Source organism: Aedes aegypti, chromosome 3 (genome assembly GCF_002204515.2).
Source record: "Aedes aegypti strain LVP_AGWG chromosome 3, AaegL5.0 Primary Assembly, whole genome shotgun sequence".
NCBI classification, from domain to species: Eukaryota; Metazoa; Arthropoda; class Insecta; order Diptera; family Culicidae; genus Aedes; species Aedes aegypti.
The window spans coordinates 48,660,679-48,728,979 of NC_035109.1; the positions used below are offsets into that span (position 1 = coordinate 48,660,679).

Below are 68,301 nucleotides of genomic sequence, written 5' to 3' on the forward strand. Positions count from 1 at the left end.
GATCCGAAACATGTTTATCATTTGTTTCTCCTTGAGACTCATATTGTGCGGGTGAGACGACACGGACAACTGGCCGTATCGTGATCAGGGTTTGCCCCATCACGTAGGAGTAATAGGACCAATTACTTGAAACAAAACACCTGATAGAATTTCTAAAATAATTATGAAGCAATTTTTGATTGAATTCTCGAAGAAATCTTTGAAACAGTCGTAAGAGAATTGATTTGAAAACCTCTGGAAAACTAATTGCATGTTAGTGGTAATCTCTTAAACAAATCTGAGAGATAAATCATAGTTCACAGCTTTTTCAAACGCAAATGATGGCGCGTACATGATTGGTTTGAGATTTCATAGAATTTTCGTGTTTTATGTAAGTGCCGGTGAAACCAAACTTTTTCACGATGACTTGATTGACTGTTTCATTGATTTTGAATAGTTTTCAGATTTTTCCGCCAAAATTTCGTAAGCGCTCTTCAAAGAATAAAAGATTACGATTCTAATGACACATTGATTTAAAATTTTAGTAGATCCAATGCTGAGGAAATTTACCATGTTTTTTCAGTAAATTTTTTGAAAAATGGCACAGCTATAAATAAAAGTTTAGTACACTAAATTAAAAAAATATTTTCGGAAAAATAACTACGAAGTGAGAATAACTCATTACCATTCGAATGTACCAAGGAGAGTTTCATTCGGATGTGTAATCAAAAAGATATGGACAAAACACTTTCGCATGTTTTTTAGGGGGTGAACCCAAACTTTTGCACAGGAGTGTATCCTCAAGTATTTTATAAAAATAAAAGGTATATAAAATTCCCAAAAAAATATTGCAACTTGTGGCAAGGAATTTGGTCCATTTACCCCTATGCGCATCGCTCTCGCTGTACTCCACGATAACCCTCCGCTGGTCTCTGATGTCTAATCGAACCCGTTCTAAACGATATGCTTATAAGAAAAGGACACGAAGCAGAAAAAAATGCATCCCAAAAAAACCTCAATCGCAAATGCATAACTAATTTTCTAAATTGTAATATATGAGCTTTTAAACGTCTTACCCAAACGGGGTCTTCTTGTTATTAATATTTCAAAATTCTTGAGCACCGACCGACAGATTATGCCCGAAGAAGGCAAGGCAGTCCCATTGGAAAGGTCACTTCGTTTTAACGTTTTCCTCACGGACTATTATCCGGCAGGGACTACCTGCATTTTGGATTCCTTTTTTTCTTGGGCTCACTTCCCCGCGTTCAAATTTGGACAATCTTTTCGAAAAAAAAAAGATGACGTGAGTAATCGCTGAAAGGCTATGTTTATGGCCTGTCTTGTGTTTTGAAACGGGGTACCAATATCGGTTCGGAGCGTGCTTTTAGTATACGTCGCTACTTCTGCTGGGATCTTGAAGGTTGGAACAAGACAAGACACTTTATGATTCATTTTGGTGTGGAATCCGGATCTTCCTCGTGTGGATTCATTTAGAATGGCGAACATCAGACAGCAAGGCGACTGGATTAGATGTATCTGTATCGTGTATTGGATGGTCGGCTCCAAAGCCGCGTTGTCCTCCATTTGGGGGATTTGTGCCTAATGTATTAAGCCAAGTTTAACAACACTTGCAACCAAATTAATGACTTCAAGAGATCCAAGAACTTCAAAGAACAACAGAATTTTTATAAGTAAATGAAAACCCAAATTTAGTATTGTGTATTTCTTTCACTACTGGACTGCGAAGTGCGGCTTCATAAGTGCGAAAATGCGAATAAAAGTGCGGGATTGCATCAAATCATGTTGGTGATTTCAGAGCACTTATTCTTTGGACTGCGATGAATAACCCCGCTGAAGACACCAACTCGATTTGATGCAATCGCGCAGTTTAATTAGCATTCCCGCACTTGTAAAAACTTCTGCGATAGTGGTGAAAGAAATGCACAATACTATACCAATTAATTCCACTAGAGTTTGTATCCTTTGACAGATGCGAGTAATTTACCAGACATTATATTTCTTCTTCTTCTTTTTTTTCTTTATGATTTTTTTCTTCAGAAGAATTACTCAATTTATGAAATGTTTTGTATTTCTTCAGCAGAATTCTAACGAAAATTCATCTGTGATATATGTAGGTTTAAATGGTTTATCCATGAGTATCTTTACTGTTTCGGTAAATCAAACCCTAGAGCGAATAAGCCTTAAGGTGATTATAAAACGAAGCCACACTTCACATTTTTGAAAGCATAAGATTTGAGTACCAAACAACGCTGAGCGCGTTGAAAATTTATCCCATTGGTCACCACCAGCAAGCAAGCAATTTGATTGATTTTCAACGCAAACTGTTGACTGATTTTCCAGTCTTGTGCTCTTGAAAATTCAAAGTTTGGCTTCGTTTTATAATCACCTTAACTTGCATCTAGAAAACCCTTATAGGCGTCCTATATTTCTACAATTCGTCAATGTGTAAGAATTAGTTCTCTAATTTCTTCAAAGATTCAGGATATCGTCCAGGGGTCGTTTGATATTGCTATATTTGGTATTTCTAGAAACTGTAGACTTTTGAAAAAAAAATGTTTAATAGACATGTGAGACGAAATATGTTTAATTGACCGAGAGTGAACCTGGAGAAAATAGCAAGAATTGAATATCCGGTGATATCTCTGCAGAAGTCCTTGGCGAAAGTTATGCGAAAATCCTTTGAAAAATCCTAATATAAATCAATAACAACTCGACAGAATTCATTGATTATTTATTGGAGATATTCCTGGAGAAAATCCTAATCCAATATCTATTGCATTTCCTTAGAAGTGCCTGACAGAATTTTTAAAAGAATATACCGAAAGAATATATACCGAAAACTTGAAGAATTTAAAAAAAAAAACTCATGGAGAAATTTCATTGAAGGGATTCTTATAGACATAAGGTACAGTGGGGGAAGTGTATCAGTGGGGTAAGTGGATCATTTGTCAATATAAAGCATAAATACTTGAATATGTTGAATGTTTTCGCACCATTGCTTCGTTTTAGGTTATATTCTTATGCCCACACTGATACTATTGCAAAACTGGTACTACACGTACACTAACACAAGCAAACTTGTTAGCTGCAAAAAGTATCTTATTTGAAAATTGTTTTCCATCAATCAAAAATCCATTGTATCTCTGTCTTCAATCGAATTCAATTATACTGCTTCGCGACTAAAAATGGGTAAACCAACGTGCGAAGTTCGATTTTTGACCAACTTCGCCGCGTCGCGAGTCGCTTCGCTATAGAGCGCATCTATGCCCTCCGCCGTGTGCATTATGCGCACTATTGAGAATCGAGCTGCGACGCGGCGAAGTTGGTCAAAAATCGAACTTCGCACGTTGGTTCACCCATTTTTAGTCGCGAAGCAGTATATTTTTTTTCGACACATGGTGAGCACTTCCGTTCTAATTGAATGAATCACAATGAAAAATATGTGATTTTTATAAATAAATACAAATATATTGGAGATGGTACACTTACTCCTACTTTTTAATGGGGTGGGGTAAGTGGATCAAGAATTATTATCATTTATTGGTAGACTGCTTACGAGAATTTTATAAAGCTTTAATATCCGCAAATCTTGTTTTCCTTTATTTTCTTCCATTTCCAGCTTGAATTTGTCAAATTGACCATAGAAAATTTAAATTAATCCACCTAAAAGTTTTTTTAACCTTTCTGGCATAAAAAAAATATAAAAGAATAATAATTTCAAAATTTACACGAAACTTTTCGTGTTTTATATAAGTTGAGTTGTAATAGAGCAAAATATACTAATTTTCCAATTGAACGCATAGTATCGTACCTTATTTGACCATATAAATTGTTCTAGACAGATGATACACATATGTTCATAAATAAAAAAGAAGGATTTCAGTTTGTTATTCCAAAGTAAAAGTAACTAAGAGTGTTTTCCGAAAATATTGTTAGGAATAATCCAACAATACTTCTGTTTAACTTATGCGTATAAATGGAAGAATTTTCTACAAATTTTTCTAGAGTCAATGTTTTTTTTGTTACATTTAGTATTATCTAATATATACATACTTTTTATTATATTTTGATTTAATAAAGGTACTTTTTTAATTTTAAAGTATTATAATGTAACATTACTAGCACTAATAACAAGAACGAGAATTATATCATTTTTATTATACATAATCACACCACATTTGTTTCGAGAACAGATTTTTTTAATTGGTGATCCACTTACTCCACCATGGTGGGGCAAGTGGATCATTTGGCGCAAATTTTTAAGTCTCTTATACTCAATACATAACAATTAGAAAAATAGAAATAAATGACGATTTGAAGTATAATAGTCCCTCATTTGTTATCCACAGAAAAAAATTTGAATTACATTATTCACGTTGGCTGTACATAACAATGAAGTTAACTATTGATTTTTCTGTATCCTCTTACCCCACGGTACCTTAACTGCATTTCTGATCAATTTCTGTACTTGGAAAAACCCTGACAAAAATTGCGCCTTTGCTAGTTCTCTGTAAATATTTATCTAGGACTTTCAAAGGCAATATCTTAGATCATTTGTTTGTGAAATTTCAAAATCTTGCATTGCTGAATAATTTGTTTGCGTAAAAATACAAAATCAATGGCAAAATGTTGATCAGCGTATGGCACACTGCCGATATCTCTTTCGGATTTGACGTAACTAAACGTTTTCTGTTAGGAAAATGATAAACTTGGAGAATCAATAGCAAAGCCATGCAGAAGGTGTCCAGGGATCGATTCCCGGATGGTCCAGAATCTTTTGGTAATGGACATTTTTTTGACATCCTTGACCATATAATATTATTGTGCGTGCTACATGATATACAAATGCAAAATGTGAACTGTTACAAAGAAAGCTCTCAGTTAATAACTGTGGAAGTGCTCACAAAACACTAACCTGCGAAGTAAGCTCTGGTCAAGGGGTGGATCACTTCTGATGCATCTGTTAAATTTCAAAAATGCACACTCAGCAAATTGGCAATTCATGGCTTGCTCCAATGTTTATTTCCTATTCTTGTCAAAATGTCAAACTCATTGAGCGTTTCAGGGCGCTCAGGAAAAGCTACTGCTCTCCAAAAAAAAAAGCACTAGCTGAGTTCCCTCGTATTGTAACCGGTCTTGTCCTCCGTCCCGACTGATCTAGCGACTGATAGAGTGTGATACCATCCTATAACTGTACTCGTAGCCAGTGTGAAGGTACTATTTTCTGATGCCGATTGTAGTTAGAAAAGTCTTAATAATTTACTGCAAACCGGCAGCTGTGTAAGCATTTTAACAAAGCTTCAGACCATCTCCAATTATTGTTTTTTTTGGTGTCCGAAGTGAAGAAAATTCTAAAAACTTCATTTTCGGTCGGCTCAGGAATACGTGCTTCGAAGAAACCTCGGCCTGCCTGCTTGTGCCACTCCCCGGACCCATTGGAATTATCGAATATGGAATCAACATAATCCTAATCATTCCGCATGAAAATTCGAAACCCTTATCTCCCGTCAGTCTGTAAGCTAGACAGTGTAGTCGCAGGATGTCTAGAAACGAATTTTGTAGTGTCTGTTATTTCAACGACTTTCAGACAGTCCTGTTCCTTCATGTAATCCAAATATTGCGGTAATTAAACGCTTCTTCTTAGAAATGTACATTCTGCAAGGAAAACCGGAAGCAATACTTAAGAGGTAGAATATCAATTTAAAGAGCTCATCGTTCTTTAATTGTCCCCAACATCCTCAACATCCGTCATTGTTAGAAATAAGATAATGGACAAAAAAATGCAATTGGTTGTTTGTTTTGTTTTATTATTAATTAGCGAATCTATGCAGATTCTTTTTGGCACTGGTAAATAGGTTTCTTGGGAAGATGGTTCCGAGTAATTCTGATTAGTCCTCAGTGCAACAATGTATTCCTGTCACCCGGCAATTTATCTTTTCTCCACAATGTACGCATGGGTCGTTCTTGAAGAAAAAGTCCTTAATGTATCAGATGCTTGATCTTCATGATCTTCAGCATCGTCAGGATTTTGAACTGATTTTATTTTCCGGTTTTAAAAAAGCTTGATTATCTGAAATGAATAAATTTTGTGATTAATTAATTGAAGAAAATCATTGTAGAGTACCGAATACAACAATTTCATAACAATCACAACAAACAATGACGTGTTGCTATAGCACTATACAATGGTATGGGCCTGTGCTAAGTTGATGTGAATTCAAAAAAAATGCATTGGATGCAAATTGATGTACATCTGATGTGCACTGAACAAGTGATCCACCCCTTGGCTCTGGTCCAGTGAGGAAACAATGCCAAGAAGAACAAGAAGGCAAACATCTGGACAATTTTGTTTGGTGGATTGCATTTAAAGCATCTCTTGTGGATAACGCAAGCAACGTCTGGAAGAATCTATTAAGAAACACCTACGTGGTAGGAGCTGTAGATGGTTTTTGGGAAAAAAAAAATAAATAAAAATGTATGGAGGTTTTTCACCATTTTTGAAGTAATCTGTGATGGTTTTCCAGGACGATTTTCTCTTAAAAAAATTGAATTGAAGATGTTAATTTCATAATCTTACCTGTTAAACATAGGGTAATGTCGTAATGTCCGGATTTTAAATCACTTGCACTTAATCCCGGACAGTTTTTTTATCACACCGTTGAATCAGTTTTCTCACGACCGTGGTACCACAGACCCGATAATCTACAGTTTCATGAACATCTCTGCTGAAAACACTTCTTGAATAATACAATTCAGACAAATTAACGCGAATTAATAACCGTCAGTATATTGTCGAGAATTTCACCAAAACATCTTGTTCTGCAACGTAAAGACCTTCAACCGGAGTGACTTTTTTATGTTTATTTTTATTATTTTATTGACAATGGTTACTAGATTGCAAATGATTTTAAAGTGAGCAGTGATGTTGACATTAAAAGATACGAACAAATTCAAACGTTTTAATAGTGATTTTACATTTATTCTTATAACATTGTTTGGAGTGTCCGGATATTGGTACCGTTTGGGTTTTGATGCACCACGGTATGGGATTTTTTAGAGTTTTCAAGATTTTTATTTGTCCAGGGTGGTACCTGAAACATAAATGCTCATTTTCAAAGACGGCTGCTCCAAATTGCTCCATTTTTTTACAACATAGGGAAAGTGTACCAGTTATTGCCATAGTGGTTCCCTATTTGGCCATATGTGACATTTTGATAACTTTCACATTTTAAATCTTTTTGAATGTTTAAACATCAAGATATATCTTAAATCTAACTACTACAACACACAAAACTTTTTAAAATTTGAAGACATTAAAGTAATCTCATATAACGAAATAGGGAACCACTATGTCCATAACTGGTACACCTAGACACATTAATATACCATTTCGAGGAGTGAATATTAGAATACGATACAAATTCTGCAGCCTGAGATATTTACGTGGGTAATGGCTATGCGTCGGTCCACCAAGGAATTTTGAAATATCTTTGAATTCCGATGACTTATCAATATCGACACTTATTCTAAAACTAGCAGAGTTTTTTGAGAACTTGTGAAAGAATGGTGCAAAAATATCGAAAAACAAAAAAGGTTGCGCAATTTTTACAGTGATCTTCTATGGAGATGACAGTCCCGTGTTAGCACCGGTCCGCCACTGATGTAAACAAATCCATAGACGGACCTGTCATATGAAAAGGCATATTAAATATAACTATACATAACAATGAAGTTGATAATTGATTTTTCTGTGTCCACTTGCCTCACCCTACACTAGTCTCACCCATATATTGATAAAAACCTATTTGTGAAATACGCCTAAATTTATGGTGTGTTTGATGAAGGATAACTTAACCGGTCTCAAAGCTTCATGTATAGATAGGGAGCCGGATCCTATTCTTGGCACTTTTGATTCACTTCGGCAGTGGGATTTTTTGAAAGCTAAAAAGTTCATGTTTGGTCACAGTATGCGTAGTACCGAAGCGCTGCTTATTGCAAAGTTTCAGACATTTCGGCAAAAAAAAAACAGGGGGCCAAAGTGAATCTTGGAAGTGCCCAAGTAGTTCTGCACCCTAAAATGTGTTTAGTGCAGGCTTTGGAAAATTTAAGGTGAAGGTGAGACGAAGCCAAAGTTCAAATTTTCAAGAGCACGGATCTGGAGAACCAAACATCCGTTTGAGCTGAAAACTTAATCGATTGATCACCACCAGTGTGACAAACAGACGTCACACTCTCATCGATGTTGATCGACCAACTTTTTAACGGCCGATTCAAATATATGGTAGGTGGCCAATCCACCACTCGCAGCGCTCACATCGTTTTTGTTCGCTTTTGACGTTTGCATACTACCGCCATCTGTTGGTTCATCGGCCAAACACACCGATTTTAGCATTGGGCATACATGTCCTCGTGACTATGATTTATATCGCGATTTGTTCTAAACAGGGTGGGTGTACGACTGTCAACTACAAACAAAGCTCGCCTAACAATCATCTCTCGGGCGGGCCGTCCCAAACAGCATCATCTCTCACGCGAGCTGGCCCAAACAGCACAGGTCGAAACGCGGGCCGTGCCAGGCAGCACATTCTGATGCATTTCAACACTCAAACAGCGGGATGCCTAGCAGCGTTGTGAGCCAAACGAATACACCCACAAAACATGAACGGTAGGCGCACCTCGTTGCGTATACCCCCCCTGGTTCTAAAGCTGTGATTACACAGTGCGTGCAATGCACGAACATATGGGAAAATTGCACGAATGTTCGCGCGAACTGTGTAATATGTGCACGAACTACTAGCAAACATATTGTAGAAACATATTCGTGCATTCAATCGTGTGTGTTCGTCGAACTTGCGTTGTATAGCAACCATTAAAAGTTGTGTAGTACAAAAGAAAACCAAATTATTCATTCGCCATGATCAGACTGTCAAATCAAAACATTGGTGTCGGAAAAGATTTTTTTCAGAGATTCCTCCAAGAAGAACTTTAAATCGCAACCAATTTCTTTCAGACCGGCTCAGATAAAGCAACAGAAGCAATTCATCTAGGAATTCTACTAGGAGTTCCTCCAGGATTATTCCAAAGCATACCCTAGGAAAATCTCTACTGAGGAGGAATTCCTGCTGGAATCTCCATTGACTCCTTCATAGATTGCTCCGGCAATATTTTTAATGAGATTCCTCCAAGAATTCCACCACCAGCTGGAACGGCAATTCCACCATAGATTCATCCATGGATTTCACAGGTCCTGAAACTTTTCCGAAGATTGATAGAAGGGTTCCTCAAGAAAAATGTTTACAAGGATTTTTGCAGAGTTGTCACAAAAGTTTTGTCCAGGAATTTCTACAGCTTCTTCTAGGTTTATGGAAGATTCCATAAATTCCACCATAAATTTCTCCAAGGATTCTTGCAGGGTCTTCCCCAGGTAATACTGTCAAAGTTACTCCAGGAATAATTCCGGAGATTTCTTCAAGGATTGCTCCATCCCTATTATGAATTCCTGCAGGGATAATACAAGTTATTATATCACGAATTTCTTAGGAGTTTCCTTCATGAATTCTCTCAGCGAAATCGCTAGAGGATCTACTCCGAGCAGTTTGTAGGTAATCCTCAAGGTTTTCACTATCCAATTTTTTTCCGAGGATCCATCCAAGAATGCCTGTATAAATTCCTCCAGCGATTTCCCCATAAATTCCTCCACTATTCACATCCTAAATAACCTCAAGTATTCACCCAGGGATTCCTCCAAGATTTTTTCCAGACACTCATTCTCTGAAGATTTTTTTCGGAGATGCTTGGATAAATTCCTGAAGTAATACCTGAATGGATTCCTGTAAAAGTACCTGGATGGATTTCTGGGGCAATCCCTGTCTAGAGGAACCTCAGAGAAAAAAGGAGTAATCTCTGTAGGATTTCATGGAGGAATCCCTAGAAAAATACTTAGAGGAACATCTGGGAGAGTCTCTGATTAAATATCTGAAAGAAGCACTGAAAAAAAAATGAAATCTTTGGAAGAATATCCCGGAAGAGTTTTCTAGAATAATCCCTGAAGAAATTCCTGAAAAAAATGATTGAGAAATCTCAGGAGGAATCGTTGTAGAGATTTTCCTAGATAAATCCCTAGATGAGTCTCTAAAAAAAATTAGGGGTCTCTGATGGATTACCTGGGTAAATTTTTGAAAGAATCCTAACAAGATTCAGTGGAGGCATATTTGGAGGAATTCTTTCACTGTCACTAGTCTCTATGCTGGATACATCCCTAGAGAAATCACTGGAACAATCGTTGGAGAAATTGCCAAATTTCTGGAGAACACCTTTAAAAATCTCTAGATGAATCCCTGTAGAAAGTATTCTGGAGGAATATCCGGAGGAGCCTCTGGAAATATTCCTGGATGTATCATTGAAGGAATCACTGAAGGTGTCTCTAGAGAAATTCCTGGATCAATGGAATGGAGTTCTATTCTCTTGATGAAATTACTGGGATGATTCTTTGCGAAATCCCTGAGATATTGCTACAGAAGAGATTTGGAGGAACTTTTGGAAAACTGAAGGAATCTGCGAATGAATCCCTGGAGACATAGTTCGAGAAATCCGTGAAGAATTTCAGTATAAATCCTTGGAGGGATTCTTGATGGTAATCTCATGACTTTCCAATGCATTTGGTTGAAAGGAGTATTTAAAGTGTTTGGTGGAATGGAATACTTGAGGAAAACCTTGATGGTATTCTGAATGATTTTTTTTAAGAATTTCAGAAAGTGTTTGCGCAATAATCGGAACTAAAATTACTCACAAAATTTTGATATTTTCATTTGTCTCACTTGTTAAGTATTGTTATTAATATATTTGCATTCGGACTAATACAAGAGAATTTTGATTACTTATTTGAAAGAAACTATGTAATTAAGCTATTTTTATATGAGAAAATTACGCGTTAATTATCGAGTAGTGTGTGATCCTTTGACCGTGACGCTTGCTCCTGCGGGGGCGAGTGAAGCGGTCAGACAGGATCAATCTTGTTACGCGCGCAGTGCAGTGGGGGGAAGAAAAGTGGCGTGATCCGCGAGATAATTTAGTAGTGAGTGATCCTTTGACCGTGACGCTTGCTCCTGCGGGGGCGGGTGAAGCGATCATGTTATGCGCGCAGTGCAGTGAAAAAGTGTATAGTATTTGGCGTATAGCTTTAGTGTATAGCTCAGTGTGGCGACGAAAACAAAAGAGCATTACATCCAGGTAAAATCGTTCATTATTATTATTTACTCACCTATTACCATTTGAAACTAAATACGTGCCAGGGTCGAAAATTTAATTTTCGATTCGGGAAGTGTAAAAACATTTCATATATCCATTTGATATCTGGGTGTTTTTATGCGGGGCTTACTGTATATGAAAATGACCTCAGAATGTGTGTGTATTTACTGCCATTCTTGAGATGGGTCGTTGGAATTTCAGTAGAGCTATCACCTTTCATCTTCCGGGCTAAAATTGTCTGCAGATATAAAGATATCGAAGGGTATCAAAAATACATGCATACAATTTTCTTCCATAAAAGCACTGCCGGTCAGTGGGAGATGGATTGCACACACACACACACACACACACACACACACAGGGTTGCAAAATGGTGAGTCGACAACCAGGAAGGAGCGTCCAACATAGCTCTGGTCCTCACAAGCCCCTACCTCACGCTTCCACGGGTCTAACGATGACAAAGACCGCCAGCTAAGGGTTGCGTACTTAGCTGGTAGTGCAACCTGGGCACTGTTGTCCTTCTGACATCAGCTAGAGTGAGGAGGTGCCAGGTGGAAGCTTGGGATTTTTACCCTTTCCAAGCGAAACTCATACATACAGCCGTATGGAATACCACCTTTGGTACTTCCTTCGGGAGGTGGCCGAGCGTCTGGTCCATCTGACCAGGGGCTCAAGCATGGTCTACCTAGGATGTGGCGGGGGTTCATCAGTGGGCTCTGGTGAATCTCTACAAAAAAACCACATATCTGTAAGTAACCCTGAACAAGCGACCTGGTACCGCTTTCAAAGTGCCTTAGCCCAACCATTGGAGTGCCAACCGGCACATTAGGATCGATGCCAGTAAGATCCTAATTACGGCATACTGGCTGCAAGGACAAGGACAAGGTCAAGGACTGTATCAACACGACGTTATAGAGCTGACAATCGCTCTATTCCACTTCCTTAGTAAGAATGGGTGACACTATTCTGAAACGGCAGGTGGGCTAATGGAACGGTTGCCCCCGTCCCGTTAAAACCGTGGCAGGCCTCCTAGTACGTTCAAAGCTCGCCACCTTAGCTGGTGGAAGTAGGCTCAGATGGATATTCCTGACTAGCGTCGATCTGGCTCTGAACCCGGTACCCCATGAAGGACCGTGTCAGCCCTCGCGTGGACCTCACTGCAAGCAAAGGTACCCATGGGATCACAAGGACGACTACTTACGACGGGTGGAGATAGCGGCTTGGAGGGGGGACCCTTAAGCATGGAAGTTAACAACATCAACGTAGGTGAAACAGCGAATCCGTTCGCAAAAAGTGGCTTGCCGAGGTCGCCACCGAAGCAATGCCAACAGCAGGAGCTGGAACAGCAGCAGCTGGAACACCAGCAGAGCGAAGATGAACTGCACGAGCAGCGAACACGTGAACAGGAGCGGCGGGATAAGTCGCAAAGTGAGCAGGAGCAGCGTGAGAGACAGCAGCAACATCAGCTGCAAAGTGCGTGGAAGTTACCCCCGAGGCAATCGAAGGTGGAAGCGGCGAAAACCGTCGTAGATGAGCTTCGGGAATTCGTCGATAAGAGGCACAACGTGCACAAAGACATTAAGGACCTCGTGGCAAGGATTCAAGGAACCCTCGGATCCGCCGTCAAGGACTGGAGGAAAGTGATGCAGAGGATTGAAGCTGTTGAAACCGAGTTAGCGGCGACCAAAAAGGCCCTGGCAGCTGCGGTAGTGCAGCCGGAAAAAACCGGCATAGCCCCTCGGAAAGACAGCAAGGGGAAAGAAAGGTCAGCGGGAATAGGAACTACGCCAAGTTTCACCCCCAAAAGACATAGGTCGTCACCAGGAGACGAAAGACAGGCTGTATCCAAGAAGCCGAAAAACGTAAATCCAAAACCGGCGGATGAAGTGCTCAGAGGGGGACCTGGCGATATCCCATGGCAAGAGGTCCGGAACAAGAAGAAGAGAGGCAAACAGGAGAGTGCCAGAAAGCAAAGGCCAATCAGGAAGAAGGCAAAATGCGAAGCTGTTGTCGTCAAAACTAGCGAGGACACTTATGCTGAAGTCTTGCGGGCCATGAGGACGGACCCTCAACTAAAGGAGTTTAGTGCCGACGTTCAGAAGATCAGACGCACCCAGACGGGAGACATGCTCATCGAGCTAAAAAAAGACTCGGTGAACAAAAGCTCGACATACAAAGAGCTAACCGAGAGAGTCATGGGCGAAAAGGTGCAGGTGAAAGCCATGTGCCCTGAAGTGACACTCCAATTGCGGGATCTGGATTGGATCACCACCGAAGAGGAAGTGAGGACCGCCATAAAGGAGCAGTGCGATCTGGAAACGGTGCAGATGACAGTACGGCTAAGAAGAGCACCGCTTGGTACACAGGCGGCGTCCATAAAGCTCCCAGTAGACGCAGCCAACAAAGCGCTGGAAGTCGGGAAAATTCGAGTCGGTTGTTCAGTATGTCCACTGAAGATCTCCCAGAGACCGGAGGGATGCTACAGGTGCCTGGAATACGGCCACCTGGCACGGAACTGCGAAGGACCAGACAGAAGTAAGCTCTGTAGATGGTGTGGCGACGAAGGTCACAAGGCGCAAGATTGCAACAATAAGCAAAGGTGCCTGATCTGCAAGGACAAAAGTCGCAACAGACACGCGACGGGAGGCCCTAAGTGTCCGGCCTTCAAGCAAGCGAGAAATTCTAAACCGCAGTGGAGGTAACTCAGCTAAACCTCAACCACTGTGACACAGCGCAACAGCTGCTGTGGAAGTCCGTATCGGAATCGAAGTGCGACGTAGCTATCCTTGCCGAGCCGTATCGAGTACCAGCTGGAAACGGTAACTGGATCGCTGATAAGGCGAAGACAGCGGCAATCTGGACGATGGGGAGGTATCCTATCCAGGAAATAGTGTTCCAGGCGGACGAAGGCTTCGTTATTGCAAAGCTTAACGATGTGTACGTGTGTAGCTGCTACGCACCCCCCCGCTGGACATTGGACCAGTTCAACGAGATGCTGGACGAGCTAACCGATAAGCTAGCCGACCGGAGACCAGTCGTCATCGCTGGCGACTTCAATGCTTGGGCAGTTGAGTGGGGCAGCCGTCTCACCAACCCAAGAGGGCGTAGTCTACTAGAAGCGCTGGCAAGGCTGGACGTAGACTTGGGTAACGAAGGAACAACCAGCACCTACCGTAGAGATGGCCGGGAATCAATAATCGACATCACTTTCTGTAGTCCTGTGTTGACGGGAGGCCTGAACTGGAGAGTCTGCGATGGGTACACTCATAGCGATCATCAGGAGGTCCGGTATAGAATTGGTGGAAGAACACAATGCTCACAGAGAGCGAGTACACCTCATGAGCAGATGTGGAAAACGAAACGTTTTAACGAAGAGCTTTTCGTGGAAGCCCTCAGAAGAGAAGAGCAGGTTCTGAACTTGAGATCGGAGGAGTTAACGGCTGCGATGGTACGAGCATGCGACATTGCCATGCCACGGAAGGTCGAGCCGAAATACAGACGTCGTCCGGTATACTGGTGGAATGAGACACTTGGCAACCTCCGCAAAAGATGTCTCCAAGCCAGGAGACGGATGCAAAGAGCCAAAACCGATGGTGAGAGGGAAGAGCGAAGAGTAACATTGAGGGCGGCGAAAGCCGATCTGAAAAGAGAAATTTCGCTGAGCAAGAGAACGTGCTTCAAGGAGTTGTGTCGCGATGCCAATGCAAATCCGTGGGGAGATGCATACAGGGTGGCGATGGCCAAGATCAGTGGTCCAGCCGTACCCGCTGAAACATGCCCAGAGAAGTTGCAGATTATCGTCGACGGGTTGTTCCCACAACACGCGCCAACGGTCTGGCCACCGACACCGTATGGCCAGGAAGGTGAAGAAAGAGCAATCATTACCAATGAGGAGCTCATAGAGGCGGCCAAGAAAATGAAGCCGAAGAAAGCGCCTGGCCCTGATGGTATCCCCAACGTAGCGTTGAAAGCTGCTATCACGGCCAACCCAGATATGTTCCGGACATCACTCCAGATCTGCTTAGATGAGGGACATTTCCCAGCACAGTGGAAAAGGCAAAAACTGGTTCTGCTACCGAAACCGGGTAAGCCCCCCGGTGAACCAGGCTCGTTTCGGCCGATATGTTTGCTTGACACACTCGGAAAGCTGTTGGAGAGGATCATCCTCAATAGACTGATGGCGTTCACTGAGGGAGAGCGTGGACTGTCGGAGTGGCAGTATGGATTCCGGAAAGGAAAGTCAACGGTAGATGCCATCAAAACAGTGATTGACACAGCCGACAAAGCAAGGACAAAAAAACGTAGAGGTAACCGTTACTGCGCTGTCGTGACGATAGATGTGAGAAACGCCTTTAACAGTGCAAGCTGGGAAGCCATTGCTGTGGCGTTACATAAAATGAAGGTTCCGGATTATCTGTGCAAGATACTAGGAAGCTACTTTGAAAACCGGGTCTTGAGCTACAGCACTAGCGAAGGACAGAAGACGAGGTCAGTAAATGCGGGAGTTCCACAGGGCTCTATCCTGGGTCCAACGTTGTGGAATGCTATGTACGACGGAGTGCTGACGCTTAGGCTGCCAACAGGCGTCAAAATCGTTGGATTTGCAGACGACATCACGCTTGTGGTCATTGGTGACTCACTGGAAAGGGTGGAGGTTCTCGCTACAGAAGCAGTGGACGCAGTCGAAAACTGGATGTACGAGAAGAAACTGGTGATAGCCCACCAAAAAACGGAGCTGTTGCTTATCAGCAATCGAAAAGTGGTGCAGAAGGCTGAGATTACAGTGGGAGAACACACCATAGCCTCAAAGCGGGAGCTAAAACACCTCGGCGTAATGATCGACGATCGGCTGAACTTCAACTGTCATGTCGATTACGCGTGCGAGAAAGCAGCAAGGGCAGTCACAGCGCTGTCCAGGATCATGCCGAATAACTCGGCGATTTGCAGCAGTAAGCGGAGGCTATTGTCTAGCGTGGCTACGTCGATCCTGAGGTACGCTAGCCCGGCGTGGGGAACCGCAATGAAGACGAAGAGGAACCGAGTCAAGCTTAGCAGCACGTATAGGCTGATGGCCATGCGGGTAGCGAGTGCCTACCGAACCATATCTTCGGAGGCAGTATGCGTGATTGCCGGAATGGTCCCTATCGGCTACGTTTTGGAAGAGGATAAGGAGTGCTACGAAGCTAGTAGTACTAGAGGAGCCCGGAAGATTGCCCGAGCCGACACGATGGTGAAATGGCAACGCGAGTGGGATACCGCTGAGAAGGGAAGGTGGACTTATCGCCTTATTCCAAATCTGGCGAAATGGGTGAGCAGATCCCATGGAGAAGTCAACTTCCACTTGACGCAGTTCTTGTCAGGTCACGGCTGCTTCAAGAAATATCTGCACAGGTTCGGCCACGCAGAGTCGCCGCTCTGCGCTGAGTGCCCAGTCGTAGAGGAGTCGCCGGAACACGTCATTTTCGAGTGTCCACGTTTTGCTGCGGAACGTAGCGAGATGACAGCGGTCTGCGGTGCTGATGTAACCGTAGACAACGTAGTGGATAGAATGTGTAGCGATGAGGTGATGTGGAACGCGGTGAACATGGCGGTGACGAAAATAATGTCATTGCTTCAGCGGAAGTGGAGGGAGGAACAAGCCGGTGAACCGGAAGTCAGTCTCCAACCGGAATCGCCGAACCGACCTCGGCACCCAACCGGTAGGTAAGCTTGATCCACCGTCGGGGACAAGACCGAGTAGATCGTGGAAAAGCCCCGGAAATTGTAGGCTTCGTGGCCGTGCGGTTAGCGGCGTCAGTCGTTTAGGCATATTGTGCCATGAAGTGTGGGTTCGATTCCCACTCCAGTCGGTGGAAACTTTTCGTCAAACGAAAAATTCATCATTGGGCTACTGGGTGTTTCGTGTTGTCCGTTGCCTAATGTTTGTGATTGTTCAGTCTGTGCAGCCTTGAGCTGAAGACGGTGTAAATTGTCTTGCCAAATTGGTCGTCAGGGCACCTGTGAACCGGAAGTCATCCACCAACCGGAATCGCAGGATCGACCTTGGCACCTATCCGGGCAGCATCGGTACCGGAAGAACTTCCACCTCCGGGGAAGTCTTCGTCGGGGTAGGGTAGATTCACCGCCGGGGACTATCCGAATAGTGCGCGAGAACCTGGAGTGCTAAATGGCATGCGTCCAGCACCGAGAGAACTTCCTTCGTCAGGGAGTTTCTGGCACCCATGGTATCGGGAGCCGAATGGCTGAATATGGCATGTTTAGATCACAAACTAGGAATACTAACAAATTATTAATGGGAGCCGAAGGGCTCAGCATGGCATGGATTAGGAACTAACAAATTAATGATGGAGCCGAAGGGCTTAATGAAGGGTGCGCGTAGCATGTGTCGCCTCTTCTTCGAAGTAATACCGCAAGGTGGTGCCGGAGAAGAATTCTTTACGGTGACGGTGTACCTAGGAGACTGTTTTTTAGTGGGTAGGCGCCCCATTGCGAATCCCACACAGTGCCAAACCATACACTGTGGCATGAGCATGAACAAATACAGGCCAGTCTTGAGAAGATTTTTTAACTCCTAGAGATGCATGAAAAAAAAAACACACACACACACACACACACACACACACACACACACACACACACACACACACACACACACACACACACACACACACACACACACAGCAAAGGGTTGCGTACTTTGCTGGTAGTGCAACCTGGGCACTGTTGTCCTTCTGACATCAGCTAGAGTGAGGAGGTGCCAGGTGGGAGCTTGGGATTTTTACCCTTTCCAAGCGAAACTCGTACATACAGCCGTATGGAATACCACCTTTAGTACTTCCTTCGGGAGGTGACCGAGCGTCTGGTCCATCTGACCAGGGGCTCAAGCATGGTCTACCTAGGATGTGGCGGGGTTTCATCAGTGGGCTCTGGTGAATCTCTACAAAAAACCACATATCTGCAAGTAACCCTGAACAAGCGACCTGGTACCGCTTTCAAAGTACCTTAGCCCTTTGGAGTGCCAACCGGCACATCAGGATGGATGCCAGTAAAATCCTGATTATGGTATACTGGTCACAACGCAGAACAACGGACAGGACACGGATTACGGATTGGATACGTCGACTAACAGTCGTGGGCTGGCAGCGTACTCTACTGTTCCCTGAGTAAGGAAGGGTGACACCAACTTGAAACGGCGAATAGGACTATGAGGAAACTGCCTCCGTCCTGATAAAACCTTGGCAGGCCTTCGTGTACGTTCGAAACTCGTCACCAACCTCGGTGAGTAGTAGGCTCAGATGTAACATTCCTGACTTACGCCGATCCGGCTCTGAACACAACCCCCATGAAGGATTGTGTCAACCCTAGCATGGCCTCCCTGCTTGCATAGACAACCATGGGATCACGAGAGGCGACTATTTACAACGAGTAGAGATAGCGGCTCGAAGGGGGGACCCAATCGAATGGAGCAAATAATCGATTTGGATGGAGAATCTAGTGGAGGGAACGAAGACGCGATAGTATTCGCAAGGAGCGGAAAGATGCAGAGATCGCCAGTGATACCACAGACGGTAGCAGCCAGCACTAGCAGATGCAGCACACCGAGTGAGCTACCGGGAAACCAGCGGGATGCAGGCTTCCTGAGTCAAGTGCTCACACCAAAGTCGGGGAGTAGCACCGCTCAAGACGACCGGCAGCATGATAAGTCGGAGCTGTCGGAATTAAAGAGGAAGGTTAATGAACTCTATGAGTTCGTCAAGACGAAAAACAACGTCCACCTCAGAATCAAGCAGCTGGTCACGAGCTGGGAGGGAGAAACCAATACAAAATTCCTGTACGTCATAGTGAGCCGAGATTCCGCTGTCACGAATTGTCACGATGAGCCCAGATCTCAAACATTGGACTAACATGAAAAAAGCGCGTAACTGATTAAAACACATTTTTGTATTTCTTCAAAAGTGATAAAAATCGAATGAAAATCAATTCATGCACATAACGCAAGTAATGTCACGTGAGTATCATTTAGTCTGATTGAACATAAAGCATTGAAAAACGCATCGTTCTACTTTTTCCAATGAAAATGAATATTTAGTGCATAGAAAACTGTGGCCCTTTTTTCATGTTTGTCAGGAAAGATCGAAGGTGCACAACAAAAGGAAACTACCGATTTTCTCGAAGCCTGCCTTGATTGTTGTTGGCAAGCTGGAGTTATCTTGCAGTTCAAAATAACGTTATCTTATATTTCGTGTGTAGTATCGGTGCCTCCCTCCCAGGTCACGAGCATCAAGTCTGCCGTTACAGCCGCAGAACGCGGGCAGAAGGAATTGCGGAGTAGAGCGGAAAAAGCCGAAAAAGCATTAACTTCGGTGAATGCAACAGCCGTTGAACAGGAGACGCCTAGGAGCAATCCGACCACCCGCACGGAAAAAAGAACGAGGGATACACCAGGAGAGGAGGAAGATCCCAAAAAGCAGAGAAGCGGCAATGAGTGCGTCAGTGAGCAGAACGGCAGTGGATGGCGCACCGTGAAAGGTCAAAAGGAGAAGAATACAGCTCGTAAGGAGAGGAAGCGGCAAAAAAAGGAACCGAAGAAGAAAGAAAAGCAACGGTCACCTCGCGAGAGGTTCAGGGGCGATGCTCTTGTCATTGAGGCAAGCGATAAGACAAGCTACGCGGCGATTCTCAGGAGAGTGAGGGAGGACCCAGAGCTTAAGGAGCTGGGTGAAAACGTGGTGAGAACCAGGCGCACCCAGAAAGGTGACATGCTCTTTGAGCTTAAAAAAGATCCGTCGATCAAGAGTTCGGCCTGCCGAGAGCTCATCGCGAAGTCGCTGGGCAACGAGGCAAGCGTGAGAGCCTTATCCCAGGAGGCAGTGATCGAATGTAGAGAACTGGACGAGATCACAACAGAAGACGACGTGAGGGGTGCACTGCTATCTCAATGCAACCTGGAAGAAGCACCACAGTCCATCCGGCTGAGGAGAGCTTACGGAGGTATGCAAATAGCGACGATCCGATTACCAGTCGCAGCAGCCAAAAAACTCGTCGAGGCTGGTAAGATCAAGGTGGGATGGTCGGTTTGCCCGCTGAAACTGATCCCTCGGGAGACAAATCCGGTGGAGAGATGCTTCAAATGCATGGATTTCGGCCACCGGGCAATAAACTGCAAAGGCCCGGACAGGTCCGAACACTGCAGGAAATGTGGTGAAAAAGGTCACGTTGGCAGGGACTGCCTGAAGTCACCTAGGTGCATGCTGTGTAAGGTGGAGGAAGGTAACGCCCATACGACGGGTGGCTTCAAGTGCCCCAAATATCAGAAGGCGAAGGCAGGGCAGTAATGATGATGGAGATAACGCAGGTGAACCTCAATCATTGCGACGCCGCACAACAACTGTTGTGGCAGTCGACAACAGAAACAAAGTGCGACATTGCGATCATTGCAGAACCGTATCGGGTTCCTCCCGATAACGGCAATTGGGTAGCAGACAGAGCAGAGACGACGGCGATTCAAGTAATGGGCCGATTCCCTATCCAAGAAGTTGTCGAACGCTCATACGAGGGCTTCGTGATCGTTAAAATTAACGGAATCTTCGTGTGTAGCTGTTACGCCCCCCCGAGATGGACACTGGAGCAGTACACCCAGATGTTGGATGTGCTAACCGACAAGCTGATCGGTCGAACGCCGGTAATAATAGCAGGAGACTTCAATGCTTGGGCCGTGGAGTGGGGTAGCAGACTGACCAACGCGAGAGGATACAGTTTGCTGGAAGCTCTAGCGAAGCTCGACGTAAGGCTGTGCAACGACGGTCTCGCTAGCACATTTCGCAAAGACGGTAGGGAGTCCATCATCGACGTGACCTTCTGCAGCCCGTCACTAGTCACCAATATGAACTGGAGAGTTAGCGAAGAATACACCCACAGTGACCATCAAGCGATCCACTACTGCGTTGGCCAGAGAAGTTGTGCAGTATGGCAGAGGAGGAATGGAGAACGAAGGTGGAAGACGAAGCATTTCGATAAGGATCTTTTCGTCGAAGCACTCCGAGCAGTAAGCGACGCTCCAAACATGGATGCAGGAGAGCTGACAGAAGCGTTGGCGAGAGCGTGTGACGCGACTATGCCGAGAAAACTGGAGCCAAGGAATCAACGGCGTCCTGCATACTGGTGGAACGACAGACTCAGCACCCTTCGCGCAGCCTGCTTAAGAGCCAGAAGACGCGTGCAGAGAGCTAGATCCGAAGCCAGCATGGAAGAGCGTAAAGTGACCTACCGACTGGCCAGAGCCGCGTTCAAACGGGAAATATCGACGAGTAAAACGAACTGCTACAAGGAGTTGTGCCGGGAAGCTGACGCAAATCCCTGGGACAACGCCTATCGAGTAGTGATGGCGAAGATCAAGGGCCCAGTTACCCCAGCTGAAATGTGTCCCGACAAACTGAAGGCGATAGTGAACGGTCTCTTTCCTACGCATGCTCCAACAGCGTGGCCGCCCACACCGTACGCTGACGTAGATGAGGAAAATGCCGGTATACAAGTGTCTAACGCCGAGCTGATAACGGTTGCGAAAGGATTGAAGCTGAACAAAGCTCCCGGACCAGATGGTATCCCTAATGTTGCGCTAAGGGCAGCAATCTTGGCGTTCCCAGACATATTCAGGACAGCGTTGCAGAAGTGTCTAGCGGAAGGCTGCTTCCCAGACAGATGGAAGGTGCAGAAGCTGGTGTTACTGCCAAAACCGGGAAAACCGCCAGGAGATCCTGCTTCATATAGACCAATATGCTTGCTGGATACTCTTGGCAAACTTTTGGAGAAGGTCATCCTCGGCAGGCTGACGATCTACACGGAAGGCGAGAACGGATTGTCGAAAAGGCAGTTCGGATTCCGTAAAAAGACTTCGACGGTGGATGCTGTTCGGGCAGTCATCGCGTGCGCGGAGAAAGCGGCCAAGCAGAAGAGGAGAGGCAATCGATACTGCGCAGTGGTAACAATAGACGTCAAGAACGCGTTCAACAGTGCCAGTTGGGAGGCTATTGCCGCAGCCCTACACAGAATGCGGGTTCCCGGATATCTGTGTAAAGTTCTGCAAAGTTACTTCCAGAACCGGGTACTGGTCTACGACACGAACCAGGGACGGATGTCAATTGAAGTCACGGCGGGAGTTCCACAAGGATCCATACTTGGTCCAACATTGTGGAACATGATGTACGATGGAGTGCTAACCTTGTCACTGCCGAATGGAGTCGAGATCGTCGGGTTCGCAGACGACGTCGTTCTTGCGATAACTGGTGAGACTGCGGAGGAGGTGGAGATGCTGACGGCGGAATCGCTAGACACCATCGAATCGTGGATGACTGGAGTCAAGCTGCAGTTGGCTCATCATAAAACGGAGGTGGTGCTGGTCAGCAACTGCAAGGCGGTACAGCAGTTGGAAATCAACGTCGGAGGGCACGCAATCCCATTGAAGCGCTCTCTAAAGCATCTCGGAGTAATGGTCGACGACAGGCTAAACTTCAACAGTCACGTAGACTATGCCTGCGAAAAGGCAGCGAAAGCTGCTAACACCGTAGCCAGGATCATGCCCAACATTGGAGGACCAAGAAGCAGCACGAGGCGTCTTCTAGCGATCGTATCATCGTCTATACTGAGGTATGGAGTCCCGGCTTGGGCTGCAGCGTTGGGAACCAAACGTAATCGAGATAAGCTGGCAGGTACGTTCCGGCTCATGGCTATACGGGTTGCGAGTGCCTACCGCAATATATCATCGGAGGCAGTGTGCGTTATCGCCGGAATGATCCCCATCTGCATCACTCTGGCTGAAGACATCGCATGTTACCAGCAAAGGGACACACGGAATGTGAGGAATACCATTAGGTTGGACACAATGGCCAGGTGGCAGCAGGAGTGGGATAACTCGGAGAAAGGAAGGTGGACCCACAGGCTCATTCCTAACGTGTCGGTGTGGACGACCAGAAAACATGGAGAAGTTAACTTCTTCCTGACCCAGTTTCTGTCAGGCCATGGATGCTTCCGGAAATATCTGCACAGATTCGGACACGCAGAATCGCCACATTGTCCGGCCTGTCCAAATATCGAGGAGACACCGGAGCACGTTATATTCGACTGCCCTCGATTCAGGGATATACGAAGCGAGATGATGTCAGAAACCGCAAGCGTTCTAAATCCGGACAACATCGTGCAGAACATGTGCCAGCATGAAAGCACCTGGAATGCGGTGAACAGGGGAATAACGGCGATTATGTCGTTGCTGCAAAGGAGATGGCGTGAAGACCAGAGAGCTCCGGGTCGCGATCGGAGTAGGCTAGATCCTCCGTCGGGGACTAGACCGAGTAGAGCGGGCGTAGCGTAGTATCGGTTAATAGTCGTCGGGGCGCCTGCAAACCGGAAGCCATCCTCCAACCGGAATTGCAGAACCGACCCTGGCACTTGGCCGACCAACGTCGAGTCGGAGTAGGCTGAGTCCACCGCCGGGGTCCAGCTGAGTAATTCGCGAAATAGCACCGGCAAATGGTCGTCGGGGCGCCTGTGAACCGGAAGTTTCCCTCCACCGGAATCGCAGGACCGACCTCGGCATCTGCCCGGATAGCATCGGTTCGGGAGATCTTCCGCCGCCGGGGAAATCTTCGTCGGAGTAGGATAGATCCACCGCCGGGGACTACTCTGAGTAGTACGTAGCGTATCACCGGCTTGAGTCGTCGGAGCGCCAGCGAACCGGAAGCCATCCTCCAACCGGAATCGCTGGACCGACTTCGGCACTCCACCGGCCTGTATCGAATCATGAAGAAGCGCGTAGCCGGAGTAGGCTAGCTCCACCGTCGGGGACTAAGCCGAGTAGCATCGATCGTCACAAACCAGTTTTGGGTCGTCTGGGCGCCAGTGAACCGGAAGTCATCCTCCAACCGGAATCGCTGGACCGACCTCGGCATCCAACTGGTCAACAAGGAGAGCTCGAACAGCAGCAGCGGAGAACAAGTCGTCGTAGAGCAACGAAGTGCACATGAGCGTCCAGTAGAAGATCAACAGAGCTCTGACGCGAGGCCAGCCCAAGGGAAGTATGCGTCGTCGCACAGAAAGCTGTCCAAAGTCCTGGCGAGATGTTCAACCGCCAATTGGGCAAAACGCTCCAACAGCGAACTAGCAGAACAGTTAGAGGCTGAGATTGAAGAAGTGCATGAGCACAGAAGTGCATGAGCACAGCCCTCCCCCGATGAAGTTGCCTGATGTAGTTCCGGGGGAGATCGAGGCACAGGAGCAGTAGGGAAAGTTTTTTAGTGGTTAAGCACGCCTAACGTGAGTCCCACACCGTGCCAACACACAACAGGCCAGGCTTTTGAAGCTTTTTTGAACCCTACTATAAAAAAAAAAAAAAAAAAAAAAAAAACACACACACACACACACACACACACACACACACACACACACACACACACACACACACACACACACACACACACACACACACACACACACACACACACACACACACACACACACACACACACACACACACACACACACACACACACAAATGGTGAGTCGACAACCAGGAAGGAGCGTCCAACATAGCTCTGGTCCTCACAAGCCCCTACCTCACGCTTCCACGGGTCTAACGATGACAAAGACCGCCAGCTAAGGGTTGCGTACTTAGCTGGTAGTGCAACCTGGGCACTGTTGTCCTTCTGACATCAGCTAGAGTGAGGAGGTGCCAGGTGGGAGCTTGGGATTTTTACCCTTTCCAAGCGAAACTCATACATACAGCCGTATGGAATACCACCTTTGGTACTTCCTTCGGGAGGTGGCCGAGCGTCTGGTCCATCTGACCAGGGGCTCAAGCATGGTCTACCTAGGATGTGGCGGGGGTTCATCAGTGGGCTCTGGTGAATCTCTACAAAAAACCACATATCTGCAAGTAACCTTGAACAAGCGACCTGGTACCGCTTTCAAAGTACCTTTAGCCCTCTGGAGTGCCAACCGGCACATCAGGATGGATGCCAGTACAATCCTGATTATGGTATACTGGTCACGGCGCAGAACAACGGACAGGACACGGATTACGGATTACACACCACATTGCGACACAGAGCTGACAGTCGTGTTATTCTATTCCCCGAGTAAGGATGGGTGATACCAACTTGAAACGGCGAGTAGGCTAATGGTGCGATTGCCCCCGTCCCGGTAAAACCTTGGCAGGCCTCTGGATACGTTCGGATCCCGTCCATCTTAAGTGATGAGTACTAGGCTCGGATGACTAAACCCCGATCTACGCCGATCCGGCTCTGAACACGATTCTCATAAGGGATCGTGTCAACCCTTGCATGGCCTCCCTGCTTGCAAAGATAACCATGGGATCATGAAAGGCGACTACGTACGGCGGGAAATGATAGCGGCCCAGAGGGGGGACCCTGAAGAATGGAAGAGAGTATAATTGAGATCGAAGAAGGCGCGGCGAACCCTTTCGCTAAAGGTGGCTTAGTACGGTCACCACCATCGCAGCTAGGGCAACAGCAGCGCAATCAGGAGGAGCAGCAGGTACAGCGACAGCTTCAACAGCAGCAACAGCAGCAGCCTCGAGAGCAGCAGCAACAGGCTCAGGTCAGTGCATGGTCGAAGGTGCCAAAGCTATCGAGAGTTGTAGCAGCCAAGAAACTGGTGGACGAATTGCACGAGTTCGTCGATAAAAGAAGTAATGTGCACAAAGACATCAAGACTTTGGTGTTGAAGATCCAAGGAACCCTTGAACTAGCTGTCAAGGAATGGGCGGCCGTTGCACAGAAAGTGGAATCGACTGAGAAGGAGTTGTCGGCGGCCAAGACTGCCTTAGATATAAGGCAAGTGCCGATTCAACAAACGGCGATGCCAATTACTTTTGCGAGGGAAACCAACGCAAAGAGGGACAAATCCCAGAGGACGGAGAGCGTGCCCTTCACACCGAAGAGGCCAAGAGCATCACCAGGAGATGCAAGACCGGGTGGTTCCAAGAAACACAAGGACACCCGCGTCAACGAGTCAGGCCCAGCGAACGCAGCAACCACCAAGGAAGGCAACGATACCCCATGGAAAATCGTCAAGGCAAAAAATCGGAAGACGAAAACCAAGAGCAGGTCCGAAAAACAAAGCCTCTTCAAGGGCCGGAAGAGAGGTGAGGCGCTTATAGTCAAGGCAAGCGATGACTCGTACGAGAAGGTTCTCCGTGCAATGCGGACAAACCCGGAGCTCGAACAGCGAAGTCAGGCACACCCGCACCGGAGATATGATCCTTGAGCTAAAACGAGACCCGATGGCCAGCAGCTCTTCCTACAAAGAGCTCGCCGAGAAAGCCATGGGTAATACGGTAGAAGTGAGAGCCGTGTGTCCGGAGGCAGTCCTTGAATGCAAGAACTTGGACGCAATCTCTACGGACGACGATGTAAGGGTTGCCATGAAAGAGCAGTGCATGCTAGGAGAAGTGCAGATGCAGATCCGCATAAGGAAGGGGCCATCCGGAATGCTAATAGCATCAATTAGGCTTCCGATTGAAGCGGCCGTCAAGGCACTTAAAACGGAGAAGATTAAAGTAGGCTGGTCGGTATGTCCACTGAGCGTCTCTCAGAAACCGGAAGCATGCTATAGATGCCACGAGTACGGCCATCTGGCTAGATTCTGCAAGGGGCCGGACAGAGGTAATTTATGCAGAAGGTGCGGAGAAGAAGGCCACAAGGCGCAAGCCTGCCGGAAGCCTCCAAAGTGCATGATCTGCGCTAACGGAGAGAATAACAACCACGTTACAGGAGGCCTGCGATGCCCGGCCTTCATGAAGGCGACTGCTACCAAACCACAGTGGAGGTAATTCAAATTAACCTCAACCACTGTGACACAGCACAACACTTGCTGAGGCAATCTGTGGCGGAGTACAAGTGCGATGTGGCTATCATCTCGGAGCCATACCGTGTCCCGGCCGGCGATGGGAACTGGATAGCAGACAACGCAAAATCAGTGGCGATATGGACAGTGGGAAGATATCCTTTCCAGGAAGTGGTACATCGTGCAGATGAAGGCTTTGTTATAGCCAAAATTAACGGAGTCTTCTTCTGTAGCTGCTACGCACCCCCGCGATGGTCTATTGACCAGTTCAACGAGATGCTCGACAAGCTGACTGAAGAGCTCACAGACCGCAGACCAGTCGTCATAGCCGGCGATTTCAACGCGTGGGCCATAGAATGGGGCAGTCGCTTCACCAACTCAAGAGGGAGCAGTCTACTGGAGGCCTTGGCAAGGCTAAACGTCGATGTTGCCAACGATGGTACCACCAGCACATACCGTCGGGATGGTCGAGAGTCAATTATTGACGTAACTTTCTGTAGCCCTGGGCTGTCAGGAAGTTTGAACTGGCGAGTGAGTGAGGAGTATACGCACAGTGACCACCAAGCGCTTCGGTACAATATTGGTAGCGGACGGCAGTTGGAAGCACGTGCGATCCCTTCGAAAGAGCGGAGGTGGAAAACGTCGCAGTTTGACAAGGAGGTGTTTGTTGAGGCGTTGAGATTGGAGCGCAATGCTCAACACGCTACTGCGAATGAGTTGACAGCGGCATTAGCACGAGCGTGCGATGCAACCATGCAGAGGGAAGGTAAACCGCGACATGGTCGCCGCCCAGCTTACTGGTGGAACTCGACGATTGCCGACCTGCGTACAAGCTGCTTTCGGGCTAGGAGAATGATGCAGAGAGCCCGCAACGACGCTGAAAGAGCAGATCGAAGACCAGCGTACAAGGCGGCGAAAACCGCTCTCAACAAGGAAATTCGGCTCAGCAAGAAAGCCTGTCTGGAGGAGCTCTGTCGCAACGCCAATTCAAACCCGTGGGGTGACGCCTACAGAGTTGCAATGGCGAAGTTGAAGGGCCCAGCTGTACCACCCGATAGGTGTCCGGAGAAGATGAAGACCATCATTGAAGCGCTATTCCCCCGGCACGAACCGACGAGCTGGCCGTCCACACCTTACGGAGCTCAGGATAACGACGAAGAAGAAGCCCAGGTAACGAACGATGAGCTGATCGCGGTGGCGAAAGCCTTAAAAACCAGGAAGGCTCCGGGACCAGACGGTATCCCCAACGTAGCTCTGCAAGCAGCAATCCAAGAAAACCCAGATATGTTCAGGATCGTACTGCAAAAATGTATCGAGGAGGGTAACTTCCCCGACATTTGGAAGCGACAAAAGCTGGTGCTGCTGCCTAAACCAGGCAAGCCTCCTGGAGATCCTTCAGCATATAGACCGATATGTCTGCTGGACACAGTTGGCAAAGTGCTGGAGCGAGTAATCCTAAACAGGCTTACGAAATACACGGAGGGAGAAAACGGCCTGTGTGACATGCAGTTCGGCTTTCGGAAAGGTAGATCCACCGTTGATGCCATCCGAACGGTCGTGGAAGCTATGGATACGGCGCGGAAGCAAAAGAGGAGAGGAAATCGGTACTGCGGTGTGGTCACTCTAGACGTAAAAAATGCCTTCAACAGTGCCAGTTGGGCTGCGATCGCCGAATCGCTGCACAGATTGGAGGTCCCCGAGTATCTTTGTAAGATTTTGAGGAGCTACTTTTAAAATCGTACACTGATCTACGAAACAGACGCTGGGAAAAGGTGCACGACAGTCACAGCGGGCGTCCCACAGGGTTCTATTCTTGGCCCGACTCTCTGGAACGCTATGTATGATGGAGTGTTGAAGCTGAGCTTCCCCCGGGGTGTGAAGATCGTCGGCTTCGCGGATGACGTGGTGCTCGTAGTCATCGGCGAATCACTAGAGGAAGTAGAGATACTTGCTACCGAAGCAGTAGACGCCGTGGAAGAATGGATGCGAGGGAAGAAGCTTGTGTTAGCCCATCACAAAACCGAAGTTGTGATGATAAGCAACCGAAAGGCAGTGCAGAAGGCGAGAATCTCGGTTGGACAGTGTACCATCGACTCAAAGCGGGAAGTCAGACACCTGGGAGTGATGATCGATGATCGGCTGAGCTTCAACAGCCATGTCGATTATGCATGTGAGAGGGCCGTGAAGGTGATATCAGCTCTATCCCGGATCATGCCCAACAACTCAGCGATCAGCAGCAGCAAGAAGCGACTACTGGCGAGCGTGTCAACGTCGGTACTCAGATACGCTGGCCCCGTGTGGGTGACAGCACTGCAGACGAAGAGGAACCGCTCCCGGCTGAACAGTACGTTCAGACTGATGGCCATGCGTGTGGCGTGCGCGTATCGTACGATTTCATCGGAGGCATTCTGTGTGATTGCAGGATTGATCCCTATAAGCCTTCAACTCGAAGAGGACAGCGAGTGCTACAGGGACCGAAGCACGCGGGGAACTCGGAAAAGAGCCCGGGATGAAACCATGAGGAAATGGCAACAGCAATGGGATAGCGCTGAGAATGGTAGATGGACCCACCGTCTAATTCCGTGCCTGTCGACGTGGGTAAACAGAAAACACGGAGAAGTGAATTTCCACTTGACGCAGTTTTTGTCTGGCCATGGCTGTTTCAAGAAATACCTCAATAGGTTTGGACACGCAAGATCGCCGTTATGCACCGGGTGCGGCGATGTTGACGAAACCCCTGAGCACGTGGTCTTCGAATGTCCGCGCTTCGAGCATGAGCGAGCCGAGATGACATCCGTCGTCGGCAATGACGTTAATGTGCACAATATCGTCCAACGAATGTGTGCCGACGAAGAGAAATGGGACGCGGTAAACAGAACTATCGTTCAGATGATGTCTCTTTTACAACGAAGATGGCGAGAGGAGCAGCGGCACTCTACACAGCGGACAGCACATGGCTCTGAATCGTTGGGGCAGCCGGAATCGTCGGACCGACCTTGGCGCTTGACAAGTCAGCCTGTTGAAGAGAGCATATGAAGGAGACCAACGGGCGCGACCGGAGTAGGCTAGATCCTCCGCCGGGGACTAGACCGAGTAGAGCGGGCGTAGCGTAATATCGGTAATAAGTCGTCAAGGCGCCTGCAAACCGGAAGTCATCCTCCAACCGGAATTGCAGGACCGACCTCGGCACTTACCGACCAACATCACGTCGGAGTAGGCTATGTCCTTCCGCCGGGGACTAGCCGAGTAGATCGCGAAACAGCTCCGGCAAATGGTAGTCGGGGCGCCTGTGAACCGGAAGTTTCCCACCACCGGAATCGCAGGACCGACCTCGGCATCAGCCCGGTCAGCTTCGGAGTAGGTTAAGTTCACCGTCGGGGACTAACTGAGTAGAACGCGTAGTTGCACCGGCAAATGGTCGTTGGGGCGCCTGTGAACCGGAAGTTTCCCTCCACCGGAATCGCAGAACCGACCTCGGCATCAGCCCGGAAAGCATCGGTTCGGGAGATCTTCCGCCGTCGGGGAAATCTTCGTCGGAGTAGGATAGATCCACCGTCGGGGACTATTCTGAGTAGTCCGTAGCGAGTCACCGGCTTAAGTCGTCGGGGCACCAGTGAACCGGAAGCCATCCTCCAACCGGAATCGCTGGATCGACCTCGGCACTTCACCGGTCAGCAGCAGTGATGCGGGAACAAACGCGTAACGTTATCGGTTTCGGGAGACATTCCGTCGTCGGGAACTCTCCGCTGGAGTAGGCTAGCTCCACCGTCGGGGACTATGCCGAGTAGCGATCGTGACAACCACCAGTTTTGGGTCGTCGGGGCGCCAGTGAACCGGAAGCTACCCTCCAACCGGAATCGCTGGACCGACCTCGGCATCCAACTGGTCCAACCTGGAGAACTCGAGAATCGGCGGATTAACAGCAGGCGCAACAGTTGCGCAGGGCTCTGGCGAGATGTCAGCCCCAAACACGTCGCAGCAGAGCAACGAAGCGTAGCAATGACAGAAGCGGTAGTAGAAACATGGCCCTGGCGCGATGCCAGCAGTACGAAGAGAGCAAGGGAAGTACAGGAGCGTAAGAAGCAAGGAGCAGTGCAGTGCTTAGCACAATAGCCTCCCCCATGAAGTAATGCCAAGAGGCAGTTCCGGGGGGAATGGCTCGTGGGCGAAGGTGGACTTTAGTCGGTATAAAGGAGTCCGACACTCTGGCGCACGATGGACGAATTCGATATGACTAGCCTCCATATCGAACGTGAAACGCTGGGTTAGTTCGTAAATGTAATTTACCACCTTCTAAAACTAAAAAAAAAAAAAACACACACACACACACACACACACACACACACACACACACACACACACACACACACACACACACACACACACACACACACACACACACACACACACACACACAGAAAATTACGCGTTAATTATCAAGGATCTTTCCTACTGGGTGTTTGTAGTTGATTGATGAATTATCACTCTTTTGATTATGAAGTAGACCTTCAACAAAAGTATTCTACTTTTTTAGAACACAAAAATTCTTGAGAGGTAATTGTTGTGAATTATACGCGGCATTTTTGAAAATAATTCAAATTAAAAAGTTGTGGCTAAAATTTCTTAAAATAAAATACGGGGTTTTCGCCTTTAATCTTGTTTACGGCGGATCCAACTTTTGATCGAATTCCTATTCGTTCGAATCCACGGCTCACTTGATTTTGCTTACGAAAACGGGAATGCAAACCGTTTTTCGATCGAAAGAGCATTCAAACGTAAACAAGAATAGGGATGATTATTACTTATTAGTTATAGAAACGCCATGTAATTTTGTAAATTAAAACAATCTCATGTTTTAAGGCCACAATATTGAGCTTCTATCAAGTATCAGTGTTCATTTTCATTTTCAAGAGTAATGATTGATCTGTAAAAATATTTAAAATTACAGCTTGTATCCACTACTTGAATTGTGGGTCACAGGTATTGTAGAACCGATTTATGGTGAATTGTCTTTTGATATTTGTGTAAAATATAATGATAAATTACCATGTGTTGCAGGTTACCCCGCCGTTGCAAGTCATTTGTTTGACGGTATTTCCAAAAACTATTTGAAATATTTCTTTTTATATTGGCACAATGATTTTGATACAATGTTTCCAAATTTTGCTTCAATAATTCCTCAAGACTTTTATCCAGATTTTCTATAGGAATTTCACTATGAATTACATTACAAGGAATGTTTCTTGTAATGTATTAGTAATTTTACAAAATAAAATTCTAATAAATAAGTTCAAATGCTTAAAGAAATCCAGAAAAAATGTCCTGGGGTAATTAATTACTAATCCACTAAAGACAAATGCCGGGATTTTCAATTACAACAATTCATGGATAAATCCTTAGCGAAATCTTTGGAAAAGAATATCTGATAATGAGCATTTGAACATTTGGTTAAGGAATTGCTGGAAGTAATTATTCGATAAGGAATTTCTTCAGGCTTCCAGGAAACAGTAGTGGATTTATCTGTAAAAATATATGTTGCAAAAGCCATGTAGTTTTTTTTTTTTTGAATCAGAAGAAATTCTTTTAGGAATTCGCAAAGAAGTGCTTTGAGGAAGTTTGTAATCCGTTAACGTTGAAGGGTCTATCATCGTAATGGTCAAAATTTCGAGGACAGTTTCTCTGCTCAAAACTGAAATTTGTTCGCTGAAAATGTGTTCAATGTTTCAGTTGAAGAGAATAGAATACAGTGAACACATTTTCATGTACATAGGTAAACGTTGCTGATTTCAAATGAAAAAATAACTGCTTTTGAAAATTCTAAAATTAGTGACAGATTCTGCTCCATAATAAATTAAAAAAAAATGCGTTCAAAATTCGAATTTTTCGGAGAATATTTCAAATTTTAGAGTGATTAACCGTAGAATAATCATTGGAAAAATATTTTAGGGCGTGCATGTAACATTTGTTTTCCATTTTCTTATTTCGGGCGAAAGCAATATTTTTGGGAATACACCAGGAAACGGCTAAAAAGAAAGTCCAATAGTTGGATATGATAGTGAAATTCATGTAAAACATTATTTCTCAAGGCTGGAATTCCTTGTATCAATTCACTGATTGAATCACCGGTGAAGCTATGAAAGAATTCTGGAATGAAATGCTAGAGTAAAGTCTGCCAAAACTTGCTGCAGTAAACATTTGGAGAGAAATCTAAGAGTGAATTGGAGGATTTGGTTGGTTGGTTTGGTTTGACTTTATTAACGAGATTTTTAGCCCTAGGCTAGTTCATCTCGGGACCAACGGCTTTACTTCCCTTCCGAAGGAAGTCGTCACTATAACTTTTTACGTCATAAGTGACTATGTCGGGGATGGGATTCGATCCCAGGTCCTCGGCGTAAGAGATTGGAGGATTTGTAAAAATAAGTGGATAAATGAAACAAATCATTGAAGCAATCTTCTTTTAAGAACTCATACATCTCTACAGAGAAATACCCAAAAAATGTAGCTTGAGCTTGAGCTTGAGCTTGATTGGCCGCCCGTGGATGCACTCCAGTATCGTCAGATCAGCTGCACTTACACAAGGAACCAACCGAATGACTGCTTGGGACTAACAGGCATCCGCAGTGTATAAGTGCTGGTGATCTTCTATTTTTAGGCAACAATGGCACCTGCCACGTCAGAATGCAGACCAATGAGGGGAAGGGGGAGGAATTGATGATGCATTGAACTGGCTCCCACGTAGACCGTATATTCCACTGCATCCACGCCAGTTCATGCGGGAGTGTATGGATTGGGGGAAAGGCATGGCAGAGAGGTTTGCTTTTGTGGTTAGCAGACTGCCTATGTATCAGGCGTAAGAAAGGCGTGCGCGTGGAAGTAGGAAGCGTTAGGGAAACGGTTTCTTGTCCGTCTCTGGTTCTAGCGTTTGTTATGAACGAATAGTTTGAGTGTGATATATTTAGAATGGAAGTGCAAGTGAGAGATATAACAACTACAAAGTACGAGGAAAGGGACGGGCCTGGGATTGAACCCATGACCTTCTGCATATGAAGCAGAAGCGGTAGCCATCAGACCACCAACCCCGTCATATACCCAAAAAATGTAGCTTGAATACCTAAATAACTTTTTGATTGACACTCTTGGGATTGGCTTAATAACGTTTTGAAAGATTTGTTGGGTTAATTCTTATACAGTGTGCAAGATATTATCGAAATGTTATGAAAGCATGTCCTTATATAATACATTTTAGGAGAAATCCAGAAATTCATGCCCAATTATCTGAAGTAATTTCTGAAAAGTTTGAGGAACTCTTGAATTTCTTGAAGGACTTCTCCGGAAAATTTATAGGGTGATTCTTGAAAATAAGTTTAATATAAATGAAGCTCCTAAAAGTTCATGAGCAATTTCTTTAAGTAATCTTCAAAGGATTCAGGATTTGCAGAGTAATTCAGGATTACTCGAATAAACGCCTTGGAGTTGTTGAGAATGATCATCTGAAAATAGTAAAGAATTAATTGAAGAAACTCGACTATAAATGGTACGCCAATTCATGTGACATTTGGACGAACAATAAATAAACTGCATAAACCACACGTTGATTGCTGTAGGTACTTCTGGAGCCCTATCGGAACCGGTCTGGAAAATCTGACACCGAACAAAAGTTCTTCTTAATGGGTTTCGGAAAGAATCGATGAAACATTCAATGAACGATATCCTAGCATAGCATAGACTGTAAAACATTCAATGAACGATATCCTAGGAGAAATTCTAAAAATCATGAAGTTCTTAAGTTTCCGACGCAATTTCCAAAGGATTTCCTCGACAAGTTTATTGGGTCGTTCCTGAAGACAATTCTCAACATTCTTGCATTCATAGGAGATTTTTGATTTAATATCTGGAAGTAAAAAAGGATTAGATGAGGGGAATCGTTTGTAAATAATATACTTTGAGATTAGGAACAGCAGCAGTGGCATTTTGAAGACCGATTAATGCACCACACATTGGTTGCTACGACCAACAGTCATGGAACCAAAGACGTGTTTGTTCGAACTGTGTAATATATGGGCGAACAGTTCGTATTTACAGAACCTCGAACAGTTCGCGCGAATATTGAACGAATGTTTTTGAGCGAACGTTCGTGCATTGCGCGCGTAGTGTAATCAAGGCTTAAGTGTTACGTCTGTTTGTCTGTGTTTGAATCATAAGAATAGAGATAGAAAACTATAGAGGACGAATGTCGCTGTTGTTCCCTTTGTTCTCGCTCAGAAACATGTCGGGTACATAAGTGTCAAACTGCATACTTTTTCGCGTTGACATTTATAGCCCCGCCTATCTCCGCCAGCAAAAGATGTTCCTGCAGCGACGCCAGCGACATTCTTCCTCTATAGTTTATTACCTCTATTATCATAAGTGATCGTTTCCAAGAGTGCATTGTACCGACTTGTGTGCAACTTGCCCACTTCCACGCAACCTTCAAAATTTCTTCTATGATTGGTGCCCCCACTAACTTGCATTTGAAACCTTCTGAAACGTCGATAAAGTAGAACTTATTGCATGATGTTGTTGTTTTCGTATTCAAGTCTGTCAGCTGTCAAACGCCGGCAAACAAAAATTCCGCCAAACTTTTGCTTCGCTTTGTCGCTAGCTACCAAACTAGCACGCATTTTGAATTAAGTCGGATCTAAATTCAATTAATAAACCTTAACAAAACTTCGGTTTGAGTTAACATCATAATTATTGTACAAAAAGTGATCATCCCAGTGGTAGTGATTTGCTGTGATCGTGTTTCATGTTTATCCAGGAATAGAAATCCGACACGGAAACATTACGTCGTCACCGAACTAAACCATCCAAAATGTCGAAGGTAAACAAGTTCAATTACGATTACAAAATGTAATTCTAAGAGAAATCTTCCGATTTGCAGGACATCCGTTCGTTCTTCTCGATGGGGTCGAAGGCGAAGAAACCCGACCCACCGAAGGAATCGTCGTCCTCTTCCGGTTCGAGCAAGCGGAAGGTCATCGTGGACAGCGATGAGGAACCGGAAGATCGCAACAAGAAATCAGTTCCCACGCCCGAGAGGTCCAGTTCCCACAACAAGAAACGCCGGGTAATCGACTCCGATGATGAGGATAGCAAAAAGAGCCCGGCAAAGAAGAAAAGTAGTAGTTCATCATCCTCATCTAAGCCGGATTTGACCAAGTTGAAACCGGTCGATGCGGCGGACTTTTTCAGTTCTGCGCCGGTCAAAAGGAAAGAAGTCCCGAAACCAACCAAGAAAGCCATCAAGGAAGAAATCGAAATCCACTCTGATGAAGAGTTCGAGAAAACGTTGCTCGGGTTGGAGGAAGTGATACCGGAAACGCCGGAACCGGTCAAGAAGAAGGTGGTAAAGGAAAGCCCTGCCAAGAAGAAAGATGATAGTTCTAGTAAAAAGTTGGACAAGGAGAGTCCGGCGAAGAAGAAGGAGGAGAGCTCCGTTAAGAAGTTGGATAAGGAAAGTCCCGCGAAGAAAAAGGAAACTAATGGTCATGGACACCATGAGGACAAACAAAAAGACGAAAAGAAAAAAACGCCCACGCCGGAGAAGAAGAAGAAAGAGAAACCGGTGGTCGTGAAAACCGAAAGCACCAGTGATGGAGGAACAACACCAAAGAGCTCGAAGAAATCCGCCAATGAGTCCATCCTAACGGATGAGGAACGGTACGAGAGGAAGCGCATGTCCGCGGCGCTGTATCAGAAGTTTAAGAACCGGCAAGGGCCGGCCAATCCGGGCAGCAAGGAGATACCCAAGGGAAAACCCGATTGCCTGGCGGGGCTGCAGTTTGTGGTGACCGGAGTGCTGGAATCGATGGAGCGGGACGAGTGTGCTCAGGTATGTAGGGATCCAAATGTGTTCATTTGGACCCCCATAAGCTATATTGTCAGTAAAGTAGGAACTGAGTCACTTTTTAATAACTTGGGTACTATTTTCGACCTGGTAATTAAAAAGTTGATATTTGCAAAATGGTAAAATGGTCACTAAAATCACTTTTTTTGGTGATGGCAAATAGAAGAAAATCTGAAGCAGCTTTTCGGATTCAAAGTAGAGTAGAACGGGGCAAGATGAGGCTGATTGAATAAATTTCATTAAACTAAAGTCAAATACTGTTGACTTAGGGACCATTGAACTGCTGTCCTTGATGAAGTTATTAGGAATAATAAGAATTCTGGAACTATAAAATAAGGGTAAATTATCACAACTTGTGAAAATATTGTATTTTCTTATAATAAGTTACCAGAACCGCGTATTTGCCGCGGATTCAATTTTGGTCAACGTGGATTTGGAACGTGGAACATATTTTGGACTTCCCGTTCCAACCCTGATATGTTTCTTCTCATTGCTGTGTATAGTTGGAGTCCCTGCAGAGATTTTTCCAGTAGTTACTCTAGCAGATCTTCGAAAAACTTCTACAGAAATTCTTCCAAGAAAATCCCTAAAAATTCATTCCAGATCTTTTGATGAAATTTCATTAGGGTTTTTCGAGAAACCCTCAAGGATTTCCAATGTCAATTTTGTCAGTTATTTCTCATATGAATTTATTCGTAATTTCATCCACGGTTTGTCTCAGGAATTGCTCAAAAATTCTTCAAGGGATTATTCCAGGAAATCTAATAGGAACCTCCAAGAATCACTCGATAAATTCGACCAAAGATTCTAATCAAATGTCTCCATAAATTCTCGCATAACTTCTGATCTCGCCCTAAAAGCCATTGTAACCATGTGTGTAGCTCGTTGTTTCTGAGCTTTTGAATGTATTTTCATGTTACTTAACAACGGTATGGGGATGAAAGGATCATTATCTACCTGCCCGTGATGTTGGTTTGTGTGCTTATTTTTTCATTTGCTCAGAAACAACGAGCTACACACGTGGTTACCAATGGCTTTTAGGGTGTTATCTCAGAGTATGCAAGAATTTTGCTATATTCTATGTTGTCTCTCTTTTCGCAATCACTTCTAATCAAAGCCGTAGCGTTGCCTCATGGCGCCCTTGGCAAACCTCCATTTGTGCGCCCCCTAGTCAAAGTGAAAACTCAAAAACTTTGTTTGTCTTTAAATGGAACAAGTTTACGTTAAATATATTGAAAAAAAAAATCCAAGAGGTTTCGTTTTGAAAGAGTATTATGCTGAATTTCACGGCTTTACTAAATTTTGAAGTTTATGAAACTGTTTGTAAAAATCTAACATACCTTGTATAAAAGAACCGTCTGGTGATATTATCAAGATAATTTTTAGACGAAATTCCAAAATTTGAATGCATGTTTATAAAAAAAAACCGCAGATAGTGCTTGATACATAAGACAATTAGTTTGAAGTTTTTTGTGAAATGCAATGAGCAAAAGCATATAATTTGTTAGAGGCTCCAAAAACGTTAATTAAAGGAATCTTATTTATATTATTGAATCATTCATTTTTGCGTAGTTTTTTAGATTGTTTCTACAGTTTTCCGTAGAAATCGGCAGTTGATCCTGTCAATAAAATTTTCAGCACAAATTTATTCATCTAAAAAAAAATGAGGCTTTAAAAATTTCCCTATGTTCTTACTTTTTATTAGTATCACTAAAATTCATCCAAGTCAATTTTTAAATTATCTCCAAGGACTTATTAGAAAACATTAATAATTTGAGAACATTTGTTGGGCAGAACCAGAAGGATATTTGTAAATTATTTTAAGTTATATTTATTTATTTATTTATCCAGCTTTTTACGCTGGGTAGCTATAAAGTTCTGGATCACCCCCACTTGATGTTTCTTGTCTACACTATAATTTTTATGGTTAGATCTCAGCAATCCTAGAAGGATAGAAAAACTTTGATGTTGACAATAGTCGTCAGATTTTTTTTCAATCCAACTAACTTGATCAAGTATTAATTTTTTTTATCTATTTTGAACTCGTATACGATTACAAACAGTTTGTTTTTGCAGGTTTACAACACTCATCGAGTCGAATTAGCCATATAAATACTAATTTACTAAATATTGGAACATGGACTTCAAAGCATGAACTGTTCGTTTGAAATCTTCAATGAGGTCGTGCTGGCCTATGCAGTTGAAATTCAATTAAACTAACACCAGTATATCTGAAAGGCATAAGCTAGAATAATAATTTGTCTAATGCTTAAAAATCTGCCAAATTTCGCTGTCAGACAATCGATGGGTATGGCCTGATCCAGAAGAACCAAACAGTATTCAAACAGCTCGAAATTGTGTTGGAAATCTATCAAATGTCGCTAATATATGATTTGGGATATGGGTACCTGAATATACATTTCATTTATGCGAGATTTCGGAAAGAAAGAAGCATGATTGTGTGTTTAGGTTTATTTTATTCATACGGCCAAGACTAAAAAAATTAAGTTAGATTGCACGGTTTTTCGATTTCTTGATCCAAGTGAAGGTTGTTGATTGATGATTATTTTTTGGAATGGAATATTAAAATGTAGGGACATCTTCTTCTAAGTTTGTCTTGAACAGCAGAAATCTATGTCGGAAGCCTGATATTACTAGTAACAATAACTGAGATCAGATCTCTTCAATGTCCATATGTACCTATTATGCGATGTTCAAATTAAAACCCACGTATTCGATTGATTGGGGAGCCTAAAATCACGTGAAATAAATAAATTGAACAAATTAATCCGAAACATTAATAAAATTTGATTTACGAAATTCTCCTAGGTGCAACACGAATGTGGTGAAAATTTTTGACAATTTAATAAACAAACCAGAATTACAGCCTGCTATGATTTTGCTATAAAATCTGTTAGCAAAATATGTCATAATCATATCACCCCTCGTTTTTTTATAGCCAGCGTAAAAACCTGGATAGTTTTATTCGTAATATAACCATCTTGGGACGGACCTGGTGTAGTGGTTAGAACACACGCCTCTCACGCCGAGGACCTCGGATCGAATCCCATCCCCGAGATAGTCACTAAAAATTTCAGTGACGACTTCCTTCGGAAGGGAAGTAAAGCCGTTGGTCCCGAGATGAACTAGCCCAGGGCTAAAAGTCTCGTTAATAAAGATAGAAAAAAAAAATAAAAATAAAACCATCTTTGCTCAAAACTTATTTCTTAGCCAAATATAAGAAGACTTTACCTGTAAATACTACCATTACTAAGAGCCTGAAATACTCACGTTTTCTTATGTCATTGATTGTGCGAGAATCCGCTCCTTAAATCTGCGGGATCCTGCTGAGCATCTTGTAATCAAACTTTCCTTTTTGTAAAAATCTTACGCAAGATAATGTAAGATTTCTGCTCATTATTTTATAACAAAAAAAATCTTCCCAGAATTTGCGTTTAGGATTGCATGAAATTTATGCTCAAGTTTCTTTGAATATATTTTAAAGAATTTTGTTGATATGATGATACAATAAAACTGTGTTTGAAAACCTATCTAAGCTATCTAAGTGATTATCGACCTTCTCAAAGTTTGAAGAAATGTAGTTTTACCAATAAACAGTATAGAAAGCGTAATTGCGGAAGGATCTAGTGTGATCAAATTAATATAATTGATAAAAACTACTAGCTCATTCTCATTTCAAATATCAATCGAACATCACAAATCAGATTTATTTGTAAAACATTTTTCACGGCTATTAGAGCTCACAAAAGAAGAGCGTTGAAGCCTAACTGCTTAAATTTTGGAATTTGGAAGTAAATTTTAAAAAATAATATATATAAATTTATTTATATTTATAATTTCAAGTACTTCTAAAAAGACTCTTCAACTTATGAATTCTGTAATATATAAACAGGGATGTCAGGTTGTTTTTTTTTTTTTTCAAAAATTTTGATGGTTTTAGAAATTTTAACTAGAAAAGACTTGGTTTTCTATGTATTATATGGAAAACCTTAGAATGTCACTATAAATTTGTATCTAGATCTTCCAGATTTTTGTAAAATGTAGACTTAAAAATCTGGAATATTCCAGACAAATCTGGAAGTTTGGTAACGCTGCTTTTGAAATGAACCTAGATTTTCTTAAATTTTTCACTGATATGTTTTCCATTTGTTTTCCGTTGGATATGTTTGTCCCAAAATTTTGCCATGTGCTCATTTTGGCGCCCCCTGACGGCTGGCGCCCTTGGCGGGTGCCAACCTGGCCAACCGCACGCTACGGCACTGCTTCTAATTAACTTTCCTGTTTCTTATGTTTCTTACTAGGTCATCAAGGATTTCGGCGGCAAGGTGGTCGGTTCCGTGTCGAAGAAGTTGACCCACATGGTAGTCGGCGAGGATGCTGGACCGTCCAAGCTGGCAAAGGCAGACGAGCTTGGAATTCCACAGATTTCCGAAGACGATCTGTTGGATTTGATCCGGGAAAAGTCAGGACTTCCCAAGAAGGGCAGTGGCTCAAGCGGTGCCAAAGAGGAGAAAGTTAAACCTAAAGAGGAGAAGTCGCCTTCTAAAGAGAAGAAACGTAAAACAACTGAACATGATTCGGAAGCCCGGAAAAAGAAAACGACACCCGAAAACAAGCGAACTCCGGATAAGAAGCACTCCGAATTTAGCTCTCCAGTAGCGAAGCTGCCGAAAATCCCAAAGATCGAAAAACGTTCCCCCGAGGCAAAGCCCGTCAAAATCGAGAAGAGTTCGCCTGTCAAAAAATCACCGATAAAGTCGGAACCAATAGCTCCCATCAAACGAGAAGTTACCTCCTACCAGAAGGACATCAACAGCACCGAAAACATGGCCTGGGTCGACAAGTATAAGCCGACATCCGTTAAGCAGATCATTGGCCAAAGTGGCCCGGCCAGCAACGTCCACAAGCTCATGAACTGGCTTTCCAAGTGGCATTCGAATCACGATGGCAAAAAGAAGCTCGTCCGACCGAGTCCTTGGGCCAAAAATGACGACGGTGCGTACTTCAAGGCCGCCCTTCTGTCCGGTCCCCCTGGAGTGGGTAAAACCACTACAGCTACCTTGGTTTGCAAGGAACTGGGATTCGATGCGGTCGAGTTCAATGCATCCGACACCCGTAGCAAGAAGCTCCTGAAAGAAGAGGTCTCCGAGCTCCTGAACAACAAATCCCTGTTCGGATATTTTACCGAGGGAGGCAAGGGCGACAAAGTTAGCAAGAAGCACGTTCTCATCATGGACGAGGTGGACGGAATGGCCGGAAACGAGGATCGCGGCGGGATCCAGGAGTTGATTGGCCTCATCAAGGACAGTCATGTGCCGATTATTTGCATGTGCAACGACCGAAACCATCAGAAGATGCGGTCGCTGGTGAACTATTGTTTCGATTTGCGGTTCAATAAGCCGCGTGTTGAGCAGATTAAGGTAAGTCGGTTGATAGTGTATTTAATACATACCATTAGTATGCACTCTTAAAAATAATGAAAATTACTCTGGACGTAATTCTGGTTATGACTGAATGATACATGATGTAAGTGATGGAACGACACAAAAACGTGTCCTTGAAGATGTATTGAACAAAAAATGTAATTTTACATGTTAAAGGACACGAAAACGATGGAACTGTGATCGTCATTTCCCGAATCAGACACTAACGTATTTGAAATTGGACACCAATTTACGTCATTCGGCTCGCTTCTTTTATGTGCATCCCAAAAGACGTAAATCACATTATTTTTTGGTACTGTGTGGAATCGCTTCATCAAGATTGCAACACTCTGGTTGAACATTGCAAGACATCAAGTAAAAGCTAAAACATTAATAATGAGAATCTCGAAATCCTTATTATCAGGGCTGACATTTGCTACAGAATGTCTGAAATTTATTGGTTGGATTCTGGGAGGAATTCATGATACCTAATAGGATTCAACCCCATTTCCCCGGATCCAATTACCCAAACCCAAACGCCATTACCTCGAATTTCAAATCCCCGAACGACCCATCATCCCGAATTCCAATACATATCATAAGTGTTGGGTCCCAGTTGTTATCACAACACCACGGTGTACTAAAATTAAGAAGGTGATATACTCCGAAAACTGACAGCTACTTGATGACGTCATTCCTATCCACCTCGAACAAATTTGCGAAAAAAATGATCTAGTGGTCCGGAAGGTATATGGTACGATAGGAGTGACGTCACATGTTTATAATGAAACTCGATATTTACATCAGTGAAGAGACTGCCTTGTTAATTTTTATGCCGTGTCACAACACCATGGAAACAACCAATCTCAAAATTGTATATTTTTAATCACAGCAACCCTTGTACGACTATATAAGGGCACCGACTGACACCTCAGTCTTCATTAGTTATTTGACTTCCAATATTGTTCGTTTAGTTGAGGAATAGATTCTCGTGCACATTCTCAACGTGGAAAAATAAATACTCACACGTCAGTTTATATGGCACTTTCATAGAAGCACGCACCTTGCATTCAATGTACAATCGAACATAATGCGTTACATGTGCGTTACTTGTTGATTTTGTTAGCTACGACGCCATCCAATATATGGCAAACATGGTGGGAGAATATTTTGGTGTGACAAAATTATTTAGGTGTGAGTCTATTAGAGGGCAAAATCCTCAATAAATTAACATTTAATTGTAGCAGTAAAAGTCAAGCTCTTTTCATTCCGGAAGTAATCCGGACATAACAATTTGGCGACGAGGATGGGATAACTACAGCAAGCAGTACTCCAAATGGCAGAGCTCCTGCAGAAGCTAGCGCAACCAACACCAACCCCTAGCAACCCGGAGCAAACACTCTAGGCCTTGGCAACCAACATCAGTGAATTTTCGTTCGACGCGGAAAACGGAGTCACTTTTGACAAGTGGTACAGCCGGTACACGGACCTGTTCGAGACGGATGCCAGGAATCTGGATGATGCTGCCAAGGTGCGCCTGCTGCTGAGAAAGTTGGACACGCCGTCACACAGTCGGTACGTTAACTACATCCTGCCGAAGCTTCCCAAAGACGTCGATTTAGCCAGCACCGTCGAAACCCTCTCGAAAATTTTCGGCGTGCAGACCTCCATCTTCAATAAGCGGTACCAGTGTCTCCAGCTAGTCAAGTCAGAAGCGGACGACATCATCACGTACGGAGGGAAGGTGAACCGTGCATGCGAGGATTTCGATTTCAAGAACATGAAGATCGACCAATTCAAATGCTTGGTGTTTGTGTGTGGCCTCAAAGGTCATTCTAACGCAGACATCCGAGCCAGGCTACTTTCCCGAATCGAAGGCGAAACAGCAGAAGCTCCCGTCACTCTCCAAACCCTGATCGACGACTATCAGCGGCTCGTCAATCTCAAGGCGGACACATCGATGATCGAGCGCCAATCATGTTCGAAACCATCGGTCCACGCGGTCCAGGAGAAAAAAGGAAACTCTCATCAGCAGTCTTCAAAAATGGAAGGTAAATCACCTCGTAGTCCTTGTTGGCAATGCGGACAGATGCACTTTGTGCGCGATTGCCCATTTTCCAACCACCAGTGCAAACAGTGCAACCGGATTGGCCACAAGGAAGGCTATTGTGGCTGTTTTTTTTAAACCGAAATCAGTTTCATCCGGGGAGGAGAAAACACACGCCAAGCCAAACCCAGCAAACAAATCAAGCAAACCCCGAAAAGCCAAAGCCAGATGGGTGTACATCGTGAACCACATCGCTGAAAGTTCCAGCAAGCGTAAGTACGTGCCAACCTTTATCAACGGCGTTTGGACACGGCAAGTGACATCACCGTGATCTCAAAGCAAACGTGGAACTGTTTGGGCAACCCTCCGATGAAAAAACCAACGATCCAAGCAATCAACGCGTTGGGTGAACTGCTTCATCTGATGGGTGAGTTCCAGTGCGACGTCAGCATCACCGGCAAAACCGCTCGGGGAAGATGTTTCGTTACGACGGCTGCCAACCTCAATCTGTTAGGCATCGACTGGATTGAGCTTTTCGAGCTGTGGTCGGTTCTCCTCGACTCCGTCTGCAAGCAAGTAACGGCGAAGTCGGTCAACCAACAGATCCGTGAATTCCGAACGAAGCACGCGGATGTTTTCAACGATTCACTGGGACACTGGAAGAAAATGAAGGTAAAGCTTTTTCTAAAACCAAATGCCAAACCTGTTTTCTGTCCCAAGCGACCAGTTCCCTTCAACACGATTCCGCATCTGTGCGGACTACTCGACGGGACTCAACGAAGCGTTGGAACCCAACCACTATCCGCTTCCAACACCGGAGGAAATCTTCGCCCAACTCAACGGCAGCAACGTTTTCAGCGTAATATACCTCTCCGATGCGTACCTGCAGCTCGAGGTGAATTAAGAGTCCAAAAAGCTGCTCACCATCAACACGCATCGTGGGTTGTTTCGTTTCAATCGCCTGGCCCCCGGAGTGAAATCAGCACCTGGGGCATTCCAACGTGTGGTGGATGGAATGATTGCGGGCATACCTGGCGTCCGCTCTTTCATCGACGATGTCATCGTGTTCGGAAAGGACATGAAGTCACACGCAGCTTCACTCAACCTACTCTTCCAGCGACTAAAGGAGTATGGCTTCCACGTCAAAGCCGAGAAGTGCCACTTCTTCCAAACACAACTCGGTTATTTGAGGCATATCGTGGACCACCGAGGCATCCGTCCAGACCCCGAAAAAGTGAAGGCTATCGTTGCACTCCCACCGCCAACCAATGTCTCCGAACTTCGATCGTACCTGGGTGCGATTAACTTCTACGGAAGGTTCGTGCGCAATATTCACGAACTGCGTCATCCGATGGACCAGCTGCTGAAGAAGGACGTGAAATTGCGATGAACTCCGGAATGCCAGAAATCTTTCGACCAGTTCAAGGCGACGCTTCAATCAAATCTGCTCCTGATGCATTACGATCCCAAGCTTCCAATCGTCGTGGCAGCGGACGCATCAAGCACTGGCATCTGGGCAGTCATCTTTCATCAATTCTCTGATGGCAGAATGAAGGCGGTGCAACACGTTTCGAGAACGCTCGCACCCGCCGAGCGTAACTATGGACAACCTAAGAAGGAGGCTCTCGCGTTGGTGTATGCGGTGACGAAATTCCACAAATATTTGTTGGGACGACATTTCACACTGCTGACCGACCACAAACCACTCCTGTCCATCTTCGATTCCAAGAAGGGCATTCCGCTACACACTGCGAATCGACTTCAACGGTGGGCACTCACTATGCTGAACTACGACATCGAGATTCAACATGTGTCTACAGCGAGTTCGGGTGTGCAGACCTGTTATCCCGGCTGATCGATCGAACCAAGCAACCCGAGGAAGAATACGTCATTGCAACACTCAGCCTCGAGGAAGATCTGGTAAGCATCCTTTCCGACGCCGCCGAGAAAGTACCTGTTTCTTTCGCAGTGCTGCGGAAGGCAACATCAACGAACGCCACACTCCAAACTGTCGCAAAATACATCCGTGACGGTTGGCCCAGCTGCTCCAAGAATCTTTCCGCTGCAGTTCAATCCTACTTCCAACGTCGAGAATCGCTCAGCGTTGTCGACGGTTGCATCATGTTCGGCGACAGAGTCGTCGTCCCCGACGAGTTCCGACGAAGGATTCAGCAACAGTTCCATCGAGGACATCCGGGAATGGTCCGGATGAAGGCGATTGCACGAAGCTTTGTGTACTGGCCCGGCATCGATAGCGAAATTGAAGATTTCGTCAAGCGCTGCAACCCGTGTTCGACTGCAGGCAAGACTTCTACCAAGACGACACTGGAATCCTGGCCCGTTCCTTCCAAACCCTGGTCGAGGATCCATATTGAATATGCACGTCCAGTAGATGGGGTTTACTTCCTGGTAATAGCAGATCCTTATTCCAAGTGGCCCGAGGTGCACGTAACCAAATCGACGACAACGAAAGCCACGATCAAATTGCTGAATCAAACCTTCGCAACATTCGGCGTTCCAGAGGTAATCGTTTCGGCACCCAGTTCTCAAGCCACGAATTCCAGAGTTTCTGTACCAGTCAAGGTATCCGCCACATTCGCATCGTTCCGTATCATCCACAATCAAATGGCCTAGCCGAAAGATTCGTGGATACCCTGAAGAGAAGCCTTCGGAAAATCCGTTCAGGGGGAGATACACTAGAAGAAGCTTTGGTCACATTCCTGCAGGTTTACCTGGCCGAAATGATGTTCGGCAGACCGCTACGCACCGTTTCATCATTACTCAAGCCAAGCAGAAGCGAAGGAAAAATCATATCCAGAGACAGGACGAAGCAAAACGACGCTTTCAACCGGAAGCACGGCGCAGTCAAGAGAGGTTTCCAGCACGGAGATACCGTGTTCGCCAAGGTTTATCAAGCAAACTCCTGGCAGTGGGAACCAGCAACCGTCATCGAGGAGATTGGATCTGTAAACTACAATGTATTCCTTGAGGAGAGACATCGCTTGATACGGTCGCATGCCAACCAGCTAAAGACACGTGTTCAGGAAAGCAGTTCAGCAAGTCAGCCTTCTCCACTATCGATATTCATCGATGGTTTCGGACTCCCAACTCCAGTAGAGACGTCGCCAACCGGCATTCAGGACGAACTTCCAGTGCCGCAGCAGTTCGAAGAACCACTGACGGCCAGTCCAGATATATCCTACCTGACGGAAGGTTTCTCAGAGGATGAAGCCGGAAGCAACGACGAGTCCATAGGCGAACCAGCCGAGGACGAAACTCCGAATGCAGCTCCAGTTGCAACGGATGTAGCAGCCCAACCGACTACAGTAATCCTGGAGAGAGGACGGCGCATGATTCAACTTCCAGCCCGGTTCAAGCCATATTGGATGATGAAACCTTAAGGGGGGAAATGTTGGGTCCCAGTTGTTATCACAACACCATGGAAACAACCAATCTCAAAATTGTATATTTTTAATCACAGCAACCCTTGTATGACTATATGACCCAAATAGCCATAGCGGTAAACGCGCAGCTATTAAGCAGGACCAAGCTGGGGGTCGTGGGTTCGAATCCCACCGGTCGAGGATCTTTTCGGGTTAGAAATTTTCTCGACTTCCCAGGGCATAGAGTATCTTCGTACCTGATACACGATATAGGGTAACGGTCGTATTTTGAACCCCCTAAGAAAGTAATTTTAGTTTTTCGTCCCGATTAATTAATTGCACAACGTAATCAAGTCAAAGCACATGCCAAAATGTAGAGAAAAACTTCCTCTACGAGATAAAATTGCCCATACGGTCATGTAGGATCCAAAAACCGTCGAAAATAATTGAATTGTGAAGCAATGCTTTTCATTGTTTTGGACACACCAATATATTTTGGACCCTCAAAGTATATATTTTGGACCCCCGGCATTTTTCATCGTTTGGCGACAAAGTCCACGACACTAGTTGTAAATTTCCAGTATGTTGGAACATGTTTAAATCTTGATGAAACTATAATAATTTGCTTCGAGAAAAATATAAAGATGGCTAAAAAAAGGTTTATTCTTGTGTTACGCGGTATGGAAATCTGTGGTGGAACTGATATGCGATTATTTCACATCATGAGACAATTCGACATGATGTCTTTTTTATAATTTTACCGAGCGAACAGTTTAGTCTCTTTAGTGTAGCGTACCTGAAAGATCACAGGAAGATATGTTGAAGACTGATATCAATTTGTTATTTTGGCAGTGAATGATATTTGAATTTTTCTTAGCATGTTGAAATTTTGTTTCTAATGTGTTTCCTTGAGTCGATATTGAGTCATGGAACATTGACTCATGGAGGTTTCACTGTATTTCAGTTTCCGTGTAACTAACGGAAAAAATGATTAGAAATTACTTCAATTCCACCAGGCTCTTCCTCTGTGATAGGTTGGTTGTAGAAAAAAATAAAATATCCAAATTTTTGTATTACACCTTGAATTATACCCAGGCATTTGTAGGTTATGAAACGATACAATTTTTCAAACATTATAAAACTTTTCTAATATGCGTGTTATGGCTCAAGGTTTAAACCAAAAATAAAATCATCTTGATGACTCGGAACAAGAAAAATTATCAAAAATTTCAAAAGGTATCCCGTCCAAAGGCGGGGTTGGGTATTAGAGCGTTAGTAATAGTTTCAGGCACACCATGTTATGTTGAAGTCTCTTTAAACCTTTTTATGCTTGCAGTTAATCCGGGTGAAGAGTACTAGAGGCTTCAGAGAATCCTTCAAAGACTATGACGCGACTTTTCTACAGAATTTTCAAAGAAAGACTCCAAGATTGTTGAGTGCTTTCATCTGATATACTTTTAGGTATTCCTCCAGAGATCCCTTCAGAATTTCCTTTAAAGAATTAATTCTTGCAGTGATTTTTCAAGAGGTGTTTCGAAGAATTTCTCCAAGAAATCATTAAGCACTCCAACGCTACTACCTACATGGATTACTTTGATTTTTTTTTCCCAGACACTATCCCAGGATTGCCTTTCAGATATTTTTTCGTTTATCCCTCCAATTGTTACTCTAAGATTTTCCCAGCTGTGACTCTAGAATCTAGGATCTAGATCTTTCCAAAATTCATACTGGAGTTTTCCAAGAAAATATATAAAGGCTTATTCTGAGTTTTTACAGAAACACGTTTATTGTTTCTTGTTCAAAAACCACGACCTATTTTTACGTAATTCATTCAAGCATTTTAAAATGGATTTTATGGATTTCGCTGAGTGCAGCAATATTTTTATGAATTTTGCCTAGCCGATTTTTTTTGCACAATATTAATGATTTTTTTCAGCTGATTCTGCTGATTTTCAGCATTCTATGTGATCGTCGGGATCATGTACTAAGTATGATCAATGATCATGATCAGTGGTTTGAACAATTTTGTTAAAGACACATCTTTTTAGGTAATTAGAAGTATGAGTTAGATATGACTTAATTTACATGTGCACACAAGCGCCAAGTAGCTACATAACTGTGCTTCAAAATGTTCATGATCGTCATAAGGCTTCTGGATAACTTTGCTGGAGACACCGACATTGTTGATAGTAAGGACATATAGTTCAATTCAGGTGATGCTTAACTTTTTGGGGAATGTTGCAATAATCATCTGGGTTGTTGAAATATCAACTCTTTCATAATTATGGTCGGTAGCGTATCATTATCAAACTCTCGTTTCCCCCAGGGTGCCATGATGTCCGTTTGTTTCAAAGAGGGCCTTAAACTTGCCCCAGGTGCCCTCGAGGAGATCATCTCTGGGACAGGAGGAGACGTTCGGCAGACGCTCAATCATCTGGCTCTGTACAGCGCCGGAAAGTCCATTGGCGCAGGCAGCCTCAGCGTCGACCAAGCCAAGAAGGAAGCGGAAACTGCTCGTAAGGATGTCAAGATGGGCCCATGGGACGTGGTCCGCAAGGTTTTCTCCGCAGAGGAACACAAAACCATGTCCATCCATGACAAATCGGATCTGTTCTTCCACGATTACAGTTTAGCACCTTTGTTCGTTCAGGAGAACTATTTGAAGGTGGCGCCTCGAGTACCTAAATCCCAACTAATGGATCAGGTCGCCCTCGCAGCGGACAGTTTGAGTCGGGGGGACATGGTTGACCGGCGAATCCGATCCAGCATGGCATGGTCGCTCCTCCCTTTGCAGGCCATGTACAGCTCGGTTCTTCCCGGTGAATACATGGAGGGTAACTTCACCGGCCAAATCAATTTCCCCGGATGGTTGGGCAAGAACTCCAAAGCCTCGAAACGGAAACGCTTGGCCCAGGAGATTCATGATCACACCCGGATCAGCACATCCGGTTCGCGTCTCTCAGTTCGGTTAGACTACGCTCCGTTCCTGGTGGATGCAATTGTGCGGCCTTTGAAGGAAGAAGGCTCCGAAGGGGTCCCTCAAGCACTCGACGTCATTAAGGAATATCGCCTGCTCAGAGAAGACTTGGAATCGCTGGTCGAGCTAACCTCGTGGCCCAAACAGAAAAATCCCATGGATTCGGTGGACGGAAAGGTGAAAGCTGCCCTAACGAGAGCCTACAATAAGGAAATCGCTCCATACTCTTACTCGGCGGTCAACGCGGTGAAGAAGAAACGAGCCGAAGCTGCCGACGAAACGAGCGAACTGTACGGAGAGGAAGGGGAAGAGAACGCCGCGGCAGTCTCCGACGAGGAGAAAGAGGACGACGATCTGGAGAACAATGCATTCATAAAGGTAAAGAAGAAGCCGGCAACGAAGGGAGCTGGCGAAGGAGCGTCTGCTAAGGCGACTAAAGCAAGCAGTTCGAAGGGTAAAGCTAGTACTTCCGGAAAAGGTAAGAAAAAATAGCGATTTGGAGCGAGATTTTTCAGGTATACCCTACATGTTAATGTTATATGAATCTGAATAAATTTAGGTTTTCTGTATTAACTCGAACGTACACGTAGAATTGATGTTTCCGAAATTCATGATACCATGCGTATAGCACGGTCGGTTCGATTATATTACTAGATTTGCGATCTGATTGGAAAATTTTATGGGAAGTATGCTGCCGTTCTACGCATATTTGTCCCGCAGTCCATAAGGTTTACATAGAACATGGGACAAGTAGGCGTAGAAGGGCAGTATGCACTTCAACAGAAAAGTAAACGCCTATCTCGATGCGTGGGAAATTTATTGCAAGAAATGCTCAAGAAAAGCATTTTTCTTTGATCGCAGTACATTGTTGAAAAGGAATGTAAATTCAAATAGAGCTCACTGTAGAAAATTTCTTTCGCAGAAATTTTTACTTTTCTTGAGCGGAACAGCACACCTATGCGATTTCCACGTGTACCGTCTGCTTACAAGGAAAGCATCATCAGCTCTTCAAGAATAAGGGTACTAGAGCAAGCAAAGTCCTCGAGCCTCTCGAACTAGTAAATTCGGATCTACAGTATTGGACAAAACATTTGCAACTTTTTCGATTTTCCATACAAAATGACCAACTTTGGTAAGTTATATCTCAGTTATTTATGGACCGATTCGAATGAAATTTTGGCAGAACATCAGACATAACTTGAATTTTAACATATGTTTTTGAGTGATTTTTCCAATCACAAGTTCAAAAGCAGTAACGGTTTGACTAGTGAATTTTTTGTCGATTTTTTATAAATGTTATAACTAAACATATTGAAGGAATAGCTTCATGATATCTTCAGCAAAGTTGAAGATTTCAACGAGATGAACAAGTTTGCTGAAGACAGTTTTTGTGTAGGGCTATCAGATTTTGAGATAAATGGTTTTGAATTTTTCGACGAAAATTACACTTTGGATAAACCGATATAACTTATAAATTCGTGATTGGAAAAATTATTCAAAAATATATGGTAAAATTCAACTTATATCTGATGTTCTGTGAAAATTTCATTCAAATCAGTCCTTAAATAACTGAGATATAGCTTACCAAAGTTGGTCATTTTGTATGGAAAATCGAAAAAGTTGCAAATGTTTTGTCCAATACTGTATGTGGGCCGATGGAGAATGCATCGATAGACGAGAGCAGATATTTTCTGACGTTCATCGCAGAGGCGTCGCGTCCACATGTGCAACATGTGCACTGCACAGGTAGCAATTCGTTCAGGTACTATTTTTGAAATGCGATTCTATAAGGCCGGAACAAATTTGAAATTTTACTTTTGTCTCCCCCCCCCTTCAAAATTTTCAAAAAGTCAGAAGGGGCAAATAAATAAAATGTCTTATTTTCAGTGTAGATTTTCATTAGAGTAAGGTGGGGCAAAAGTTCGACCTTAGTGGTATAATCAAAGATTCCAGGAAAATAATAGCAGATGAAACAAAACAAATACCATTCAGCGAACCTTCAACATATTGGCTATAACTTTGCTGAACAAACTTGTGTCAAAATATTTGCCCATTTTTAGTTATAACAGTTTCAGAATTGATTGTCTTAAACGAACTTTTGCCCCACCGGTGGGGCAAAAGTTCGAATCTAGTGTGGGGCAAAAATTCGTTGGTTAAAACACAAAATATTAATACTTTTATGCCAGGCATACTTTATACCAGCCGTAAACGTATGTTTGCCGAAAAAAACACACTAAAATTTCATAAAAAAATGCCCAAAACAGGGTTAATTGTAATACATCTAAAAAATAGCAGTTTTTCGCAAAACTAAGTGAAAATATAAAATTTTTGTGACATTTTTCGCACGATCAGGCAAATTTCGCTAAATTTGAAGATAATATGTAGATTTCAGGAAATTTGAAAAATTTTCCGTGGGTTTATACATGGGTCGAACTTTTGCCCCGCAGATTCGAACTTTTGCCCCGCTATGGGCCAAAAATTGATTCCAACTATTTATGGAAAAACTAATACACGTCAAAGCATCCTTATGATAGGCCTTGAAACGCCCTTACATACAATATTGAAAAATATTTTATCTTCATTTGGTTCCATGCATCGAAAGTTTGACCAAATATTACAATATTTACATCGAAAAACAACAAATAGCCATAACTTTTCCAAATCTCAATCAATTTTTATGATATTTGGAATGAAAGTCTCTTACTTGAATAACATTCGAACCACCATGACATTTCTAAGTTTTGATTTGATTTGAGCTAGAAATCTTAAAAAGAAACTCTTGTCCCACTCGAACTTTTGCCCCACTTTACTCTATTCTTCGTGTTTTTTTAGCTAGCTTTGTAATTCGTCTTTACTGTATTATATGAGATAACAGGGGTTATTTGATTACAAGTCCTCAATCTATTTGTGTCACTGTAACTTTGTGGCCTATGACTTACATGAATTCTTCTTGGCATTACGTCCCCACTGGGACAGAACCTGCTTTACAGCTTAGTGTCCTTATGAACACTTTCACAGTTATTAACTGAGAGTTTTCTTTGCCAAAGTTGTCATTTTTGCATTCGTATAACATGTGGCAGGTACGATGACACTCAATGCCCAGTAGACCTGTTCATATTTAAAAAAATGTCTGGAAATCTACCAGTCAAGCAGTATTCCGAATTCTCATGCTAAGAACAATGTCTGGTCAAATTTTCAGCTCATTTGATTAAGATTTCAGTATGCTTCAAGTTGAAAATGTGTTTTTGGCTTATTTCAAGGTTTGAAAAATCATAACTAGCATGTGGAAAATCAAAACCACTTGCTATTACCACTATTTGAAAGCTAATTCTATTCTGTTGCATTGGTATTATTTTTTCAGGCCCTAGTCAACGGGAATCAAACATAATACATTTATGAATTCATTGACCATCAACAGATTACATGTTGCTAAAGGCAATAAATTACAATAAATGCCCAAAGATCGTGCACCGCATCGCAACATGATGATAGTTAAATCATGCATGACACATGTACCGGAAACGAATGAATTGAACAAGTTAGCATTGATTTTTCTTTCCGAGTGATGATTGTTTTGATCGCATTTCACTGATCATTTAGAACGATTTGAAAACAATCTTCATCATCGACTGAGAAAAGGCAGTGCTAACGTGTTCATTTTTTGTATTCATTGAAGCTCACGGTGGTGCTCTTGACTCACCCACAGTGGATTTACAAATGTGCTTCATAATTACCTATTTTTTACAATTTATTTTCGTAAGAAAAATGGTTACTTTGAACGGGATTGACTTTAAGATATGCATTGTCATCATGTCTGGAAATTAAAATTCCGAAATTTTCATGCAGGCATGCTGTTCAGTGAAAACAATTCCCGAAAAAAGAGATTTTCGAGAACCTCGAGATACAAACCTTAACCAAACTATGTTAAAACTTGCTCTAATCATAAAATTGTGTTCGGTAAAAGTTCGTAGAATTGGATAAACTACTATGTAGAAGTATTTCCGATAAATTTTGATGTTTCGTTCGGTAGTTATGATTTTTTAAAGCTTGAAAATTGCCCAAAAACACATAATTGATTTGAAGCACAACTAAATTTACTCTAAATTGAGTGAAATTTTGGCCAGAAGTTCATTTTGCAATGAAAAATCAAAGTATTGGTTGACTGGGGAGTTTCCAGACATTTTTGAAAATATGAATAGGTCTAATGCCCAGGGAAGTCAAGGAAATTTCCATTACGAAAAAACCCTAGACCGACCGAGAATGTTACATTAGGAATGTTCAAAATTTTAAAAAGTTTAAAAATTAAATCTCCCATATCTTTCTTACAATCCTTACCATACTAATAGAGTTCGGTGAAATTTTCAGCTTTCTAGGTGGTGATTTGAAGGTGGCCCAATGTTGGAAATAACTATGGAGAAATGTTGAAAAATGTTCCAAGCACGTTAGTACTGGAATGTAAGTACAAATTTATCATCCCATAGTAAAAACTCATTCTTCAAATCATAATAAAGAAGTTTGCTGAAGAGAGCAATTCAATCCGACCGATTGGAGAAAAGATATGCATGAGTTTGTTAGCTATTATTTAGCTTCACAGCCCTGCAAACATCTACAAAAATCCCAAAGATAATTTGCTCAAAACGGATTTGTTTCTTCAGCAACTTTCTTCATTAAGACTTGAAGAATAAGTTTTCCCTATGTGATGATATGTTTGTTCTTACAGTACTAACGTAATTGAAACATTTTTCAGAATTTCTGCATATTAATTTTCATATAAACCTACATCGTCTTTGAGCCACCTTTAAATCATCACCTAGAAAGCTGAAAATTTCACAGAACACTATTTTTATGGTGAAGATTATAAGAGAGATATGAGAGGTTGGATTATCGAACTTTTTTAAAATTTGAATCGCCCTAATGTTACATACATGTTGGACCGAATTGATACAATCTAAATATGATTTCAAGTTGCATATAGGTGCAACATTTTCGCAGTCTTCTTAAAATTGTTAATAGCTACAGTACAGATTGAAAGCCGTTTTATGAAAAATGTTATGCGATCGATGTTACGAACAATAAAAAAATGTCGTGTTTATTATTCAAACATTTTGATTAGACGGATATATGTGGCAAACCATGGTTTTTCACCATATGAGAATAAAAAATGATGAATTTCTCTGAATTTACATTTTATTATTTTTTGTCCCTCCCCTCGAAACATTTTGATGGAAGGTGACAAAAGAAGATTTTAGCATTTGTTCCGGTCTAATTCACTCAATGAAATTAAGCCCATTTCAATTATCTCTATTACTGACAGCTTGCAACGCAATTTTTTTTTTTTTTTGTGGTGGTTGGTCCCTAGTGATAAATCCTACCTCCGTTCTGGTCACGATCTTCAGATTATCGTGATTCGTCAACATTCTTATTGATAAAGTGGGGGGACAGGCTTGAAATGGGGTTTGAAAGAAAAGAATGTCAGAACAGGTATCCACCGGCGACGCCAAACGGACCAACGTAATGTGGTGTAATCTGGGATTTGTGGATTGAATAGGGTAGAAGTACCAATTATGGCTATAGCACCAATTATGGCAATAGTGGGAACAAAAAGAGATTTTTCTTATTGTTTCACTAGAATATAACGGCTTATATTCATAGGAATGATAAACCTATTTGTTTTTGATGGTAACTAAACCTTGATAAGAACATTCGTGCAATAAGCTTCGAAAAATGAACATTTGAAAATTTTGCCTCACACATATGTCATCTTCTTAACAGTTTGCTAAAGGACACCTCTTACGAAATGTAAGTTTTCATCCGGAAAAACTGCTTCAACCGAATAATGTATGTTGCCTAGTGAGACCAAATGAATAAATTTAGCTGGTGAGCTATCATATCTACTGTTTTAAGCTGGAAATCGTGTTATTTCCACTATGTCGATAACTGGTACAAGGAGTGTATGAGAGCCCAATTATGGCGATACTCTGGAGGCAGTTTGTTTACATTTTTTGATCTGTGAAATAAAAGAAGTAAAGCTGTTTTACTGGTGACTTCCACGACGGGAAGGTTCGGTAAGGCATTATCTTCATGTTTTGTATTCAATTGCTATGATTTTTCAATCACACGTTCGAAAATGTTTGCAACGGAAGATGCTAATTTCATGGTAGAGGGGGGTTTTCAGTGACACTCGATTTTTGAATTTTCCCTCTTTTTTCCTTAGAATTAGGCGCTGAATAGGTAATGTGAGTTTATTAATGCTGTTTTGCATCATAATTTGCGTTTTCACTACATTTCGACTCATTTTCGAAAATTAATTTGCTCCCATGAACCCATTGCAATAAATTGATTTAACATGTATTTAACACAAAACTTTTGGAAAATTTTATGAGCAATCACTTCATTACATATTAGCGTTGTATTATCATTCGCTCTGGATGACGTTTGAGTTCATTTCGTGCAAATATTCGATAGTCCATAATTGGGACACTTTTATGTCGAATGCTAGGAACTCTATTACCATAATTGGTACAAAGACAACGCTTTTTAAAACCATTTTTTAAAAACTTAAAGTGAATGGTAGGGTAGATGTACTAATCTTCGCCCCCTCCCTAGTTTTCGCCCCCCTGGTAGAACATTAGCTTGTTCTGGATTGTAATAATATAAAAATGTTTTACTTTTTAACTTATATAAAAGATTGGAATAAAATATACTTAGTTTCCAAATGTTACTAACAAAAGCATTCTTCTAAATAGCCAAATAAACACATATAAAAATGTTGAAAAGATGACACGCTATTTTTTGCGTTCAATGAGAAAAGCGTCTATTTTAAAAGGCAAGGAAAACATATGAAGATAACTATTTCATCTGTAAAAAATAATAGTTCTGATAATACATGCATCAACAAGAGACACGAATACATTTTTTCAACTATTCCAGCAATTATAACCAGTTTTAAACTATTTTTTCAGGGTGGCGAAAACTAAAGCACATTTTCGTACGATTCTAATCTTCGCCCCTGGCGAAACTACCTATAACGTTCTTTCAGTGGTGCGTGCATTAATTTTCGCCCCTCCTCAAAATTGTTCAAGAAACAAAACAAACTAATTGATTTTTACCCTGTTTACAGGAGGTTACAGGAAGTTTAAAAGATTTTCTGAATGTGCCGAATAGTTCCTTCTTCTTGGTATTACGTTTCACTGAAACAGAACCTGTTTTCCGCTACATATTCTCAGCAGTATTCATATGAGCACTTGCAGTTATTAACTGAGAGCTTTCTTTGCATATGTCTTGCACGAAGTCAATATTATTCCCGTTAAGAATAGATCCTCGACCGACCAGGAATCGAACTCAGACACTTTCAGCATGGCTTTACTTTGTAGACGTGGACGTTACCACTAGAATTAGGTGGGATTAAGAACTTCATTAACGGTTTTCAACCGACTACTAAAATCTGTTTAGTTTACCATAATCTGGTTAACATCCTGTGCAGTAAATGTGATCATGTTCATAGTAGCATTCACTACAAAGCATTTTAATCCGTGACACCTACCGTACAGCACAGTGTGGTTCAAATCAAGTTTGTTTCTGGTCATAAATACTGCAACTCTGGTTAAATAAATAAATTTTCTAGTGTAATGATGTTGACTACGCTTCAAAAGAGTTAACAGATTTATGTAGTATTTTGAAAATTGTTGGTGTAGTTCTTAGTTTTACCATGGATTCAGTAGTTTCTACAATAGAATTCATTTCAGTGTATGATATTTGTTGCTCATTATTATACTGATAGTCTGTGACGAAGAACAAATTGAACTTATTATTGTCGACCCACCATATTCAGCAAGAATAGAATGGAAACGAAATATGATCTTCCGATTTTAATCTTAAATATTATTTTAACCACTACATGAGTTAATTTGGTTTACAACAGTACTTTTTTCCCGCATTCAGTTTTTGACACTGCTAATATTATAGAAAACGCTGAAAATAATCAATTTCACCCGAAATTACGGTACTTGATTTATTTAAAAAACATTGGAAGATCCTTAATGTATGTATATTATAAAGGTGCGAAATATATGGTTCTATACATGGTAATGTTAAGATTTCTAGTCAGCCTAGTGAGCGAAGTGCAGGATTGGTAATTCAAACATATCGGGGTTGATTCCGATATTCTGACATAGGATTATTTCATGTTGGGAAATTTCTCGACTTCCTGGGAATAATAACATATTTCACTTAAGTGCTACAACAGCATAAAAAATTACTTTGCAATTAACAATACATAGTGTAAATCAGGACCTTCCACAGCCTTCGTTAGTAGGCGGCTACAAAGCAAATCCATGCTGAAGATGTCTGAGTTGGATTACCTATCGGTTCAGGATATTTACGTTATGGAAATTTTCTTTGAGTTCCTTGCTCATGAAGTAGCATCGTGCCTGCCACACGGTATACGACTGTAAAAATGGCAACTTATGTAAATTAGACTGGCCCACCTTAGTATGGGAGCAGTCTTCAAAAAATCTCTTTCCAAGAGTTGCTGAGATTGAAAACTCACAGGACAAGATCGATTGCATGCGCTCATTATCTTCCAATCCAGGCTTGCACTGAATCATGCACCTTGTATGGGAGGATTAAATCCTAGGATTCGATCCTAGATTGATGAGTATTATTAAAATGAATCGAGTTAACCTTGATAATTTATCGAACATTAGTGAACAATTATCTTTGACAGGACACAACAAACGCTCATGACCAGTTTGACCAAGTATGTATTTCTCTTCATATGATCTTTATAGTTTTATGCCAATATTTTTCCCTTATTTACAGCTGTTAGTGTGCGAATGTTTAACGAAGTGGATTCGGGTTTGATAAAGTGCTTTATGTCTATAGTATTCAAATTTGAGACCATTCAAAATTCGCTTTACTTTTACTTTCTTCTTCTTCTATGAACTATTTGAAATTTATTTTCAGCAAAAAAAGCACGATGGGAGAACGAGAGTTAAAATCCATTTATATCAAATTTCTCGTATCAAGTGCTAAAGTTCAAGAACGTTTGCCATTTTTATAGGATCGAATTCCCATGCAAAACACTTTATTATAATTTGTTGGAAACACGAATATTGCTGCTGGACAGTTCGATCACATAGTTAAAGGTGCAACATTTAATCTTTTTTCTAAAGCGGTCGTTCATCAGAAGGAATAATCACGGATTATATGTTATGTTCCTATCCCAATGAAAGCGGAGTTGCTGGAGAGTATGGAGTCTATGTATATTTTTCTTCTTAAAAAACCTAAAATGAAACAATATTAGTTATATAAAAGACGACAAAACAAATTTTTCACACACCTAGGGTGCCGGTACCAATGGTTGAAATGTACCAGTAGATTGGACTATGGAATAAAACGTACATTTTTCGATAAAAACGACATGTGCTTTTTTTGGTGGTTAGATCGTATCTAGTTTTGAAGATTTGCCAAATTTCAGCTTTTTATTTTATCAAAAAGTCATATAAATAATTAAGTTTATGCAAAAAATTTGCTCCCTTGCACCAATAGTAGCCGTCGTGTTCCAGTAGTGGACCAACGGGTGGAAGCAGTTTTAAAAATGGATGTATAAAAATGAAGAAAAGCTCCAGAGATGATCTTTATGCTTCATTCGAAAGATACAAGTTGTCGTTCTAAGGGAAAAATGTTAAACCTGTGTAAAAATTTCCCATTTTATTTAAAATTCCTTGTATCATTCTCGAACGTCTACTACTGGAGCACTAGCGCAACTACTGGAACACGTGTACCAATAGTGGCTCAAGCGATTTTATGTTAAAAAATTAGTTTTATCACTCTTTTTATATTTTTCCCATATAGTAGAGGTTGAAATCTTTCTGTTGACGCCAAAAGATCTCCGTTAAGGCTTGTCGTTATTTTGTTATGATTTTTTATAGCTTAGGTAGTCCACTAATGGCACCGGCACCCTATCTGTTGAAAGAGAATGACAACTCATACATGAAGATTCCATCCTGAGATTGAATCCCAGAACCAATCCCGTCCACTGAGATCGGATAAAATCAGGGTTCAAAACGATCCTGCTAATTGAGATTAATTCAAAGCATGCTTGTTTGAATCTCAGAGTAGAAAGATGATCTTAGAAGACTGTATGGGAGAAAAATAAAGTTGTATAATTCCACGGGGCACCTTCCAGGATTATTCTTTAGGGTTAGAGGAAGAGTTCCTGAAAGTTTCAGCTCATTTGGTCGTTCCATGAGCTGGCGCAATTGAATTGAAGTTAATATGGGATTTTCAGCTCCAACATATAGGAAACAGCACATCATCTCCTGTTTGGTTCATGAAAATTGTTGATCGCGTTCAATTGAACCCAGAATGTCAAAAACACTACTTGATACTATAGCAAACAATATTGTAGAAGGTTGTATGATGATTAAAATTGATAAAGTTGGTGTTTTAACTATCTGAAGTAGATTTGCAATATTGCTTAGTATTCCTTCATCTTAGCTGGGTGGTAACCACTAAGCGCATCATAGCCACCTATGACGCTGGGCGAGCTGCGGCACAAGGTGCATGCACATGTGTGATTGTACGGTAGTGCTGATCTAAGCCTAACTTTCAACAACTGAAAGCTTAATGAAAATGAGCTTAAATCCAGATACAACCTTCGGCAACTATCTTCATTAGCGTATCAACTAGTGAATTTGTCATTCTGGGCTCAATTGAACGCGATTTACTAGTGTACGAGACGAAACAGTGACATAGGGTGAATTTTCAATATATTTGAGACGAATATTCCATACAAACTTTGAATTGAATGCGCCAGCTGGGGGAGCAACCAAATGAGTTGAAATTTTGAGAGAGCTTTTTTCTTACCCTAAGGCACATATCTAGGGGGTGTCCCGTTGAATTTTACAACTTTTTTGTTTAAGGGCCAGTCTAATGTAAATAAACGATTTAGTTCATAACTGTTGAAGTATTCTTTGAAAATTAACCTGAGAATCAGGCTCTGTCCCAGTATGGACGTAATGTCAAAAAGAAGAAGACATAGTGGAAATAGGCAGGATAAGTACCAGTGAAGATGAAAAGTGAGAAAAATATTAAGTACTTGATTTAACTATCGAAAACCTGTACTTCAATTAATGGGAGCGAAGATTAGAGCATGGGTGGGGCGAAGATTGAATTTGGGGGGACGAAAATTAAAGCACACCATCAATCCAAAAATTGTACTTTTTTCAATAGTAAAACTTTACTTTGGATAACTCTGCACCTTGATCATCGTAAAATAATAGATGAATAGTTGAATAAACCCAATAACATTACTTGATATTGGTTAACAGAGTCACAAATTAATTATTCCTGCAATTACATGGTTTAGGGGGGCGAAATCTAGTGCTTCTACCCTATGTGGTAGAATGATTTTTGAACTACAGATGCCAGTGTGTAAGTAGCCAAAGCGTCAACTCTGGCGGGTGCACAGTCTTGATACATCATCCATCAGTGCGAGCGTGCGGATGGGAAGACAGGAGAGAAATCAATCAACGAGAGGGATCCATTTTGTTTACTGCCTTTGCGCTTTCAGCATCACCACGCTTGTGGTGTGGAGCACTGGCGTGATTTTTCAGACGAATGACGGTAATCAGTTTCTGTAAGTTTGGAACTCAGTACTCGTGCTGGTTTTTGTATAATACTAGTTAAAAACCTCGCTTTCAACGTACAGTATTAGCGCGGTGGTACATGCGATGGTCAATCAGAAGACAACCAGAAAATTCTTTTAATTGCGGTGGCGCCCTCCGTCCCGTCATCGCCAGCATTTTCACGCTTGTGGTGTGGTTTGAAAGCGAGCATTTTTCACTAAGTACACGATGCTATCGATCTTGTATTAATTCTATGAAAGGATATGTTGGCTATGATCAGTGCCGTAGCGTGCGGTTGGCCAGGTTGGCACCCGCCAAGGGCGCCAGACTTTGGGGGGCGCCAAAATGCGTCACGCATTTAGTCAATTTTGAAAGAGATTAGTTAAATACGGGCGCCTCTTAAAGCCTGTCCACGATAAATTTTGGACACTTTTTTTTCAGTGTAGGTTTTGAATTATTTCACGGATTGCTGAAACGTTTCACTTATATGACAGCTGAAACTCTCCACTTTATTTCGTGGTACAACATGTTTACATTATCGTAACATTCACTGAAATGGCGTCCAATCAAGTGGAAGTGCGCAAACGCATTTTGTTTGAACGGCAGCAAAATCCGAATTTATCGGTACGCGATCTTGCCAAAAAACTAAAGCTACCGAAAAGTACGGTATTTAGTGTTTGCAAATCATTTGACCAGCGCTTGACTGTGGATCGGAAGGTTGGAAGTGGAACAAATCGAAAAGTATGCTCCCGACAAATGGATAAGAAGGTGGTAGCCATTATTGAGAAAAATCCCAATCTTTCTGTGCGAAATGTGGCTCGCAAAGTTGGGAAGTCAAAATCAAAATCAAAGAAGGATTAACATCCTTGTCAACTGTTTATTTTGTAGATATAACTCTTTTATTCTGAAATAAACAATTGTTTTTGTTGAATTATGAGTAACTTTTTTTTGCTGCCATTATTTGGGTGTCCGAAATTTAACGTGGACAGGCTTTAAGTCACAATGTGCTGTTCAATTTAAGTTCATACTGAGAAGAAATAAAGAAATATTCAAATAAACTTGGTGAGGTTTGTAAAGACTTTTTAAACCACAACACCAAACAAGAATTCTATTGAGCGTGAACGAAAGTTATTGTCTAACAGATATATTTTACAACTACAATCACAGTACATTACAAATTGAATTCTCACAAAATCTAGAAATAAATACACAGAATATTTCGCAGGGTCAGAGAGCCAAACATAATTATCATAGAAAATCCTGAACGGGCCTGATGCAAAGTTGAGTTTAGGGCGGATTTCTTTTAAAAACATCTTTACAGCTGGGTACAATATTCAGAAAATCTGAACCAGGCAAAAACTCTCACAGAAATTTGAAAAACATTTTCAGAGAGTTTCTTGCTGGGGGTTCCAGAACAATTGCAGCTGACAAAGAATAAACGAATCCTGTGCTTGTTTCCAAGTGCTTTTTATTAATTAATAAAACAAATTCCAAATTTTCCATGTGTTTTTTGAATTTCTAAAAGATATCGTAATGAAACACAAATTTCCTTCCGAATTTCTCTGATTCTACTTAAAAAAAAAATACTTTTTTGGATATATTTAACTTGATTAATAGGAATTTATTTATTCGAAAACTCTTGGCAAAACAACCATGTTTTCTGAATAAGTTGTTAAGCATAATCATTATACATTTTTTCTAGAAGCTTTTTCAATATATTTTTGAAACAAATGAAAATATAGTTAGCACATTGTATTTAAGAGATTAAAATAAATTATCCAGCGAATTCAAGAAGAATTTCTGAAATGCAATGCTCATAGAAACAACTCTGCAGACGTGTCTCATGAACAATAATTTTCTTATGAATTTCTTCAAAGCATCTTTTAGATCAGTGATTCCCAAACTTTTTTGACTTTCGCCCCCTTGAGGCCTATTGATTTTTGAAATCGCCCCCCTGATATGCTTTTGAAATATTTGCATTGAACACTTTATTTTGCCAAAGTTTTGATCGATATATTACCATAAGTGTATCTAAGCTAGTTTAATTAATCAAGATTACCAGTGTAAAGATGTCAAACATTTGTGGTTTCGAAGCATTTCATGTACCAAAAAATCACCTTGGCTATATATACGAGCTTATGACAAAATCAGGCGACTATCATATTCATTGATTTTCTTGTATCAACAAATCTATTCGACATATTTTCTTAAATTTCAGTAAAGTACCATTATGATGTACTTGTCAGAAATTTATAATAGCAAATATTACTAGCCTATGTGCATTACAGGCTTACTGGCCCAGATTTCACGGCACTTAAAAGGTTTGGCTTACTCTCTGTATTTCGAAACCTATTAATTTTATTACTTGAAAGTGATTTTCTGTTGAATTAATTACAAAAATAAACTTAAATTCTGAGTAATAAATGTTTTTTAATGCCCCATATAATATTAAAAAACATTGGAACATTGAAAGCACATGTTCTATATCTTTTCCACTGCAATGTTAAAAAAATCCTAAAATTTCGGGTAACAAAACATCAGATTATTTCTTTTGGATTTCGAAACCATTTCTAAAAATATCTAATAATTTTCACATATTTGTCACTTGTAGATGTAGATGTGAATACAATATCTTTAGAGAAAGTTTCAGTTGGAAATACATAAACCAAGTGAACACAAATGCTTCAAAAAACATTTATGCATTTATCAAATAAAATTCGTCATTCACATGTTTGTCCAATATTTGTCATTGTGATTATAAAATGGAAGATGCACAATAAGTAGAGGGAAAAGGTTTAACTTGTTATCAAATAGTCTTCAGTTTCTCACACTTTCGCCCCCTTTCTAGTTTTTCCGCCCCTCAAATTTCATTTTACAAATTTTCGCCCTCCTGGACATGAAAATCGCCCCCAGGGGGGCGCATTCACCCACTTTGGAAATCACTGTTTTAGATAATCTTCAACAGTTCTCGAGAAAATCTAGTGACTACTCATTTCTCGACACGACGCAAGACAACAGTGAATGCATAAGTCTGAACATGATATTTATGTGGGTTTCGAAAATCATTTCATTAAATTTTCGTCAAAAGATCATTGATCGAATTGATACTATCAATTATTGGAACGTGTAAATTTATATTACATTCCATTTAAATTTGCCTTCATTTTAAAAACAAATGGAAAATTGTGGTAAATGCGATGAAGGTCTTTTTGCTACACGCAACTCGATGTAACATTTTTTAATTGTGAACAATAACAGTTGATTTAAAGTGGGACAGGGTGATGTAATAATTCATAACATTAGCTTGAAATTTAATCACATTCAAACTGGCATCATGAAAACCAAATTGGCTTGGGGGCGCTCAAAGGAATATTTGCCAAGGGTGCCGTGACGCCACGCTATGGCTCTGGCTATGATCCTAACCCTGTACTGCAATATTAGCTAGAATCCAGTGCTTCATAAATCGATTTATGAATTTACGATTTACTCGCAAAATTCGAATTATTTTCATATCACAATTAGCTAATAATAATGACTGATCGTTAAAATTGAAAAAGTGTTGGTTTGATTGATAAATAAAGACGATAAACAACCCGATTAGCACCTTAAATGTTTTAACTCAACTGATACTTAGTTAAGACTGATTATTACCTTACAAAAAAAAGGTTTAAATCCAAGGTATAGGGTCGATGTACCATGTACCATATAGTAGCACTATTTCTATTTTCTGTTCCTATAGTATCACTAGCATAACGGCGTTGGCAAAATACAAATCAAAACCGTATTTTAACAAAACTTTTATATTTTTCCTTCAAAGCGTGGATCTAAAACTTTCGTTTGACGTAAAAAAAGTTCTTAATTAATCAATAATTTCGTTAAATAAAAAATAGTTTCTCTCAGTAGTGTTACTATAGGAACAATAGGTTTACTATAGGCGCAAGGGAGCTCAAATTTTAAGCAAAACTTGTTATTTCGATCATTTTTTGAACAAAATCAAGCTGTGTAACAATGGTACTAAGACAAATAGCTCCTGACCTTCGTGTCAAAAAATATTTTGAAACGATTTATAGCAAAACGGCCGTAAAAAGCCACTAGGCGACTGTAGGGGACTGTCTACTAAGGAAACACCGACCCTACCTTATAATGAAAAAAATAAAATAACACTAAATTAGAAGTGCACAGGTTGATAATTAGGCCACGCGACGCCTCTGGTTCATCGACGACGCCAGTAGGAGAGTGTTCGTCTACTTCATCAAATCGAAGAAACAAGTTCTGGAGTGTTTCAAGGATTTCAAGGCATATGCTGAAAATTAAACCGGTTGATCCTTACGTGTACTACCGCATCGAAAGTAGCAGAATTTTTGTGGCAGTCTACGTGGATGACTTCATGATATTTTTCAATCACAGCGGATGGGTAGAGCAAACGAAGGGGTTCCTGAGTGATCATATTCGGATCAAGGATCTTAGTGCGACAAAGAACTGCTTTGGAATCCGAATCACCCGTACGGATGGAACCATAGCGCTTGATCCAGAGCTTGCGTAGAAGCGATGCTGGCAAAGCTTAACATGATGAACTGTAAACCAGCGAAGGTGCCGATGACCCTGTCGAATGGAGACCTCTCCTACGTACATCAGAGGCCATCCACGTCTTACTGACCGATAAGGTAAGTATCGCCCTAAGGTTGTGCTAAGGTAATATCAAAGATGGTTAAAAGGAAAAAGGTGAACGACTCTTTGTTTTGCCATATGGTCGGCGTTAAGTCAGAGGGGATCAAGTACAAAACTTGGGAAAATTGGGTTATTCTCTCATTAGATGCGAAATTACCTTTCCTCCGTTCCGCTTTGACCAGATTTGATGAATGCTGTAAACTGCGAGAGATATGTAACAAATTTATTTTGGATGATCAATAAAAATCGATAAAACTGTGCAGTCAGAGAGGACCAAGTACTTATTACCTGGGAGGGAGGCACCGATACTACACACGAAATATAGAACAACGTTTGTTTGAACTGCAAGATAATTCCAGCTTGCCAACAACAATCAAGGCAGGCTTGGAGAAAACCGCTAGTGTTCTTTTGTTGTGTAATTTCGATCTTTCCTGACAAACATGGAAAAAGGACCACAGTTTTCTATGCACTAAATATTAATTTTCATTGGAAAAAGGAAAACGATGCGTTTTTCAATGCTTCATATTCAATCAGTTGAAAGGTGCTCACGTGACATTACTTGCATTATGTGCATGAAATGATTTTCATTCAATGTTTGTCACTTTTGATGAAATACGAAATTGTGTTTCAATCAGTTACGCGCTTTTTCCATGTTAGTCCAATGTTTGAGATCTGGGCTCACAGTGACAGTTCGTGACAGCGGAATCTCGGCTCACTATGACGTACAGAAATTTGGTATTGGTTTCTCCCTCCCAGCTTATTACCATAACAGCGAAAATAATCAGCGCGCTGAGGAATGCGAGGAAATGAAAAATTTTCAAGAGATTTGTCTGATTTTTCGACATTGAATGATTCTTCTACTTATCTATCAATAGAAATTTATAAATAAAACTCATAAATATAATTTAATAATTTGATTTTGATTTTTGACCATTTATTAGGATGAGTGGTCAGAAATTGCAACAATTTCTGTGCAGACAGAGCGGACCAAGTGCTGAAAAGTAATAAACTGATTGATTATTGCATTTTTGAGTCAATTTCAGAGTCCGATAGAAGCTTTTGGTAGTTCTACGGTGTATATATGGAATGTGCTAGAACCCGTTTATTGGACCAGTATATTTTGGTCGGTATTCAAGATTTTCACTTGTCCACTCTGACTGAACA

General features: G+C 42.4%; 1 protein-coding gene across 1 annotated transcript; it reads left to right on the forward strand.

The window, feature by feature from the left end:
* Window positions 1-35,700: 35,700 nt before the first annotated feature.
* Window positions 35,701-51,418, forward strand: LOC5570075 (replication factor C subunit 1). Its single transcript, XM_021849036.1, has 4 exons — window positions 35,701-35,962; window positions 36,023-36,973; window positions 41,311-42,429; window positions 50,189-51,418. Exons 1-4 carry the CDS (start codon window positions 35,954-35,956, stop codon window positions 51,329-51,331), a joined length of 3,222 nt encoding a protein of 1,073 aa, XP_021704728.1. The 5' UTR covers window positions 35,701-35,953; the 3' UTR covers window positions 51,332-51,418.
* Window positions 51,419-68,301: the final 16,883 nt, after the last annotated feature.

Excerpts from the sequence above, each read along its gene's own strand:
- LOC5570075 (XM_021849036.1), top strand. Across the intron at positions 36,974-41,310 it reads AGCGGGACGAGTGTGCTCAG|GTCATCAAGGATTTCGGCGG; the intron begins GTATGTAGGGAT and ends GTTTCTTACTAG. Across the intron at positions 42,430-50,188 it reads CGCGTGTTGAGCAGATTAAG|GGTGCCATGATGTCCGTTTG; the intron begins GTAAGTCGGTTG and ends CGTTTCCCCCAG.